Source organism: Vigna unguiculata, chromosome 11 (assembly GCF_037176805.1).
Source record: "Vigna unguiculata cultivar grain cowpea cultivar isolate G323 ecotype 2 chromosome 11, ASM3717680v1, whole genome shotgun sequence".
Taxonomy (NCBI): domain Eukaryota; kingdom Viridiplantae; phylum Streptophyta; class Magnoliopsida; order Fabales; family Fabaceae; genus Vigna; species Vigna unguiculata.
In genome coordinates, this window is record NC_140802.1 from 15739136 (window position 1) to 15811224 (window position 72089).

The 72089-nt window shown below is 35.0% G+C and overlaps 2 protein-coding genes and 1 pseudogene across 2 annotated transcripts; all 3 read left to right on the plus strand.

The window, feature by feature from the left end:
* The first annotated feature begins 29348 nt into the window (after positions 1–29348).
* LOC114182394 (uncharacterized) lies at positions 29349–33369 on the plus strand. The gene is made up of 5 exons (XM_085669243.1): positions 29349–30766; positions 30850–31110; positions 31186–32001; positions 32617–32746; positions 33315–33369. The coding sequence occupies exons 1-3, from the start codon at positions 29349–29351 to the stop codon at positions 31472–31474; spliced, it is 1968 nt and encodes a 655-aa protein (XP_085525369.1). The 3' UTR covers positions 31475–32001; positions 32617–32746; positions 33315–33369.
* A 10648-nt stretch (positions 33370–44017) lies between these two features.
* On the plus strand, positions 44018–46145 carry LOC114169019 (uncharacterized). Its single transcript, XM_028054029.2, has 2 exons — positions 44018–44284; positions 45230–46145. The coding sequence occupies exons 1-2, from the start codon at positions 44053–44055 to the stop codon at positions 46018–46020; spliced, it is 1023 nt and encodes a 340-aa protein (XP_027909830.2). The 5' UTR covers positions 44018–44052; the 3' UTR covers positions 46021–46145.
* A 3503-nt stretch (positions 46146–49648) lies between these two features.
* Positions 49649–52108, plus strand: LOC114170198 (uncharacterized; annotated as a pseudogene).
* The last annotated feature ends 19981 nt before the right edge of the window (positions 52109–72089 follow it).

The window sequence follows — 72089 nt, forward strand, 5'->3', positions numbered from 1 at the left end:
CTTCCTATTATCCCATCTGGTCTTTTATGGAATTCATTAGCTCCATGTAGTTCCATGTACGAGTTCAAACTCATAATGTCAATTAGACCTTATTGTATTCTGGTGTAAATCCTTAAACCAACCTGGTTTTAGTAGTACTAACTCCCCCTTTTTAATTCACTATTACAATACACCCACTTTACCACATTGATTCTACTCCTGGCCAAATAGGCACTCCATAAAAATCCCAAGGTCTACACCCTATTTCCACAACCAACATTATTCATAATCATAGTTCATAAACTCACTATATTGTATTTACCACTAAACCACTTCTCCTCACACTCCAACCCTTACATTAAGTCATGCCAATATTCCTTCCCTTTCTTTCCTTGAACTATATCCAAAAGATTAGAGTTCTCTCATATAAATAAATTCCTACTTCAACATAAACCCAACAGTACATATAATAATCTGTAATGAAATGTTAGAAATATAAACAATAAAGAAAAAAGGGTTTTAAATAGTAAAATAAATAAAAACAAAAAAACAAAAAAAATATATAAAAGGACAGGTTGATTCTCCAACTCTTCCATAGTTGAATTCTTCACTAGTTATTATATGATAATCATTCATCTAATTTATAAACAAAGATCTCACATTAACTAAACAAGCATAAATTAGTATATTTAAACTCTCACTTGTTGCAATATTTACAAGTGATTCTTACTCTTTTCTTTTACCCATGTAGTTAAGCAAAAAGTTCTATAAATTTGAATTAACCAACCTGGAATTAATTAATTCATTTAGATTTCCACTCATTCATTTAGTTAAGCAACATTTTAGGATTAGAATGAAAACTTTAGTTGTAGAATGAAAGATAATGTTTGTTCATTTTTTATAGTATCATTATTATTTTTTATATTTTTTAAATGTTCATTATTAAAAATATTATTGAATTAAGAAATTATATACTTGGATACTATTAATAAAAAAATATTTGAATTACGATATTTGATAATACTTGTAGTTAGAAATGTTGTAATATAATGTGAATTGTGACATTTTTAAGTGCAACTATTTTTAGTACATTTAATTTTACTTAAATAATTAAAACATTTTAACTGTTGAAATTTACCCCAAGAAACTACCACTTTAAATAATGTAAAAACTGGAAATTGTTACAGTAGTTCGCTTGAAACCACCTGATGAGTCATTATTTTCCCTTATTCCATTGCCTTTTTGTACCCATCTTGATGGTTCTTTAGTGCTTAAGTGTATTTTGTTAGTGCATTTTCCTCAATTGGTCTTCATTGGAACATTATTCCGAATTTTGAGTAATTTGACATTAATTGGTCTAATTTTTGTTTCTAACTATTTTTAGGTACTTTGTGGAGCAAATTTTGGAGCTTGGACACTAATCTTAAGATGAAGAGAGAGTTGTCATATCATTGCCCTGTCTGTGCCATGTCAATGAGCTTGTTCACGTCATTGAGCCAATATTTAGTGGTATTTTTGTAATTATGCTGAACAGAATGATATTTTTGTAAATACTTTGGTCTGTGGTGATGTGACCACGAGTTTTAGGTCATCTTCTTCATGGGGAGCCACCATCTTCTACCACCACACTCCATTTTTATGTTTCTTTGCTTTGTATGGTGACCATGGAGGCACCCACTAATTTTTAGACGTTTTTCCACTTTGAATTAGCACCCACTTGGGGATTTTGACGTTCTTGCACCTTGGAACAGCTTGGGAATCATTTTATTGAAGTATTGTTAAGTTTCTCCTCTATTTTCGTTTATAGCTCTTTCATTAAAGCATTTTAGTTTTCGTTTATGCCATTTTGCGTTTTTATTGCTGCCATTTGCATTTTACTATTGCTTGGTGCATTAAAAGGATGAATTTGATTAAGGTTACATTCTTTTACAGCTCCATTTATATGGAGAACTAATTTTGTGATTGACTCCCTAAAGAGAATGCATGAGCTTTGAAGTTCTTTGTCCATAATGTTGATTAGGTTTTGTTTTGGTTCAACTTTCGTCTTTTAATCTCCTAGGATAATTCAAAATCTGTATGTGCTTAATATGCAGTGGATAATTTGGTGTTGTATTCATGCTTAATGAATGTGGGTCGCTTGTTCGGTGGTAAGATTAATTTATATGTGTATAGCTTTAATGTATAATAAAGCTTTTCTTAATATTCGCTTAGTTGATTGGGAATAATTGCATTAGGAGTTAATCTAACAGAGCTTGAATACTCGTGTCTAATGATATGTGGAAGTGCATTTGAATTAGGGAATTAACACGTTTTCATTATTGCTTGATTGAATTAAAAGTGTGATTTTGAATCTGCTAAACCTCCTTTTTTGTGTTGAATTGCATCTAGAAAGCTTTGAATGAAAGGTTTGGTCACAAGGAGACGACCTCGAGTTAACTCCTGAGTATTGCATTTATATCTTATATTTGGTTAGGTACGACCTCGATCACCACCATATTATACTTTGTGATGACATGGATATCGATGATATTTGAAATCGCCACAGACATAAATTGTGGTGGTTAAAACTGTCACATTTTATGAAAATAACCGTCGCAATTTACACTACTCTTTTGTAATGCATGTCAAGTATTGCCCATTCGTTTAAAGAAAAGGTTACTAATAAAATGATAATAATTCTAACTAAAGAAATAATATTAAATAATCCTACAATACAAGCCATATGGAACCACTAGATCCATTAGATGATAGAATTAAAAGGGTGCATTAAACGATACGTGTTGAACGATATAGGTATTAAACGATATCATTACACAAGTATAGTGAACCATAGATTACATGCGCCTAACACTCTTTTTCTTGTCTTGAATAATTTTTTCTAGTCTTCCAATTCATTTAGGATTAAGCTTGGGATCTTAGCTTCTTTTTGTTACTAGAAAATATCCAATTCAGTCATGTTTGCATGATCTTCAGGATCATTAAACAATTCATTATTGTATCATCTATAGACAATTTATGAGCTTGCTTATCTTCAACTACACAAAGCATGGGTCAGAATGCTCTAGAACAATATATGCAGTTATATAACATAAAAAAAATTAACTCATAGATGATTCATAAAGTCGTCTAATGGATTTCAACAAAATAGACTCTTTAATTAGACTCTTCTTGCTAGAGGATCTAGCACATATCATTTGCTTAGAACAACTTTTTTCTAACAAGGATTAGAAAAGCATATTTTAGAATATAATTTCATTTAAAGCTCATTTTACCCCTTTTGGAGAAATCCTACTTAAAATAATATATTTAAATAGAATTATTATACAATAATGGTAAGATTAAATGATGTATAATTGTATAAAAATGCACCTACCAACACTCGCAAGGTAAAAAATCTACTTTCATAGACCATCATTTTATGAATGGCTATTCTAATGTTCTTTTCTGTTAGTCGACAATGATTTGGTTGCGACATTGTCATTTGCGCATAATTCATCTACCTCATACGATATTCACTTTTACGCAAGTTAAGATAAAAGTAATTTGACCTAGGCATGATAAGCTAATATAAGAGTCAAAGTTCCATCAAATAGAACTATGAATTCAATGTTGTAGTAGGAGCATTTAATACAACCTTAATCGTCTATGAGGATGACCATAACATGTGGAACAGAGAACATATCCATGTCTTATTGACTAGAATAGGATTCATAACAACTCTTTCTTATATGCTTATAGAAGATCTCTTTAAAGAAGAAATTCGACAAACTTATGATCTTATGAACAACGGTAAAATTTAAATATTAAGCTTGCAAATTTAACTCATTAAATGAACTTGTGCTCTATAGTTATCTAAAAGAGTAAAACTTATCTTCTATACCTCGTAAGACACAATACCCCTTTATAAGAAGCAATTTTGTGATCATTCAATCACATTATCTTGTAATCAAGTATCTTAGCCAAGAGTGATTATGTTTCAAATAATATTTAGTCTTAGCTAAGAATGGTTACAGTCCAAATAATTTTGAATTTTAGTTGGAAGTGGCTATGTGCAAAAATTACTCACTCTTTAATAGGAGTTGCTGCGATCCAAATTATACTCAATTTTAACTAAGAGTAGTTATGTTCCAAACAATACTTAGTTGCTTAGCCATGAGTAGCTGTGCTGCAAATCACACACTGTTGTTTATCCACAAATGGTTGGGTTTAAATAATACTCAATTGTTTTAGTCAAAAGTGACCGATTTTAAAAGAATTTTTATCTTCTATTTTGTAGCGGTAGTCTGCCTATTGAAACCTTTTTAAGTTGACCTTGACTATTGATGAGTCATTATACTCCTTTATTCTACTACCTTTTTTATGACCATCTTGATTGATGTTTAGCGCTTAGTTGTCTATCTTTAGTAATTTTTGATCTATTAAGCTTTATTGGGCCATTGTTCCGAATTTTAATTAATTTGGGATTATTTGGTCTAATTTCTGTTTGTAATTATTTTTAGGTATTTTTTAAGTAGTTTTGGAGCTTGGACACTAATCTTAAGATGAAGAGAGAGTTTTCACGTCATTCCCATATCATTGCCATGTCTACACCATGTCAATTAACTTGTTCGCGTCATCGGGCCAACACTTTGGGCCCATAGTGACATTTTTGTAATTATGAAGCCTATAGTGTCATTTTTGTAATTCTAAGTGGCAGAATTGATGTGACCACGTATTTAGGATTTTAGAGATGTTTTTTAGAACCTTCTTCTTCGTAATTCTGATTTTGATGTTTTGTAGAGCACTCGTTGTTGGCCTTTCGCATTTTCTTCTTCTTCCACACATTGTAGTTTAGGGTTTTCGTTTTTCTTCACTTTGCATATTAGTTCTCTTCTCTTCAATTGAATGATGCATTTTCGTTTTCCCTTGAGTAGTATTTCGAATTCCATGTCTAGCTAAACTCTTTCTATTAATTCATTAAAGAAATTGAAATGAAACCTTGATGTTGTTATTATGTATTGCAATTTTATTTTTGTTTTCTCTTCATCTTCTTCAATCTTTTCTTTTTGGAATGAGTGCGACATTGGTAGATGCTTAATCACAATTTTGCGTTTTTGTTCTACACTTTAAATAAGCCTTTGTTCATGCTTAATCTACATGAGAGAATTTGAATGATGTATGCTTTGCTTAATTGCATGATGAATTGTTTTTAATCTTCACTTAGTTGCATAATCATGAGCTTCATTAGAGTTACCAGAACCAAGTAATTTTGTGACCTTTGATTGGTACACTTTCACTTGAATCAAAGATTCGATTTTTTTTTTCATTACGATTTGAATTTTATGTTCAATCTGCCAACCTCCCTCCCCCATTGTGTTGCATTGAGAATCTTTGATTGATAACATTAGTCATTGGGAGACGACCTTAGGATCACTTCCTACGTGCCCCTCCTCCTTGTGTTGTTTCTATGTAGTTAGTGTTTGTGCTGTCATTATTGATTTGTTGTCTCGTGATTTGGGGGTTAAGTGTGGTTGACTTTGTATGTTAATTGTTATCTAATGTGTTGTTATTATTATGTTCATTGTTTCCATTTGAGTGTTTCTGTTTGAGTGTGTGTGTGTGTGTGTGTGTGTGTGCGTTGTTAGAGTGATTCTAGTAGTAGTAGTAGTAGTAGTAGAAAAATTGTGTAGTTTTTCACCAAAAATTGAAATCGCCATAACTTTTGCTCTGGTTGTCAGATTTGCTATTACTATTTATGTTTTTGGGGTTCCAATGCAAGCACATAGGTATTTTTAGAATCCCAAAATAAAGTGGTTTCCTTATTTAAATTATTTTTGTTTTTTCCAAATTTTAGTCAAACTTTGTGTGTGTGGTTCATATAGTTAGGCTTCAACCTTTGGTTTCAAATTTTTCATAATAGGTATTCATGATTTTAGGGTGATTCTCAATTTTTCAGGTCGTTTGGAGGTACTTCAATTCTAAGTTGACTTTGACTTATAGTTGACTTTTGCTGTTTGGATAGAAATATTCCATATATGGTGCTTGACTAGGGGGAATCTTGGTATCTTACAAACATTATATCTTAAAATTTATTGGACCTTCCATAGAGGAGTTAGGCATAGAAGCAATCCCTCTTTGCACTCTGAATACCCTTTCACATTTCTTGATACACCTGATTCTGAGAACCTAGATCATTTTGTTCATTCTGAGCATACTGAGCATTCTCATCATTTTGAAGCAATTCCTATTGTGTGTTCCACCAGGAAGCTCGTTGATGCCCAACAATATTATGTCTACTTGAAGGCTTTTCCTATTTCCTTGGAGGATAAAGTGAAAGACTGGTTGTACTACCTTGCACCCTAGTCCATCACGAGCTGGGATGACTTGAAAATATTGTTCTTGGCCAAATTCTTCCTAGCTTCCAAGACCACGACCATAAGGAAGGATATCTCTAGCATCAAGCAGTAGTCCAAGGAAAGCCTCTACGAATTTTAGGAGAAGTTCAAGAATTTATGTTCTAGTTGCCCCCACCACCAAATATCTGAGCATTTACTTAATAAGAGGAGATGTTGTTGCAAGTCTCAGAAAGCACAAGAAAGCTATTGGGCGGACATTAGCTAGCTAACATTCCTAGTATTAGCCCATTAACGTGCATGCACAAAATATTATTGGAGGATGGAGCCAAGCCAGTGGCACAATCACAAAGGCAACTCAATCATGTTATCTTGGATTTTGTAAAGAAGTAAGTGACAAAGCTTATACAAGTTGGGATCATCTACCCTATTTAAGACATTAAGTGGGTCAACCTGATCCATGTTGTGCGAAAGAAGATAGACTTCATTGTAGTGAAGAATGAAAAGGACGAGTTGATCCCAACCAAGGTGCAAAACAACTATAGAGTTTGCATCGAGTACAGGAGCCTAAATCAAGCAATGAGGAAAGACCATTTTCCCTTGTCATTTATTGATGAAATGCTTGAGCGCTTGGCAGTTAAATCTCATTATTGTTTTCTTGATGGCTTTTCTGGTTATTTTTAACTTAATATTGCACTTGAAGATCAAGAAAATAACACACTTACTTGCCCTTTTAGCACATTTTCCTACAAAAGGATGTCTTTTTGCCTATACAATGCGACTGGCACATTCTAGCAGTGCATATTTAGCATATTTAGTGATTTTCTTGAAAACTTCATAGAGGTGTTTATGGATTATTTTATAGTGTATGAATCCTCTTTTGATGGATGTTTAGACAATTTCGATAGAGTTAATCTTGTTCTAAATTTTGAGAAGTGTCATTTCATGGTAGAACAAGGTATAATTTTGGGGAATATCATTTCCAATAAGAACATAGAAGTAGACCAAACCATGATATCTGTTATTTCATAATTGCCTTACCCCTCTTGTGCGCGAGAGGTTCGTTCTTTTATTGGCCATGTAGGGTTTTACAGCCGCTTTATCCAAGACTTTAGCAAGAAGGCCTTCCATTGTCCAAGCCTTTGCAAAAGGATGTTGACTTCATTTTTTATAGAGGATTCAAAGAGGCTTATGATTGCCTCAAGAAGGCCCTGACCACCACTTATATCATTCAAGCGTCGGATTGAACACCATATTTGAGCTCATGTGTGACACATTAAATTATGCCTTGGGAGTTGTCCTAGCAAAAAAATTGATAAAAATCCTTGAGTCATCTACTATGCCTCCAGGATGTTAGACGTTGCTCAAGCAAACTACACCAAGATAGAGAAACAAATTCTCGCAATTGTGTTTGTCCTTCAGAAGTTTAGATCATATTTGCTTGGTTCTCCTATTATTGTGTTTACTAACAATGCAGTTTTGAAGTACCTGTTAAAGAAGGCAAATTCGAAGCCTTGACTAATTAGATGGATGCTCTGGCTCCAAGAATTTGATTTGGAGATCCGTGATAGAAGCGGAGCACAAAATCTTGTTACAGACCACTTAAGTAAGATAGAGAGGTTTGATGATGATCCTTCACCGATCCGGGATGACTTTTGTGATGAAATTTTGTTAACCTTCTCTGTTTCTTTCCCATCACCATGGTTTGCAAATATTTTCAATTACCTTATTGCTTCTATTTTTCCTCCCTTAGCATCCAAAGCTCAATGTGATAAATTTAAGAGCGGTGTTAAGTATTATATTTGGAATGACCCATATCTGTGAAAGTTGTGTAGTGACCAAGTTACTAAGAGATGCATTATGGACCATGAGATTGACTCGATCCTATATTTCTATCATTCATCTGCACTTGATGGTCATTTTGGCACACAAAGGACAGCTCGTAAGGTGCTAGATTGTAGATTTTACTGGCCCACCATGTTCAAGGATGCGTGGAGGATTTGTAACACATATGAGCAATGCTAAAGAGCAAGAGGAGCTATTTCTTGGAAACAGCAGATGCCTCAATAACCCATGCTATTTTGTGAGGTCTTTGATGTTTGGCGTATAGATTTCATGGGTCATTTCCCTGTCTCTTTGGTTTCACTTACATTTTACTTACTATTGATTATGTTTCAAAATGGGTGGAAGCTAAAGCCACCAGAATTAAAGGTGTTTGATTTGTTGTAGACTTTGTTAGGTCTCATATATTTTGCAAGTTTGGAATTCCTAGAGCTATCGTTAGTGATAAGGACATTCATTTCTATAATAGATCCATGGAGGCTTTGCTTTGAAAATATGGGGTTGTGCACAAGACTTCTACACCATATCACCCCCAAACTAACAAGCAAGCCAATATCTCAAATAAGGAGATTAAGCAGATCTTAGAAAAGATTGTACAACCTAACCGGAAGGATTGAAGCAATAGACTCAAGGACGCTCTTTGGGCTAACAGGACTGCTTACAAGGCACCCATAGGAATGTCTCCCTATCGGGTAGTCTTTGGTAAGCCATGTCACCTACCAGTGGAGATAGAGCATAGAGCCTACTGGTTGTGAAATCATGCAAATTCTCACATAATCAAGTTAGAGATGAAAGGAAGATGCAATTGAATGAATTAGATGAGATTTGTTCGGAAGCATATGAGAACACTATGTTCTACAAAGAGAAGACCAAGAGATTCCATGATAACTCCATAGCTAGGAAGGAGTTTATTATTGGTAAGCAAGTGTTATTGTATAATTTCAGACTTGGTCTCATGGGTGGTAAATTGCGGTCAAAGTGGATTGGCCCTTTTGTAGTAACTATTATTTTTGCTTATGGTGTCGTTGGGATCAAAAGACAACCACTGATAAGAGCTTCAAAATGAATAAGTGTCGTGGTGGAGCTCCAAAGGTGCATGAAGAGCTCCATGTGCAGCAGAAATGGATGAAGGAATAGAGGCAAGTTGGAAGGTGAAAAAGGTGATAGGATTTCCTAATCTATGCTAGCCTAAGGAAGGTGGCTAGAGGTAGAGAGAGGAAATCTCTAGAAAGTGGTGACTCTCAAAGGCAATAGAGGGAGGAGTGCTCTCAACTCAAGTTGCATCTATTGCTTAAAATTTCAAGAGTGTCTACAAATGAATGAAATTTTGGCTTTTATATGAAGCCATTTACACATGAGAAAGGAGAGCCATTGGATGGAGTGGGCCTTGATCTTGGCCCTTAGATCAAGCTTGGAGAAGGAGGCTTGATCTTGGCCATTGGATGATGCCTTGGAAAAGGAGGAAGCATTCCTAACCCTTGGATGCTTTGGATCCATGAGGTGTAGGAAGAAGTGTTGACTTCCACTTAGTCCACCTTGGCTTTTTTGATAGCACATGGCCAAATCTCCTATTGGGCTTAGTCAAGCCCAATTTTATCAATTGAACTACTCATTGTTTGACTTATTATTCTAGAAAGCAAGGCCTAAACAATGAGCCAATCGTATTGCTATTCTATTGCTCTTTGATACACTCTTCAAATCTTCATATCTTCTTTGGCCAATGTGAAGAGTGTGAGAAGCCCATGTGGGTTTGGGCCATCTTGAATGAAGCCCAATTGGATCTTTTTGAGCATGCTCCTTGTTATTGGGCCTCTTGATGGGCTTGGGCTTCAAGGTGCATGTGGGCCATGTATTGGGCCTTGAGCATGATTTGGGCCTAGGCGTTGCCCAAGCTATAAGCCTTGTTGGGATCACATCATGTCGTGTAATGTCATTCCTTAGCAACCTTGCTTTAGTGGATATTGTTGTGGAGGAGACTTCCCTACTTGACCCCACTTCTCTTTCACCATGATTCAGGGAGTTTTCTTTCCTCTTCCTTACTTTTATTGCACTTATCCATGTCCATTTGCTGAGATTTGATTGCATGATCTTATGTTTGAGCCACAATGGGACAATGTGCAGTTTAAGTGTGTGTGTGTGTGGGGGGGGGAGGGGGTTGTTGCTTGTTTCTTGTTGAGTTTTATTAAGTCCTTGCTTTTTCTTTCAATTTTTTGTTTTATGGAAAATTAAAAAAAAAATTGCTTTATTTTTCCTATTTTGACACTTACTTCACTCTTGGAGGATGGGTTCTTTGTTGTTTTGTGAACTCATATCCTTGCTTTTTCTTTACATGTCAAGTTGTTTTCTTTATTTATCTTACCATGTGTGAGGTTTTGAGTCACTCTCTGTTGTTTCTTGTGTAATATATGCTTCTTGATTCACATGCATGTTTGGATATGATTTAGGCAATTTTTGTTTCGATGAGCCTATACCCAAATGAGCCTACCTTTGACTATTTCCTTTGATAGACCATGTTGAGCATGTGCACCCCTTTTCATTGGTTTATAGCTCATTACAAGCCCTTAGCCTGAAAAATAATTATTCATCCTACCTTAGGAAATTTTATAGCTTTGGAATTGTTTTGGAAATGGGTGCAAAATTAAGTATGATTGTACACAATAAGTGTTTTTGTGCACATACCCGTTCTTCTTCTTGGATTGCTCATTTGTACATTTTTGTAATTGTCAACACCCAATTTCGTCTGGGTAAATGCATTGGTTTTGTTAAAGAAAATTATAAAAATAAAAATACATAAACAAAAATAATAATAAAATAAAATAAAATAATAAAAAATATGTTTTTGTTTGATGGTAGGTTTTTTAACTTTAATTCTACCATGAAACAAAAAAAGAAAAGAAAAAAGAAAAAGAAGGGAGAATCTAATTTTTTTTTTTAATTATCACATCCTTTTCATGAGCCCAAATGTTTTGTACATACTTTCACCCCACTGTTTGCTATTTACACTCCATATATGACATGTCAGAAAAGGACATTTTATAATCTCTATTTTTTATAGAAGGGTATAATATTAGGAGCAATTTTCTTCATAATAATTAGAATAAATATCTTGAATTTTTGCTTAGATGATGTGTCTCATTGTTTTTTTTTAGTCAGAGAAGATATTATTAGAAGCGAATGATCCCAATAATAACGCTTTTTAGAGAATGGTTAGATTTTAATAATTAGAAGAAAATATTCCTAGTAAAAATTAGAATCTATTATATGAATAATATGTTATGGTTTGATCAGGATCTTCATGTACTGGAAAATATATGATTCTAGTAATTACAGGCAATATTTTGTTAATAATTATAATCAATACACTGTATATTATGCGACCATTTAATTTCTATAATAGGTTTCATCGAGACCAATTTCTTCCTCATATATTTTATTATAATTAAAGACTAAGGATTCCAATGGTACCTCAAGGTGCTTATATAAGCACAAGACTTCTCCAATGCAAGACAGAGAAAAAAAATTCGAAAAACCACTATCCTTTTTATTATTACTAGAGCACACGCAAAAGGGGGTCAACTTAAGGTAAATTCCTTTGCTCCTAATGTTATTCATGTACTGCTTAGATTCTCTTATAATATCAAATGTATGATCGATTGACATGTTGTATGACTAAATGTGTTTGGGGTTTTGGGGTCCGCACGTCATATGATTTTGGGTTTGGGTTTGTCATTGATATGCTCAACCCTTCTCTCTCATTTTATTTGGAATGTCATTATTTTTGTAATTAAAAAGGTTTTTTTCGTAGGCTTTAATTCTCTCTAAAAAAATAATAATAAATTAAAAAATAAAAAAATAATATTAGTTCTTTGATATAAGTATTGCATACCATGTCAAGTCTCGGACTTGCTTGTAATCAAAACACTCCTTCATTGGCTTTTAATTCTTTTTCTTAAAAAAAATAATAATAAAAAATAAAAATTATAAAATTATTTTTAGTATCATGTCAAGTATGGGATTTGCTTGATAACTAAATCTTTTATCATGTAGAATCTCAAGTTCTCTTGATATTAATAATATATATATATATATATATATATATATATATATATATATATATATATATATATATATATATCTAAAATAAAAAAACATAATAATAATATCAAACAACAAATATTTGTATAAAGAACTACGTTATCCTTGATTTTCCAAATTGAAATACATAGGAGCGAGGTACAATCCTTGTCGGGCCAAAAAAAATAAAAAAATAATTTTGTGTTTAATCTTTATTATTTTTGTATGTGTTTAATTTTTTATTTTGTTTGATTTTTTTGGGAACAAAAAAATTTTTAAGCTTCAAATTCTATCTTGCACACTTAATTTAAGAGGGAACCATCCTAAGACGGGCGTTGTGGGGTGCTAATACTTTCCCCACACGTAACCGACTCCCGAATCCTTATTTGGTTTCGTAGACCATTCTTTTTTAACGTTTTTCTATAGTTTTCCATAGTAAACTATGGTGGTAACTCCTTTGTACCCTTTTTTAAATTATTTTCGACATCTCGTCGCGATCTTAGTTGCGACAGTAATTTTTACGCCTGTAGTGACATTTTTGTAATTATGAGTGACAAAATTGATCTGACCATGTATTTAGGGTTTTAGAGAGGTTTTTCAGAACCCTCTTCTTCCTTATTCTGATTTTGATGTTTTGGAGAGCACCCATTGTTAGGGTTTTGCGTTTTCTTCTTCTTTCAAATATTGGAGTTTAGGGTTTTCATTTTTTCTTCACTTTGCATACTAGTTCTCTTCTCTTTTCTTCAATTGAATAAGGCATTTTCATTTTCCCTTGAGTAGTATTTCGAATTCCATGTCTAGTTAAACTCTTTGTATTGATTCCTTGAAGAAATTGAAATGAAACCTTGAGGTTGTTGTTGTGTATTGCAATTTCAGTTTTCTTTGCTATTCATCCTCCTCAATCTTTGCTTTTTAGAATGAATGCAAAATTGGTAGATGCTTAATCAAAATTTTACGTTTTCGTTCTACACTTTAAATAACCCTTTGTTCATGATTAATCTCTATGAGAGAAGTTGAATGATGTATGCTTTGGTTAGTTGCATGATGAACTCGTTTTTAAGCTTCGCTTAGTTGCATAAACATGAGTTTCATGAAAGTTAACAAAACCAAGTAATTTAGTTACTTGTGATTGGTGTAATTTCAATTGAATCAAGGAGTTAATGTTGTTTTTGTTCACTGTTTTACAAATATGCAATTACGATTTGAATGTTATGTTGAATTTGCCAACTCACCCCCTTATATTGCATCGAGAATCTTTGATTGGTAATATTAGTCACTTGGAGAAGACCTTAGGATCACTTCCTAAGTACTACACTTAAACTATTTTACTTCGTCGGGCACGACCTCGATCAACACTACGTAGTCTTACTTAATAGGCCAAACAATATAAAATAATCAATTGTAAATCTTTCTTTATTCTCATCCATCTTAAATTGCATGTTATTGACTTGTCATTTAATCTTAAAGAATAAGAGTGTTTTAAACTAATTTTTTGAAAATATATTAACAGTAAGTTTGTCCATTTAAAATTGTGTTTTAATACATAATTTAAGCCTTTTGTTTTATATATTCTACCTATTTGTTTGTGTATACTGGTTTTTTTAGGTGTGCAATCATAGTTTGGAGGCAACTAGTGTCAAAGATGCAAGATTCAAAATAGGGAGTGTAATACTTTGGATTATAGTTTATACTCTTTACATTTGATGTTTTGTTAATATGATTTATCTCAGCGTTCTGTTTATGGTTCTATTGTTTATTCTATAAACAATTTCACAATTAGGAAATTGGGGATTGTTTGTGATTATAAATTGAACAGGTTAGGTTATGTCACAATTAGGAAATTGGGCATATCTAATTAGTTTGTAATAGAGATGATTAATGTTCTTCATGATTCAATTGAATTTTTGTAACTAACCTTAGGGATTGGGGATTTAAATTCAATGAACAGATTTTACCTATCTAAGGAAATGATGAAGGATTATCTTGTTCCTTTTTAAGATTATTGAATATGGTGTGAGTTGATTAAGAAAGCTAAGTGAAATCCCCACTGGACATTAAGATAGCAAGCTATCTAGATGTGAAGGTTCCTTTCACAAAGCTCAAGAGAAGAAGATGATGGATTGATTCAAAACAAAAAGGAAATGGAAAGCACATAAACCATAGAAAACCAAGAACAATTAAAGGAAGAAGAAAACATAAAATGGAAAGGAAAGAAATGGTAAAAATGTGAGAAGCACGCCACTACAACGCTAGGCTAGAAGCCATGGCAACCTTGAAAATGAGTGGATGTGTGCCGCCACTTGCTATGTAAGATAAGGCTTAAAAGTATTCACTCCCAAGAGAGGAAACTCTCACAAATGGTTGAGACACAAGAGTGTTTTTTACTTCAAAATGTTCAACCTTTTTACATGTCTAGGAGCACCCCTTATATAGAAGAGTTTAGGAGCCTCTAAGCAAATAAAAGATACCTAAGGATGTCTCTACAGAAACCTAACCCTAGCTTCTAGAAACTAGGTCAAATAAGGTTACAAAAATGAGAGACAAAAGAGCTAACTATGGTGTGTGCAAGGCTAATTTCGTTCTAGCACAAAAGGAGACAAAGAATGTGTCTCATATGTCTCCAAAAAGTGGCCAAAGTGTGCTAAAAACAAAGGAGACCAAAGGTACATAGGTACACTTGCTTCATGCCTTTTACTTTATGTTTTATGCCTTTACTTTACTCTCTCCTCCACATCATTTATGTTCCCCAATCACCATGCGCCACCTAGCATTGCTTTCTTACTCCTAATTAACCTACAAAGCAAATAAACATAGATTAGCATGTTGGCTTAAGTCAAGTCAACTATAGTCAACAAGTCAAACCTAGTCAAAGGGCAACAAGTCAACTAAAGTTGATTCAACTAAGTCAACTTTGGGAATCAAAAATAACAAACACAAATGAAAGCGATGAAGGATTGGTGAACTTCCTTTCTAAACATGCTTAGTCTTCTTAAGCATGTTCCTCCATCCTTGGTTGGGGTCAATCCTTCATCATCCTCCCCTCCTTGGAGAGAATTTGACCACAAATTCTTTAAGCCTTTGTAGATGGAGCTTGACTTGATTTGGGGGAGGATTTGCGCCTCCCTTTTATGAGCTCTTGTTCCATCCTTTCTAAGGGTATTACCCCTAGCTTTGGTTAGGCCATCTTTATTTTCTAGACTACTCTTCCTCTCTTGCTTGTGCTTTGGGCCATCTTTTTTGGCTTGGGAAGAGAAGGAAGGGTGATGCACATCTTGGTTTGGAAGATTTTTTTTGTAGGCAAGTAACACCTTGGTGAAAGCTTGTCCCTTTTGTTTTTCTTCTTTATCTTTTCTTATTATATTTCTATCCTTATTAACTTCTTGAGCTGATAGAGGTTGTAAAGTGGTCTTTCTTCCATTTATGAAGAAAATGTATTGGTTGATATGATCATCATGTAATGTTTGTTTATCAAATTGCCATGGCCTACCTAGTAAGATATGTGTGACTTCCATGGGAACAACATCACATAACACCTCATCTTTGTAGCTTCCTATAGAGAAGTTAATTAGGACTTGTTTATTGACATCTATTTCTCTCTCTTTACTTATCCAAGCAAGCTTGTAGGGCTTAGCATGAGAAATGGTCTCTAAGCTAAGCTTTTCCACCAACCTTGTGCTAGCTACATTGGTACTACTTCCTCCATCAATAATTAGAGAGCAAACCCATTTGTTAATTTTGCATCTAGATTGAAAAATGTTTTCTCTTTGAGTTGGCTCAATCTCACTTTGATCTTGAACTATCATGCGCCTTAATAACATAGGGTCTTTATCAAAAATTTTAGTTTTACTAGAGAAAGAAGATTCTTTTGAAAGAGAATGGGGAGATGAGTGTTCACTTTCAACATCATTACTCTTCTTTAAGATCATGGTCCTTTTGGTTGGGCAATTTAAAGCAATGTGATTATAACCCAAACATTTAAAACATTTAATGGAACTTGATCTTTGAGAAGTGGAATGGTGAATGTGATCACTTGGTGACTTACTTTTACTTGGTGGTTCTTGATGAGAGTTTGAAGGTAACTTATCATGTTTCTTTTTATCCTTTCCCTTCCATGAGTGACTAAAGTAGTGGTTGGGTGAGTAACTCTTCTTTTCTCTTCTTTTTCTTTTCAATTGAATTTCAATTCCAAGGGCAAGTGTGAAAACATTTTCAAGAGTGGAGTACTCATACAACTCTACTTGGTCTTGTATGTCTCTCCTAAGACCACTCACAAATCTTTTTATTTTCTCTTTGTTAGTTTCTTTTATTTCAACCCTACGCATTTGAGACTCTAATTCTTTAAAGTACTCACTCACACTCATAGAACCTTGGTGAAGCCTTTGGAGCTTCAAAAGAAGTTCCTTCCTATAGGAGGGAGGAACAAATCTAGCGCGCATAAGAGTTTTAATGTCCATCCAAGAAGCCGCGGGTGGCCCTTGGTCATAATTCTTACAAACTTTATGCCACCAAGTATTGACATACTCCAAAAATCCTAAAACTACTAGATCAACTTGTGCTTGATCATTTACATGATTTTCATTGAAAATTTGATCAACTTTAGCTTCCCAATCAAGGAAGACTTTGGGATCACTTCCACCATAGAACTTAGGAATCTTTGGAGTTTGCTTTTCTTGTGTTGGGTTGCGCCTAGAATGCCCTCTTTTCGTAGCCTCTCTTTCTTGCTCTTTAGCTTCAAGCCTTTGAATGTGCTCTTGGATTCTTAGGTCACTTTGCTCCTTTTCTTTTCTCAATTGTTCAAAGGACTCCTTCCTAGACAACTCTAAATCCCGAAGCAATCTCATCAATGTATTGTTTTTGTTTGGAGTAGGAGCATTTGATGAACTTGTCATGATTCCTACAACAAAACACTCAAAGCCAAGAAAAAATAAATGAATTAGGTGTTAGACAACATGAAAACCGAGACCAATTCCAACCCAAAATGCAACCCAAGTGTTTAGATCACACTCCCAAAGTAACAAGGCAAGGCTAGCACTCAAAATCCACCCAAGGATTGAAGAAAACACTTTTAAAAACTTGTGCAAAACCTTTCAAATGCAAGACAAGTGATTCGGCCACAACACCCCAAGAGTTTCAAGAAAAGAAAACTAGTAAGACAAAACAAAGAACACCTAGTGACAAGCAAGAAAAGCACAAAACAAAGAAAGTTAAACTCTAAAGAAGATAAGTTTGAGACAAAACTTTTAACAAGACTAAAACAAGAAAAGCACATTTTAAAGACTCTATGGAAAGTACTTGACAAGCATCTTCAAGTCTTAAATCATGCATACACCAAGAAAGATCATAACCAAGTTAAAGCATGGAACTAATTAGCCAATATCACCCAATTCTCAAGTATGAAAACTAGTAGCATAACACCTAGTGAAAAACACGCTTTTAGTTCACCAAGGAGCAAGGTTGCTCTCGGTTTTTAGGCAAAAATTGGTGCAAAAATTTTCTTCTTTCACAACTAGTTTCATAAAATGGTGAGAAAGAGTTTTAGGTGGCTTGGACACTTAGTTCCTCAAGTTTTCGGCCAAAATCAATTTCATGGAGCATACATCAAGCAAGACATAAAGTGAAAGCAATATTCAAATACTTGGAAAAACAAGAATAAGAAAACTTCAAGTTAACATATGACATATGACTCAAGCAAAAGTTAGGCACATTTAAAGACTCAACATGACATACACAAAGACACAAACATGTAGCTATCATGCATTTAAACTCATGGATTTGAGGCTCAAAGACTAAGCATCCAAAGACATGTTATCCAACCACATTTAGGAGCTTAAAGAGGTGTAAAAACCGTAGTTAAACTGCCACAACAAAACTTGAAAACGCTGATTCACGTATTCTTGGCAAATCAGACCTTTGCTCACTACTTTGATCATAACTTTCTCCACAGAACTCCAAATGCATTGGTTATTTTTTTTCTGGAAACTAGACTCAAAGAGCTTTCTTTTGACACCAACAGCGTAATTTTTGGACCGCTGAGATGGTGCAATTTAATGTTTTAAAATCGTCAAGTTTTCTGCCAGCACTGTTTTTGTGTGTCATGGAAGTGGATTTGAACCATACCAAGATAGCTACAACAAGACAAGGTTAGCACATGAAAAACACCATATTCAAGATAACCTAGGCTCTAGATACCAAATGATGAAGGATTATCTTGTTCCTTTTTAAGATTATTGAATATGGTGTGAGTTGATTAAGAAAGCTAAGTGAAATTCCCACTAGACAATAAGATAGCAAGCTATCTAGATGTGAAGGTTCCTTTCACAAAACTCAAGAGAAGAAGATGATGGATTGATTCAAAACAAAAAGGAAATGGAAAGCACATAAACCATAGAAAACCAAGAACAATCAAAGGAAGAAGAAAACATAAAATGGAAAGGAAAGAAATGGTAAAAACGTGAGAAGCACGCCACTATAAGGCTAGGCTAGAAGCCATGGCAACCTTGAAGATGAGTGGATGTGTGCCGCCACTTGCTATGCAAGATAAGGCTTAAAAGTATTCACTCCCAAGGGAGGAAACTCTCACAAATGGTTGAGACACCCCTTATATAGAAGAGTTTAGGAGTCTCCAAGCAAATAAAAGATACCTAAGGATGTCTCTACAAAAACCTAACCCTAGTTTCTAGAAACTAGGTGCAATAAGGTTACAAAAATGAGAGACAAAAGAGCTAAATATGGTGTGTGCAAGGCTAATTTCGTTCTAGCACAAAAGGAGACAAAGAATGTGTCTCATATATCTCTAAAAAATGGCCAAAGTGTGCTAAAAACAAAGGAGACCAAAGGTACATAGGTACACTTGCTTCATGCCTTTTACTTTATGCTTTATGTCTTTGCTTTACTCTCTCCTCCACATCATTTATGTTCCCCAATCACCATGCACCACTTAGCATTGCTTTCTTACTCCTAATTAACCTACAAAGCAAATAAACATAGATTAGCATGTTGGCTTAAGTCAAGTCAACTATAGTCAACAAGTCAAACCTAGTCAAAGGTCAACAAGTCAACTAAAGTTGATTCAACTAAGTAAACTTTGGGAATTAAAAATAACAAACACAAATGAAAGGGATGAAGGATTAGTGAACTTCCTTTCTAAACATGTTTAGTCTTCTTAAGCATGTGCCTCCATCCTTGGTTGGGGTCAATCCTTCATTAGGAATTAGGGATTAAGCAACTCTGAATAAACTCAAGTGGATAAATACATTTCTTTCATCAATTGAAAGGAATAGAATTCTATAGGAAAAAGTATGAAATCAGTCCTCTGACAGTTCTTATATTCATTGAAGTTTTTGTTCTAATTATGTGCTTGCAATTCTATTGAATCTCATTTGCTCACAATTACGTAAATTAGGAATCTAGTATTCAACTAGTCAAGTCTAGAGGATGATATTTTATTACTTCATTAACAATTGTTGCACTTGCCAAACGTTTATCATTAATCAAAGAAGTCAAATTCATATTTAAAAATAGGAGACCAAAAAGAAAGAAAATAAGATTGCAAAATTTGATAAGCATAAAGAATTTTAATGAATGAATTAGTAAGAATTCTCAAAAATTGAACATAGAAAAACAAAATATACTATAATAGATTTGCTTAGTAAATTAACATTTTGCTAAGTGAATTATATAAATTTTTAGTTATAATAGATATAACACTAGTGGAAAAACATGATTTTATGACAATTGTTTTTATGATGGTTATAATCCACTCGTCATAGTAAGTGATGCTAAATTCTATGATGATTCTAAATTCAGTTGTCATAATAACTAGCCTAGTTCTTTTTTGTTATAAATTAAAAACACTTTCTATGACAATTCTAAATCCAACCGTCATGATAAGTGACGTTGTGGCATTTCTGTTCCTTATGCTCCTCCTCCTATTAGAATGTTCTTCCTTCACCACTCTTATTTTCTTTTTGTTTCCATCTATGTCTTCCTTCTTTCTCATTGTTTGGGTTGGAGATCATGCGTCAAGAAAATGTCTTTGCATGGTGAAGGTGGATCATATCTACCATCTCGCAATCTATCTTGCTTCCTTGAAAGCTTAGTCTTAGTTTCCTCTCTCTCAAGAAAAAACCTAACTATCGTTCTATTTTTTTTCCATCCCAAGGAGAAGTGCGTGAAAAAACATTAGAGATAACACCTTGTAAGTGCAACACTTGAAGGTGCAATAAGGGAAGTTAGAGAACGAGTTGTTGCAATGTGAGGTAAGGACGACTTTTTCTCCTTTTGTTGTTTGTTATTAGTTTTTCTAGACCTGATGTGTTTCTAGAGATGTGTTTTTTAACCTCGTTTCGTGTTTCTAGACCTAATAGGCAAATTTTTTTAAAAGAAATATTTTTTTTAAAATACATTTTTTATGACATTTAAAATTTTAATCGTCATAGAAAGTAACACATTCTAGGATGCGTTGAACCGTCATAAAAATTCTATGTTGCCTTTATCTATTTCACATGCATAATTGTAAAGTAAAAAAGTCTATTTTAACCATCATGGAAAATGTTTACTGCATTAGTTTAACAAATCACCATAAGCTAATTTTGTTGAACACAAGGTAAATTTGATGAAGGCATTCTTTAGATCTAATTTCTACAAACTTTTTATTTAGTTTTGATTTTGTGCTTAAAAAACTATGTGTAAAATGTAATTTTATATGTATAAGATCATGTTAGATGTAAAATGTCAAATTTACCCCAACAAACACAATTTGTGTGGCTTCAAACACAAGCCTTAAGTACTTCATAATACATGTCATAACATATAAATGTTTATTTTTTGTTTGCAGATAATGTACACTTCTTCATTATTTCAAGAGGATATGAATAAAAATCAAGTGATTTAAAAAGTTTGACAATCCATCAAACTTAGGCTTTATGTTATGTTATTTTTAAGTTTGTTAGTGTTAAAAATATTTGCGAAAACCTGATATTGTTGTCTCTTTATGAAAATATCATGTTTGAACTTTATTTTTTTACCATAACAAAAAAAAAAGGAAGATTGTTAAAGCAAATTCCAATAGCTTAGTAGTTTTGATTAGGTATTTGTCATAATATAGTACAAAGCATGGAGCGGCTTCATATAAAAGAAGAGAGAATATGAGAAACAACATATATTGCAAGAACCGTATGTTTATCTAGACATGTGATACAATACTTTTCAATTTTCACTTCATCTTATAAGTAAAAGCCTTTAACAAACGATAAGTGCATACATTCTCTAAGCTTAAGTTGTATATGAAAGGGTTAAATATGTTTTTGGTCCTTAACCTTTTAGTGAAAATTGAAATTATTCCCTTTTGAAAACCTTGAACCAATTTAGTCCATGAACTCTATAAATGCGTGGATTTAGTTCTTTTAACCAAATTTTATTAAGTTTATTTGACGCTTCAAACACATTTCATTATAGAATTTTAGTTTGTTTACACCATTTAACACATGTTCACTTTAATGTTAGTTGAGAAATGCGTTTGAAACGTCAAATAAACTTTTAAAAAATTGTTTATAGGACTAAATTCACGCATTTCTAAAGATAAAAGACTAAATTGGTTCAAGGTTTTCAAGAGGGACTAAATCCAATTTCCACTAAAAGTTGAAGGATCAAAAACATATTTAACCCTATATGAAAATATTCTTGAAACTTATTACTGTGATGAAGGAATGTCTTTGTCTTCTAACTGCCTAGATGATTTGCAAAGAAAAATTCTACATCAAGATCACTTGGGATATTAGCTAAATTTGTTTTATTGCAACAATCAACTTGATAGAAACTTATGTCAACTATGGTTCAACTATGTGTGTTGTAGATTTCTTTTTATTTTACTTTGTTATGAGTAAAATTACTATCAACCGATGTTTCATGCAAAGGAGATTGACATTTAATGTCGCAAGGAGCACATTTAATACACGTATAAGTCCACACTCGTCAAGCGAATAAAGATGAAGTTATCTTAGTTCAAAAGCTTTCAAGGACCATAAAGGAAATTGAAATTATTCTTCCAATCTCTATAGTAGTGAATGATGGTTAAGTTCTAACACACTGTCAGAATGTTCATATAGCAAACTAGAAGAAAGTTCATATATTTGTATACATTATGAAATGGTAACATTGTCTAGTGAGCAAGCCTTTGTGATCTCTATGATTACATATTCTTGTATAAACTTATTTCATTTAACCATGAGAAGTTGTGTTCCAAAAAATACTAAATGTCTTTGTCAAAATGGCTTATCACATATATTTTGTACATATATTTATTACTTTATTGTATATTGAATACACTTTCTATATTTACTTTCGATTTTTCAAAATAATTTTCTTTTAAAAATAATAAATTGGGTTTATCATGTATAATTGTTTTAATTTTGTATTCTTAACTACACTTGCTCACTATTGAGCCTATAACTACTTCAAAAGATATTACTTAAAGGGCTCCAAAATAGACATATGATTCACCAAATTTTGTGTCATTTTTTTTATTTTTTGTTACTCTTTTGAAGTTGAAAAAGATTTGTTGAATTTTTGTATACCCATACAGACTCTATTTTCTTTGTTGTGGTTTATACCAACACTTAGGTCCATGCTTACTTTATATCCACCAAAGTCCATATATGGGCTAAATATGCTCTCAACTATACATAAAAACCATTAGTTTAGATTTTCAATTTCAGTAATTGTCTCATTTCTCTCTTTTTCTCCCAATTTTTGGAATTTTCTTTTCATTTTCTTTAACATTTTCATTTTCCATTCTTTGTCCATCGAGAACTAATTCTTCGGAATTGGTTCATGGAATCAAGACCAAACAATCTGAATTGAGTTTTGCACAAACTTTTAACATTTTGAGTTGTTCTTCTTCTCTTTATAATTTTCAATTTTTATTTAAGAAATAAAACTAAGAAGTGCTTCAATCTTTGACTTTATAATTAGATACAATTTATATTAAATGATATTTTGATTTGATTCATAGAACTTACTTACTTGACTAATTGAAACAGGTAATTGTCAAACTTTGATGAGTCCACATAGACCCAACTCTAGGCCCATATGCATCTCAAGACCCAAACCCACTCAAATGCCAAATAACAAGAGGCATGCTAAGAAAGATTCAAATGGGTTTGTCTCAAGAGGATCAAAATCATCATGGGCTTCATATGTTATTCTCATGGGCTAAAGAAGATATCAAAATATGAAAGGATGCATGTTGGAGCATTAGAGTAGATTGAACGGCCTGATGATGGTAATTGAACCGCCAGGCGACGCGAGCCATTGGAGTTTGATTTTAGTGTTTTGGGGTTTTTGGGATGACTCCGATCAGGGGAAAAGGAAGTCCTAACTATTTGTGAATGATTAGACGTCATACATTGTTGAATTACGTGTGATTGGAGGTCGAATTGAAGGAAATTGCATGAACAGGGTATTTAGGATTCGAAATTGGGGGTTTTCAGGTTCTGGATCAAATTAATGGGAGAATATTATTACAATCCAATGAATTAGAAGTTGTGTGAAAGAATTATGAACGTAGGCACATCAGTGTGGCCTATTAAGTTGAAAATAGAGAGAAATTAGAGGTGAGAACTCGTGCAGGTGCAGAAGCAGTTCTGGAATTCCAGAAACTAATGCATTTCCTGGCGGGCATAGCGTGTCGCCAGGTGCCAATGTAGAGCAAATGATTTTGCGTGGCTCTTGAATACAACTATGAGTCTGGATCTTGGTAGGGGGTCAAACTAATTATGAACTGAATTATAGTTCATTGGACAGAGGTCGAGAGTGAGGGAAATTAATTAAATTAAGAAGGATTTATGATATTAAAGAGAAATCATAATGGGAATAATTATGATGTGAGAAATATTGCTTGATAGGCTATAAGACCAATGGTGACATATGAGCTCATTTCAGTTGGAACGTAGGAGTTAGACACCTTATATTGGGATACCTTAGTATAATGTAGGGTGAGGATCTAGTTAAATGTTTGTGGTTAATATTAGCAATGCAGGAGGTTAAATCCAAAGGTGAAAGGATAGCTCTGATATGAGTACCAATGGGTGTGAAAGACAAGAATATTAGTGTTTTTATGTGTTATACATGAACTTAAGAAATTACATTGTAATGTACTAGTCTTGCTACAAGTTAATAAGGTTGTACAAAGTTGAGGTGATAAGCTTATATGTAAGTATCTAGCAAATTGGGGCGTAGGAGATGAATTATGGTGACTTGGTACGTGATTGGAGGTAGCTTGGGACGCTGGAACCATTCTGGATAAGACTGGGCATGGAACAGTGGTCTTAGGAATTAGTCAAGATTGTCCAAAACTAGTAAAGTACGTTGTACTAGTGTAGCGCCTAGCGACGGGAAAGGTTCCACCAAGCGATAGCTTTAATTATAGTACCTCTGGGCACGTGTGGCACCTGGCGGTAGAGTTTGTTCCGTTAAGCGATATTTGCAAGGGCAGTGAGTGTAGAGGTGTTTGGCACCTGGCGGTACGTGTCCCCCGTCAGACGGTCTGGAAGCATGTAGTGCCTGGCGACTACTGAGCAACCCAGGCGTTATTGATGCAGCATAATTTGGGTTGCTTGTTTTGGATGTGCATGGTCTACAAGGCTTTGGTGGTATCTCGAAGGTGGGCTTGCTGGTGCTCCTTGAGTTGTGGCTCAAAACGTATCCTTTGAGTTGTGGCTCGAGATAGGGGTTAAGCACGTGGCATTCCTTGATTTGTGGCTCGAAATGGCATCTCTTGAGTTGTGGCTCGGGATGGCGGATGAACAGAAGAAACTCTTGAGTTGTGGCTCGGGTCGGCGAGTGTTGTTAGTGTGAGTGTGGGTGTTGTGGCGTGTACGAATTAGTCCAGTTAGATTGCCCTCCTCAGTATTAAGCTGACGAGTTTGGTATTCTTGGGATGTTACGAATGTTATTCGTATTGGGAACTCCACTTGGCATTACGGAGTGTGGTTCGTAGCATGGTTTCTTGCACGTGCTCTACTAGTTGTGGTTGGTAGGTGTGGCAACAAGACATCTTGAGGTACTCATCAAAAGATGTAGAACACGGGTAACATGGTGGTGGCCATGTGACATGAAATCAAAGGATGGGATTTCTTTGGTGTGCTTGTAATGATATATATATATATATATATATATATATATATATATATATATATATATATGTCTGTATTAATTGTAAGCTCACTCTATCTGCTTGTGTTTGGCGATGATCGTGTACGCGGTACACGGTAGCAGATGATGTTGCAGGTGGATCTGGTGAGGCATAGAGCTGGAGCGGGGCTAGTTGGGATAAGATTTTTCTCAGAGTTTTATTATTTTATGTATTTTAAGGATTATGTAAATGTTTGGATTATTGAACAGGGTTTTTATATTTGAATTTTATAAATTATGGATTTGAGAGAGTTCACGATGAAATAAAGTTTTAAATTTCTCGCGTTTGTGGGAAATGAACTGAAATAAATGAGGTATATTTATTATGTTTTTATTTTATTATTTAAAATTCGTAATATACGGACGGGATGTTACACATTTGACCTTTGTGCAAGGTTTGGAGCGCATCTTTTCCACATGGTGCAACCAAGGAGAGTGTGACTTGCCACATGGCTCTAGATCCGTCACTCCTTTGCATCACACGACCATCATTTGAGCTTCTTCTCCAAGCTACATTTCCATTTCATTTGATGTTGCATTTCATTCCATTAAGGTCGGCCATCCTTCTTATAAATGGGCCTTCTTACACTTGTATTTGGTTACTTTTGAATGGTAATAGACTAGTTGTTGAGATCACTCCACCTATTGCCTCAAAAGTCACTTGTTAGACTAGTTTTCTACCAAAACTCCTCTAGCCCCCTTCCCTAGGATAAACTTATTTCCTAGACTTCATCTCCACTACACCTCTATAGCTACAAGATCCTTCAAGCTTGTCTCTACTCCTTCATTCCAGCTGCATTTCAGCTGCATCCATGAACCTCCTCTTCTCCATTTTGACGCAAGGAGGTTCATCAAACTTGGATATAAATCTTTAGAGAACTATGATACAATATATTGTTTGATTCTTGAACATGTGAATTGACCTTTCCTCTTATTGACCTTCATTTTTGCAATTTATTTATGTTTTTAATTTTTGTTCCACGATTTTCAATCCCTAAATTCACAAACTTAACTTGTACTAGAAAAATGTTAAAGATTGAAGATAAAGTACATGTGTCCTCTAAGAATCAACCAAGGATGTGCTCTATATTCTGAATTTTATAGAAAAAATAGAATCTTTGATTTGAAGAACAACATTAAAGATCATTGTTGTTTTTGAATGAATAATTGGTTGTAATCCAAATAATACTCAATGGGTATGCCAGAAGTGGCTGAGGTCTAAATAATATTCAAAATTTAGCTTGGATTGATTGCATTCTAAATGATACTCTCTAAGTTTATAGCCAAGAGCAGATACTTTTTCAAATATACTTGAGTTTTATAGTTAGAAGTAGTTGATTCTAATACATTTTCCATATTTGACAAATAATAATATAATGGAGACCATGCTTGATCCTTTCCCCACACCATCTCCCATACCAAATCTAGTAATTATGTGAAAATCATTAGTTTATTATTACTAAAAAATCAGACATTAAACTAATTTTTATGAGGTGGAATTATGTTTAAGTTGATTTTATAATAATAACAAAGAATGCCATGTTTTGGTTTATCTAATCCATCTTTTTAGTATGAAATAGGAAGTATTAAGGGCTCTATAAGCAAGACAAGCTAAGAAGAAATACCATTAGACTATTAAGAATTAGACAATTAATCCAAGCTTTAGACAAAAGTGTGCAAAGTATCAAACAAATACAAGAGAAGGGCTAGATGAAGAAAAATGCTAAAAGTTAAGCAAAGAACCAAACGAATACAATACATTAGACGCTCTAGTTTATGAAGAACAAATAGCAAATATAAGTGAAGTAGACAAAGTATACAATAGCTTTCACAAACATCCCAAAGATGATACTAACATAACAAACTCACTTCCTAAGTTTGTACATTCATTTCGGAGTTATCATTATTACAAAAGGTAAAGAGGAAGTTGTCTTGTGATTAAGAGTGTTGAGTGCTAAGTTAGCATAAAGATTGTCATGCTTTAAAAAACGCTGATCGAAGGACTTAAGAAAACATACGATCTCCAACGGTTCTTTATTCAACATTTGTAGAAAGAAATCATCCCATGCAGAAAAGCCTAAGGCCACAAGTGAGTTCATAAGATGATACTCTATATGACTTTAGAGAGAAACCTTTATTTGTCAATCCTTCACTTGTATGAAGTTATAGTATCTAGAACAATAAGTGTCATATTTTGTATCTTTCTTGTGAGAATTATAAACATTTCAAACAACTTTTGTTGTATTGTGAAGAGTTAGTAGTAATAAAAGACAAAAAAATCTTATATTCATTGATTATTTAGTAGAACCTTTTATTCTTAATAAAAAGAAATAGATGTAACTTAAATTAAGATGAACAAAAAAAATATGTTCATGACTACTTTTAATATATATGTATCACTACAGCATTTACGGGTTATAGTAACGTTTTCTTGGTGACATTTATTAGAAATGTTACTATATATATTTTATAGCTACATTTTCTTAAAATTGTTACCATAGAGAATATTAACAAAATGAAATGTAACATTTTTAAAAATGTCACTATAGATTATTAAATTTTTTATACTTTTAGTAACATTTTTTATATTATAATTATTAAAAATGTTAATATACATAATTTTATAGATTGTAGTAATTTTTTTAAATAAATATTATTGTAAATTATTTAACATTTTTTAAAAGACTATACTGTTTTGTTCTGGCCCTTGATTTATGAATTTATTTAACACTAAAAAAATCATATTTAATAGAAGTTATTTATCAGTAATTGGTTTAAGGGAGGTTTTTTTAACTTTGGTTAAATTTCAAAAGTTTAGTTGTAAACTCCAGAAGATGTCTTTAGTTTTGTTTTAGACCTTAATAAATAAATACAAACAAATAATTTTTATTTTATTTTTTTCCTCTACTTTTCTTTTTCTTTTCCCTCTTTCTCTTCGTTCTTTGTTTAAACCCTACATCCAAATTTCCAGTGCCTTCCATCTCTCGTGCACAAACAAATAATACATTCTAGCACCGCGCTTTTTTTTTCTTTCTTTTCCCTCTTTCTCTTCGTTCTTTGTTTAAACCCTACATCCAAATTTCCAGTGCCTTCCATCTCTCGTGCACAAACAAATAATCAACATTCTAGCACCGCACCTCACCGTCGCCGCTGCACTGGAGTTCGGATTAGAAGGAAGTTAGATTTTTGCATAGCTTCCATAAAAAGGTTAGTTTCTTCCATAAAAAGTTAGATTTTAGACCAATTTCATACATTAGAAGGTTAGGTTTGTCTCTCAATGAGGATTCATCTTCATCTCCATTTCCACCAAACTTTCTTTTCGAAACTGCATCTTCTTCGTTTCAGGTTCTTTCTCTGTGAAACACTATGATTGGTTATTCTTCTTATTTTCTCCAGTGATTTTGCCAAACAATGAACGATTTCGCAGATTGAAGGACCTTACTTGGCTGATGGAAAGGGGCTAAATAACTGGGATGTTTTCTCTCACAAGCCAGGTTCACATTTCTTACTCATTATTTTCTAAAACATTTATTGTTTATATTGGGGAAAAAATCCAATGGTATATATGGTTGTACATTTCAGGAACTGTGTCATTGATGGAAGTAATGGTGACATTGTTGATGACCATTACCATCGTTATAAGGTATCATCTTCTAATATGTCTCATTATTCCATTCCCTAGCTACATTTTCTTCTCTTTATTACATCCTTCGTTTTTTTTTCTTCTCTTTATTAACCGTTTGATAGATACATTACAAAAGTAAAATTTTTCTCTTTATTCACCTATTACTTCTGTTTTTTCAATTGTTGTATCTTTTTCTATATTATCTTTAGCTTCTACAAATTTGTTAAACCACGAGGTTTACCTAAATGATGTTTGTATATAACCTTCTCGGTTTTATTTTCGTATCGTTTTGATTTAGGTAATTGATGGATTCAAAAACTGCTAAATCAATGAAATGGCATGATGAAGGCCGCACCAAAGATGGAAAGCTAAGACATCCAGCTGATTCACTTGCTTGGAAAACCTTTGATTCTCTCCATCCTAACTTTGCATCAGATCCTCGAAATGTGAGGCTTGGGTTAGCAAGTGATGGATTTACTCCATTTAAGATGATGGCCAAAGGACATAGTATTTGGCCTGTAGTTCTGATGACATATAATTTAGCTCCATGGGATTGTATGAAACAACCTTACTTGATGTTGTCACTGCTAATTCCTGGTCCTTCTTCCCCTAAAAGTAGTATTGATGTTTATTTGGAACCTCTTATTGACGAGTTGAAGGAGTTGTGGGAGAAAGGGTTTGAAACTTATGATGCTTCTAATAAAGAATTTTTTCAGGCACATGTTGCATTACTTTGGACTATTAATGACTTGCCTGCTTATTCTATGTTATCAGGTTGGACTACAAGTGGAAAATTGGCATGTCCTGTATGTAACTACCACACATGCTCAAGGTACTTAAACAATAGTAAAAAGATGTGTTATATGTGTCATCGAAGGTGGTTAGACTCAAAACATAGGTGGCGAAAGGATAAAAATTGTTTTGATGGTACCCAAGAATTGAGAGGAGCACCTACTCCGTTAACAGGGTCTAACATATTGGATATATTAGGTGATAGAAAAAATTCATTTGGCAATGCTCAAAAAAAGAAAAGAAAGAAGGGTGATCCTTGGTCAAAATTGAGTATATTCTTTAACTTGCCATATTGGAAGACTAATTTGCTTCGTCACAATCTTGATGTGATGCATATTGAAAAGAATATATGTGAAAATGTAATAAGAACAATACTGAATATAGAAAGGAAACCAAAGGAGCATCACAAAGCCCTACTTGACTTGGTTGAGATGGGTATAAGGAAAGACCTTCATCCTATAAATATAGGACCAAACAAGGTAGTCCTTCCACATGCAAGATTTTCACTTTCATTAAAAGAAAAAGGCATCTTTTGTCGTGTTTTAAAAGAAGTGAAAGTTCCAGAAAGTTATGGTTCCAATGTTTCTAGATGTGTTAATCTTGAACAACACAATTTTCTTGGACTAAAAAGTCATGATTTTCATATATTGATGCAAGACTTGCTAAAAGTAGCTATTCGAAAAGTGTTGCCAAAGGAAGTTGCGAGAGTTCTGATGAAGTTAAGTTCTTTCTTCAAAATGTTATGTTCTAAAGTCATCATAGTTGAAGATTTTGAATCATTGGATGTAGAAATTGCATTAATTCTATGTGAATTAGAGAGGATTTTTCCTCCATCTTTTTTTGTCATAATGGTTCATCTATCCATACATCTAGCATATGAGGCTAGAATTGCTGGGCCTGTACATTACCGATGGATGTATCCAATTGAAAGGTAATTCTTTTTCTAAGGAAATCTTTTTTGGTAAATTTATTTCCTTCACTTGTATTCCTAATCATAGTTTTATATTCTTGTAGATTTCTTCATAGGTTAAAATCTTATGTGCGTAATAGAAATTATCCAGAAGGTTCAATTGCAGAGGGATATTTAGCGGATGAGTGTTTGACATTTTGCTCAAGATATTTGAAAGATGATGTGCAAACAAAGTTCAACAAGCTGCCAAGGAATTTAGATGGTCCAATAGGTAATGGAGTGATGACTACTTTGCAACCTCTTGAGTGGGAGCAAGCTCATCGTTATGTCTTGTTTAATTGTGAGCTCACCAAGTCATTTGTCAAGTAAGAAAATATTCATATTTTTGTCTTTTGTGTGAGATTTTAAATTTTGTTAACTTATTCATTTTTTTTTTGTAGAGAACATGAGGAATTCCTCTCTAGTAATGTTTATGAAAATTCAACAAGAACTTGGAATATGGCAAAAGATCAATCTCTTACATTTCACAAGTGGTTTGAATACCATGTCAAAAATTTGGTTGTGAGTGAGGAGGTTAAATGGTTGGCTAAAGGGCCTAATACTGTTGCTAGAAGATTTTCAACTTTTGTGATAAATGGTTACAAGTTCATTATTGAGGGTTGTGAGAGACAAACACAAAACTTTGGAGTAATGGTTACTTCATCTACTGTGAGGTTTAGAAATAAATAAGATGAAAATCCTGAAGTAGAAAATGTTACCTACTATGGAGTTTTGAAAGATATAATACAGTTAGACTATTATGGACACTCTGAATTTGTGTTATTTAAATGTGATTGGTTTGAAAGTAAGCAAGATCATTTTGGGTTAACACTTGTAAATTTTGGAAAGTTGATTTACAAAAGTGACCCTTTCGTATTTGCAACCCAAGTAAAGCAAGTATATTATACAGAAGATCCAGGGGATAATTGGCAAGTTGTCACTAAAACTACCCCTAGAGATTTGTTTGATGTATATGGAGATTTAGAGAATAATGATTTGGAAAAATACTTGGGAGATGAATTAAAGATTCCACTTTTGTATCAACCTGTGATTGATGAAGATGAATGTGAAGATGTTAGTTGGTTTAGGGATGATGTGCCTGGAACAACAATTGACACAAGATGAATGTGGTTTAATTCGGCATAGGAGGGTCTCGTGGAGATAAGGGAAGATTATGTGGAGGAAGATTCAAATGAAGGGGAATTCGAATCAGGCATGTTCCATCTTTACATATATATTTTTTTCCAATATTTAAGATTGATATAAGATGATAGTTAAAGTTCATGATAAGTGGAAACTGGTAGAGAGAAGGCTGGAATGTCTGGATAAATTGAAGTCTTTTGTCTAAGATTTTATATTTTTATTAAGATTATAGATATAACAGTAATTGCCATCCTCAGGCAAATCAAATTTCATTTCTGCTTTACTTTGACTTTTACATTCTATTACAATTTGATGGCAGTAGCATTTATGATTTATTATTTTGATGGATATGCAAATATTTTGTTTGGATTTGCATGGAAGACTTGAAATTTTTTACCATTCTTCTTAAACTCTGTATTTATGTTTTCGATTTTATGATAAACAAATTGCAAAGCCACTTACAGTTCTTTTTCCATTTCACACACTTATGTCCAAGCTATTAGCTTTCAGATACTACTTATGCTTATTCAAATAAATTTTATATTTGAAATCAGCCATGTATATTCTAATATAGTGTTGAGTACTAATCCCCTATGCTTTGTTTCGTTGTTTCTTTCACTTTCTGAGTACTAGTCAAAATATGTTTGGATTAAATCAACTTTTTGTGTTTGTTTTACTTTTGTAGGAAGAAACCTATATGTACATTGTTTCTGAACTATCAAAGAGGGGAAAACATGTAGAATCCATTATCCTAGTGAAAAGATTCCAATTGGTTCTAAAGAAAAACCAGCTCAATCAACTATGACATAAAAAACTGAGGTATGATGCTCTTGTGACTCTGGTGAAAAGATTCCTGTTGGTTTCTCACGTCACATGCTAGTCTATTCACAATGCAGTTGTTTAACACGTTGGTTCACTTTCTAGTCTAAATCTTTTGGAGCTTTGAACTTGACATCCTTTTAGAGATTTTCTTATGTCTGCTTATTATTGTGTATTGTGTTTAGTTATTTTTGAGTTAGTTTTTAGTTATTTTTAGTCCATTAAAACTTGTTTAGATAATTTTTTTACTTATTTACTTTCTGTTTTAATACAGTCCTTAGTATTAGCCTACTTTTAGAGTCCTTTTTAGGTCTTGATTAGTGAAGTTTTTAGTTTCTTGTAGAATTCTGGTTTTGAGTTAATTTTTAGCTTTCTTTAGTTATTTTAAACTTGCATGAACAGACTTTACCTTTGTTAATTTTAAAATTTAAATAAGTTATATAAAGTAGTTCAAAACCACTTAATGAGTCCTCACACTCTTTATAAGTGTGCCTTTGTGTTGGTTTATGTGGTTGAAATTGAAATTGGCATTGTTCGTGAGCTTTGTTTCTTTTTTATTATTCAACAGGTCCTAGCTATGTTCTTTCGTGTGCCAAAGGTGGAAGGCCTTTGCCTAAATAAGGGTTCACTTGTTGCGTTGCCATAGGAGATTAAGGACTTGTTTGTTCTTTCCAGCACCAGTGCAGGAAGGGCTTTTGGCCCCGGTTGTTTTTGATATTCTGCCCCGGTTCTAGAACCGAGGCATATTAGGGTGAGGCCAAAAGGGATGGCTTTTGGCCTCGGGTGTGAACCGAAGCCATAGAACTACTCTTCTACCTCGTTTCTACTGTGAACCGAAGCCATTGTGTCAACGGTGGCTCAGCCGCGCAATGGAGGTGTTCTCGTCCGCAACAGCGATTGTCAATGGTGGTTTGTGAATCTGCAGGGGTCGCGACAATGTTTACAGATTTGGTTTTTTGATTTGCAGGTTTTACAATCACAGATCTGGTAGAGGTGGTCGCAGGTTTCGCAATCGCTTTCACGCACGTCGCTTCTGCTTCACCCACTCCTCCACCACCATGCGCGCCGTCACCGCCGTGCGCCCAAAGCTGGTTTGCTCGCTCCACTGCAGCGGCTCCACTGCACCACCTGCTCGCTCCACTGCAGCGGCTCAACGCCCACCGCCGCCCTCGCCTCATTGTGCGCCTCCAAGAAATCTCTCGTCGAGGTTCAGTTGCGGGAAGAGAGGGAGGAAGGAGTTGCGGGAAGAGAGGGAGGAAGGAGTTGCGGGAAGAGAGAGAGGAAGGAGTTGCGGGAAGAGAGAGAGGAAGGAGTTGCGGGAAGAGAGAAAGGAAGGAGTTGCAGGAAGAGAGAGAGGAAGGAGTTGCAGATTCGCGGCGTGGGGAAGTAGAAGGGTTGGCCAAATTCAAACCCTAAATAAACTCTATGGCTTCGGTTCCTCTAACAACCGAAGCCATATACCCCTTTTTGGCACCGGGTCTTGTTGGACCGAGGCCAAACACCTAATGACTACTTCAGTTTTTTAAAAATACAGACCCTTTTTGGCTTCGGGTCTTGTTGGACCGAGGCCTATAACACTCTTTGGCACCGGTTTTACGCGAACCGAGGCCTATAGCTGTCTTTGGCTTCGGGTGTTAGCTGAACCGAGGCATAAAACTTGGCTGAAATTGCAAAAATGCCACCGCGCCATTATATGCTTCGGTTCCTGGCCAACCGAGGCATATAACGCGAGGTAAAAAGGAAATTCTGCACTAGTGCAGGGTTATCCTCCCCTCTATTTTAGATGTTTTTGGTTAATCTTTTGGTTTCTGGATTCTGATCATTTAGCTTTGGTTGCTTAAATAAATGTAATATGTATCGGCTAATATGATAGTCCTTCAACATATTTTAAAATTTTGGATTTTTTCCTTGAAATGCTAATACTTTCAAGCGATCACTATATTTGTTTGTGTGAACGTGTATCTAGCTTGTGAATTTGTGGATATATCAAATAGCTTCATGTGTGTATATATTCATTTATCTTGCTATCTGTTATTATAATCATGTGTGAAATTTTCTATCCTGCTTAATCATGTGTGAAATTTTTTGTTATTTTTAGTAACATTTTTAACATGTAGCCTTTTTATTTAGAAAAAGTTACTAAAACTTTCTAGTAACATTTTTATAATGTCACTTTTCTATAAAAAAAATGTTACTATAATCTTTTAGTAACATTTTAAAAATGTTACACTTTTATTAAAAAAATGTTACTTAAAATCTTTAGTAACATTTATGTAAATGTCTCTATTAATAAGTATAAATGTTACAAAAAATCAATAGTAACGGGGAATACGTAACATGTGATAAAATGTTACTAAATTCTATTAATAACATTTTTCATGATTTAGTAACATTTTTTTAGTGTTAGTGTACATTATATATCTAGTATATAATGTAAGACCCACTTTAATTTTGTCCTAAAATTTAAGGGCCTCTCTTAGTCAGTTGGGCCTAAGGCTGGCCCATAAGGCATCCCAAAACCCCTAAACCAGCCTAACCCTCTCATGTTCTGCCCATTTTGCAAAAATCAGTCATCTTACTCCTCTTTTCCCCTCAAACAGTGCTCTGTTAGGGCTCGAAGCTCAGATTCAAGTAAGCTCAACCTCAATCTCTGCTCCACCTCTTGAGTATGCTCCTAAAGCTGTTGGGTTCGTTGTCGTAGGTGCCTGTGCTTTCCACTAGCATCTATCCAGGTGAGGGAAGCTAGGATTTTTCATGCTTTTATAAATAATGTGTCTTTTTGTTTCTGTTGGGTGCTCTTCATAATTTGATGTGCTTTTTATGGTGTGAAAATAATCTGTGTGTTGTTTCTGGATGGATTTTTGGCTTTGCATGCGTGAGAGCAGGTGAGATCTGTTATGCTCGCCTAAGCAAGTTGTTTCTCGCCCAAACGGGAAGCTCTCGCCTAAGCGAGGAGCTCTTGCCTAAGCGAGAATGACAGTAACTCGCACCCTTTTATTTTCAAGTGCTCGCCTGAGCGAAGGCCTCTCGCTTGAGCGAGATGAGCTAGCTTGAGCGAGAACTCGAAGTACTCTTTGTTTTCAATCTCGCTTAAGCGAAAGTTTTTCACTTGAGCGAGAGACCTTGTTGCCTGAGCGAGAGCTCCTTAGCTTGAGCGAGATTGACAATTGTTAAATGCTTGTATGCTCCCATAATTGATTTGTTTACTCTTTTAAAGCATGAAATATGATGCCAACGTTTTATACAACGTGCTTGTGTTTTCTTAAATTTTTTATGTTTGGGATTTTGTGTTTTTACATGTTGAAATCATTAAAAAGCTGTCAGTTTAGCTTAAGCGAGGGATTTTAGCTTAAGCGAGAATTTCTAGCTTAAGCGAGATCAGTCTAGCTTAAGCGAGAATTTCTAGCTTAAGCGAGACCAGTCTAGCTTAAGCGAGATCAGTCTAGCTTAAGCGAGAATTGCTGCAGAATTTTAATTCCTTACTTTAACTTGAACTTGTGGATTGATTCAATTACTTTTAAAAGCATGAATTGGGCGAATGGGTATGAGTAGAATGGTTTAAGGTCTGTGATTGATAAGTTTAACATGACCTTGGCATGTGACTTGTATGAGATGGTTGGTAATCAAAGTGGCATGGTGTCGGTATGAATTACATTTCTATATTCATGAATTGGGAAGGATGATTTGGAATGGATTCAACATGGAGCATGTGTGAGGATGGATTATAAAGGTTGGCGTGAGATTTATAAGCACGATAAATATTACTGTTTGTTTGAATATGTATAGTATGTGGTCAGTACGTAATTCCTTGGAATTTCTAGGTGAGATTTCAGGGTTGTGCTTCAGTGGTCGGGACGTAATTCCATGGCCCCTGTTAGTGGGTGTCCATGGTGGTGCCCCATCTATATAATTTGGTAAGGATTCAAGGTAAGGATTGCATCCTGAGACTCTAAAGAGTCAGTTAGTCTCACTTAGAGCGGACTGACTCTTGTGGTGAGAGTAGCAGGAGGCCTGAAACTCATTAAGGGCTAACCTTGTGTGTGGGGGATTGATTCATTGTAACACTTGTAACACATAGCTCGGGGGTGAGCAGCTCGGGGGTGAGCAAAGGTATCCACCACAAGTGCAAGCATCCGCTGAATCCGACCAGGTTATATGTATCCGGATGAGTCGAGTCGAGTCTTAGTGTATTGATTGGAAGGTCATAACATGCTTGGATGATGTATGCATATTGGACTGTGAAAGTATATCTGATTGCATGATAAAATCTTTTTGGCTCTAGCTTACCCTTGCTTGTTTGATTGCCTTGTATGTTGTTCTTCTACCTTTGCGATGATCATCAATTTATTGATGGGAGCAGATGCGAGAGGTACTCGAGGTCAATAGGGAAGAGATGATTCTGCTACACAGTCTACCTGGGCTGGACTTCATGTTTTATTTGGGCTTTTCTTTAGGGCTAAGGCCCGTGTATTGTATTACCCCCAAGGCTTTATTTCGAATATCGGCTATCTCTTACTCCTTTTGGGTTGTAGGCTTTGAAATGAGCTTTAGTATTTCCTTTTAAGTACCTTGGATAACTGTAAGGAGTGACTTTATACTCCGCAACTTGGCTTTTTTTATATTATCCGGTGTAAGATTTCATTTAATTATGTTATTATTTAAATGGGATGTTACATTAATGGTATCAGAGCAGTTCGTCCTTAGGATGACCTGAGGTTGTGGGTTTGTCATGCCTCGCAGCCGTGAGTAGTCATGTCTTGTCAAGTGTGTCAGTAAAACCAAAAGCTTTAAGAACAGAAAAACGCCTTGATAAAGTAGTGAGGGTGCACACTCACGACTAGATTAAGGGTTGTTTTTCCTTTCTTAATTCTACTAGCTACGGAAAGAAGGGTGACATACAAAAGGGTTTGGTTGTTTGTAGATGATGGAGTGTTGCTTCGTATGTTCTAGTTTGTCTTGTTATGCCTCTGTACTATGTGTCTGGTGTATATAGAAATGAGGGAATGCAGATCCAATGTCAACTTTGCCTGCTTTCCTTTATAAGTGTTGGATGAGGTCTCTAAGACAACTTCTTGCCTCAGAGATAGGAAGTTGATGTGTGATGTATACCGTTGAGCAAGGGAAGCTAAGTTTGGGTTAATAGTTTGAGAACAGATGTTGGAGTTTAGCAATGATTGGTCTAAGGGAGCTTCAAGGACAAGTTTGGGATCAAATGCCGCAAGTTTTCCAAAATGAGTTGAATCTAAAGGTTAAAACATATGGGAGATATCAGTGCATGCAAGTGTAACAACGTTTGAGGAACATCAACCTGGTTCTACATTCCGGCAATACCATAATTCAGAGTTCTACAGATACCTGTGATATTAAGAGAAGTGTCATTAGATATGGTCGTATGGCCATATCTAGTGTTTTCTTGGATTGGTGGAAGAGAAGCAATTGGCAATATTCTGGGTTGTAGAAAATAATGAAATTGCTTGGCATCGAGCAAACTGAGAAAGATAAAGACCATGGGGGTGTAAAAAGACAACAAATCTCTAGTTGGAGGCTAAGATGGAGTAGAGCTTATGGATCAGTCAAGTGAGATGATGTTTCCTAAGTAAAGGAAAAAAAATAATATATGGATAAAAATGAAGTGGCATAAAGGTTTCGTATTAAGTTGGATAGTCAGAAGGAGATGATTTGGTCTTTAGAGTTGATAGAAGGATGTTTCAAGGAAAAGTAATTCACATGAGCAGAATAATTGACCTTGGGCTGAGACCAAGAAACCTAAGTGTTGGATCTTGTAGGAATGGCAAGAACTAGTGGGGGCAAATTACACTAAAGAATGAAAGGAGAAGAAAAGTCTGAAGAAATTGAAATGGTGTATACGATAGTTTGTGCTAGAGTGATTAGCGCGAATGATCAAATTCGAGGATACAAGGTATAAAAGTGGTGCTTGGGATATGGATTTGGTTTTGTTCAGGATCGTATACCTCTTGGTGTCGCCCATATGGTAGAGGAGTCATGGGTGCCTGCAAGAGGGAGTTGGGGTTGAGATGGTGGTTTGCTACAATTGCGGTCAAGTGAAGTTTACTCGGGTGTGTTTCATGTTTCATGGTGATCAAAGGATTTAAATTCAAAGCCAATTTGAATTGTTTCCTTTGCAAGGTTGGGACACAATCTCAAGGGTGAATTGATTGTTTTCTTAATCTCATTCTTAGGAGATGTGATCCCCAACGAAGTAGTATCCTTTGATTTGAAGAGATAAGTCAGTAGTAGTGTAACAAGTGTGGATCAAGCTGAAAGATGAGGGCTGGGTGTCATGTGAATCAGAGTTATATGACAACGGCAAGCGAAAAAATAGACGCAAGGAATCTCAATGGTAGAAGAGTTATAGATTTATTCTGAAGGAAATATTAGAATTTTCGCTTTGGAGTGATGAAGTTCACTTTTGCATTTGGGTTTGAAGTCGAACTTGTGCTAATAGCTTCTAATTGGAGGATTTATGCTGGGATTGTGAAGTAAGAGAAACAAGTGAAAGAGTTGTTGGAGACATAATGGTATAAACTCAGTATAATCACCAAGATGACTACAAGTTTGGTGAATCTTCAAAAAGAAGTTGTGGTGTGTCAAGTCGTTCAAGAAGAGTATTGACTAAGGTTGGAGTGACTAATAAGGAATATGGTTTTAAAAGGATAGATACCTTGTTGAGAAAATGGAACGCTAAGGCTATCAAAAGAGGAGTTTAAAGGGGGTTCTACAAGTTTTATAGGGGTCTCGAGGAAGGTTTCTCAACGGCAATTGGTTCCTTGTCATGGCGGACACGAAAGGATCATTATTTTGAGTAAACAAACAAGTGACCTTGTGTATGAATCAGAGTAGCGCAACGGGATGGTGGCAGATGATGCTTAGAAATGGTAAGAGGTGCGTGAGAAGAACTATCTTACTCATGACCTAGTGAAGAGATTTCCTTGGTCTAGTTATTCGACTAGGACGAGTGAGTTTCTCAAAGAGGTTGGAAAAAAAAATAAAGCCAAATCGGGCAATCTTAGTTTGAGGTGTATCGTAGAGTTGCTTGGTGCAAAAAACATACTAGAGATTTGGAGTCAATGGAAGTTATGGTTTTGTGGTTTAGTGGAATGATGGTTACGAGTTAAGGGATAAAAAAAATGAGGACAGGATGCCAAAACGATATGGCAATGGAATAAGTTGATAGTTTTAAATTGGAACTGGAATAACTCGGTAGGGAACTTTGTTGCCTTGGTTGAAGCCAACAAAGGAAGTAAGATGTTATGAGTGTCGTTATACGTAAAAGTGGTCAAGAGTGTTGATGGTGGGGTAGTAGGCCAGAACTCAAGAGTGATCAAGTCAGTGGAGTGATGCTTAAAGGAGAGAACAAAGTGATGTGAAGTGATAAATACATGCTTTAGTTTGAGACTTGAAGTCATCTGAAACTTTGATAAAAACCTACAAGAGGTAGTGGAGAGCATATGGTAGACGAGTCGGTATATCAAATGCAAGTTGGTTGGGCAGGTAAGAAGGAGCATCCCAGTTTTAAGGTTGTAGGTTGGAAGTTACTTCGAGAGTAGTGACTAAACCAATCTACACAGTTGAACACATATTGCTTAGCACAGAGGCGAAGTTTCCAGTTACTATAGGTGTTGGAGTCATTTTATTAGTCATGTCTAAGTGGTGGTTGTCGGATGAAATGAGGAAAACGTAGTTTTCTTCCCATCTCGTCGGTGAATTTTCGAGGTCGAAAATTTTTGTTGTTGGGGAGAATGTAAGACCCACTTTAATTTTGTCCTAAAATTTAAGGGCCTCTCTTAGTCAGTTGGGCCTAAGGCTGGCCCATAAGGCATCCCAAAACCCCTAAACCAGCCTAACCCTCTCATGTTCTGCCCATTTTGCAAAAATCAGTCATCTTACTCCTCTTTTCCCCTCAAACAGTGCTCTGTTAGGGCTCGAAGCTCAGATTCAAGTAAGCTCAACCTCAATCTCTGCTCCACCTCTTGAGTATGCTCCTAAAGCTGTTGGGTTCGTTGTCGTAGGTGCCTGTGCTTTCCACTAGCATCTATCCAGGTGAGGGAAGCTAGGATTTTTCATGCTTTTATAAATAATGTGTCTTTTTGTTTCTGTTGGGTGCTCTTCATAATTTGATGTGCTTTTTATGGTGTGAAAATAATCTGTGTGTTGTTTCTGGATGGATTTTTGGCTTTGCATGCGTGAGAGCAGGTGAGATCTGTTATGCTCGCCTAAGCAAGTTGTTTCTCGCCCAAACGGGAAGCTCTCGCCTAAGCGAGGAGCTCTTGCCTAAGCGAGAATGACAGTAACTCGCACCCTTTTATTTTCAAGTGCTCGCCTGAGCGAAGGCCTCTCGCTTGAGCGAGATGAGCTAGCTTGAGCGAGAACTCGAAGTACTCTTTGTTTTCAATCTCGCTTAAGCGAAAGTTTTTCACTTGAGCGAGAGACCTTGTTGCCTGAGCGAGAGCTCCTTAGCTTGAGCGAGATTGACAATTGTTAAATGCTTGTATGCTCCCATAATTGATTTGTTTACTCTTTTAAAGCATGAAATATGATGCCAACGTTTTATACAACGTGCTTGTGTTTTCTTAAATTTTTTATGTTTGGGATTTTGTGTTTTTACATGTTGAAATCATTAAAAAGCTGTCAGTTTAGCTTAAGCGAGGGATTTTAGCTTAAGCGAGATCAGTCTCGCTTAAGCGAGAATTTCTAGCTTAAGCGAGATCAGTCTAGCTTAAGCGAGAATTTCTAGCTTAAGCGAGACCAGTCTAGCTTAAGCGAGATCAGTCTAGCTTAAGCGAGAATTGCTGCAGAATTTTAATTCCTTACTTTAACTTGAACTTGTGGATTGATTCAATTACTTTTAAAAGCATGAATTGGGCGAATGGGTATGAGTAGAATGGTTTAAGGTCTGTGATTGATAAGTTTAACATGACCTTGGCATGTGACTTGTATGAGATGGTTGGTAATCAAAGTGGCATGGTGTCGGTATGAATTACATTTCTATATTCATGAATTGGGAAGGATGATTTGGAATGGATTCAACATGGAGCATGTATGAGGATGGATTATAAAGGTTGGCGTGAGATTTATAAGCACGATAAATATTACTGTTTGTTTGAATATGTATAGTATGTGGTCAGTACGTAATTCCTTGGAATTTCTAGGTGAGATTTCAGGGTTGTGCTTCAGTGGTCGGGACGTAATTCCATGGCCCCTGTTAGTGGGTGTCCATGGTGGTGCCCCATCTATATAATTTGGTAAGGATTCAAGGTAAGGATTGCATCCTGAGACTCTAAAGAGTCAGTTAGTCTCACTTAGAGCGGACTGACTCTTGTGGTGAGAGTAGCAGGAGGCCTGAAACTCATTAAGGGCTAACCTTGTGTGTGGGGGATTGATTCATTGTAACACTTGTAACACATAGCTCGGGGGTGAGCAGCTCGGGGGTGAGCAAAGGTATCCACCACAAGTGCAAGCATCCGCTGAATCCGACCAGGTTATATGTATCCGGATGAGTCGAGTCGAGTCTTAGTGTATTGATTGGAAGGTCATAACATGCTTGGATGATGTATGCATATTGGACTGTGAAAGTATATCTGATTGCATGATAAAATCTTTTTGGCTCTAGCTTACCCTTGCTTGTTTGATTGCCTTGTATGTTGTTCTTCTACCTTTGCGATGATCATCAATTTATTGATGGGAGCAGATGCGAGAGGTACTCGAGGTCAATAGGGAAGAGATGATTCTGCTACACAGTCTACCTGGGCTGGACTTCATGTTTTATTTGGGCTTTTCTTTAGGGCTAAGGCCCGTGTATTGTATTAGCCCCAAGGCTTTATTTCGAATATCGGCTATCTCTTACTCCTTTTGGGTTGTAGGCTTTGAAATGAACTTTAGTATTTCCTTTTAAGTACCTTGGATAACTGTAAGGAGTGATTTTATACTCCGCAACTTGACTTTTTTTATATTATCCGGTGTAAGATTTCATTTAATTATGTTATTATTTAAATGGGATGTTACATATAAACTCCTGCAAGTTTTATAAACATTATTTACAAACATTTTTAGTATTTTGTGAACTATTCAGAACGCCTCCATAAAATATCTAACAGAGATTTTCCACCAAAGATTTCAAACAGCTTTTAAAATTCTATTTAACCCATCTTTTTCTGCAGACATTTTAATTAAAACTTTTATCAAAAAAATATATTAAAATGTTTACACACTTTTTAAATTTTCTACTATTTGATTATTATAATGTTACGATTGATATAAGGTGTTAACAAGTCAGATTAATCTAGTTTTATTCAAATATTATTAGTATTTATTTTTAAACTCATATAATTATCCTTATAAAAAATTTAAAATAACAGCTAAGTTGCTGCAGCAAAAACATTCCTATTTTACCTGATAATGGTTGAGTAATACCTTTACCAATCAATCTTATATATGAGCCGCACACGTTCAAAATATAAAATATAAGGGTTAACGTAACATAGTTATGTGCAGAAATTCATACCTGAGGGAGTCATAACCAAATTTTGGAGGGATGGTATAATTCCCTAATAAAAATCTCTCAATTCATTTTTCTACCTTTTCAAAATTTTATCCAACAACAACAAAAAAAAGTTATATTTCTTTTAAGTTCTAATAAATATTTGTTAATAGTATTCATAAAATTATTTAAACAAGTGATTGAATATTTGATTCTTAGTAATAAATTATTCATATACCACAGTTAAGAAACAAAAACATGTTTTTTAAGATCTGATAATTATGAAGAACTTAACTTCTATTTTTTAAATAGGTAGATCCCAAACTTCAAAAGCAAAACAAACACAAATAGAATTTATTATGTTTTCAACATCATTAATCAGTGAAATAATTTTCCAATGTGACTAATAATTCATTGTTCCCTCCATCTCTCATGGCTAGACCAGACTTAACGGGGGATCAACCACCTCTCTCTTACTTAATACACGCACTCGTGAGACTTTGCCTTCAGTGAAAGCTACATTGGTCAACCATCACTTGCCACATTCATAATAATGTGAATATAAATGCATTAACAAGATAAAAAAAATAAAGAAATTAACCAAAGTTCAAGAAATTCTTGCTGTACACATTCTGTGAATCATTTTCATTTGATGAAACTTTAAGAAAGCAATAACATATGCCAACTGCCAGCATTGTAAAAAATGACCACTTGGTGATGAGTTTTTCTATAAATAGTGATTGATAGGCCAAATGGAGCATTGTTCACATGAAATTGGTATTTCCTTGTGTATAAGAGGAAAGCCACCATGAGTATCTCAAATAGAAATAGTTTGATCTATCTCTTTCTGTTGTTTGCATTCTGTGAAATGAAAATTATTGTAGGAAAAGATACAAGGAGCTGCATCTCCCGCAAGAGTCCATGCTTTGGGAAGAAAGTCCCATGCCCGAATGAATGCCCTTATGGATCTCCAACCAATTCAAAAGCCAAAGTCTGCTATCTTGACTGTGATTCCCCCACTTGCGAAACTCAATGCAAAAGTAAGATCTTTCATGCTAGACTTCGATTCTAAAGAAAGGACATAAGATTTCATTTGTTATTTAGTTTCCATATTTAGTTCTATGATTCGTTTTGATTCATATATTTATTTTCGACTTAACCTAATTCATTAGGTTAAATTGATATTAATATTATTTAGAAGTTTTATGGGTCAAAATTTAGATCTATCACGTGTCAAAACTTTAATCATCTTCTATTTTGAAACTCTTCTCATTTTGATACATAACACTTTCAAAATAAAAGATAACTTAAATTTTAACACGTAAGAGACCTAACTCTCGATATGTGATATATTTTCAAATGATATTAATGGAACAGAACATACTAAGTCTTCAATTGAATCCTTTTTAAGAATTAAGTACTCAAATAAGTCATAAAAAAAATATAAGAACTAAAAGGAATGAAAGACCTAAATATAAAGATCAAATAACTGATTAAGACGATTTGTCAGTGTACATTACTCTTCTCAATAAAACTAATATCATTTTTCTTCACGCTCTAAAGTGAATTCCTCGCTTCAGAACAATCTGATCTTGCAGTTTATGCCCAATTGAGAATGATAATCTCATCTTAAAGGTTTTGCATGGTCTTATATTAGTCATCAATGTTGAGTGATGGTATGACTAAAATAATAAACAGAAGTTGAGAACTATTCTCATTTCATTAATTAAATTTTAAGGTCAAAACTATATTGTACCTTAATTTAACTAATGATGTTCTGTTGGAGTTATTAGACTATAACTTAATTTAACTGAAAATATTGTTGGACTTATTAGTGAACTTGTATTGGAGATCTCGTAATAAAAAGTGGTACAGTTACAATTTTTCACCTCCTCTAAAAATTCATTATGTGAGATGATTAATTTCAAACATTTACTATTTTGTGGAAGCTAAAAAGGTTTTCATTGTGTGTTTGATGACAATAGCTCGCAAAGCAAATTGCAATAGTCCTGGATCTGCATGTCTGGACCCTCGTTTTGTTGGAGCAGATGGAATTGTTTTCTACTTCCATGGAAGGAGAAACGAGCATTTCGCCTTAGTAACCGATGTGAACCTTCAAATCAACGCACGATTCATAGGCCTAAGGCCAGCCACTAGAACAAGAGACTACACTTGGATCCAATCACTGGGAGTTCTCTTCGGCTCTCAAAAGTTCACCATTGAGGCCACCCCAGCAGCATCATGGAACCATGAAGTTGACCACTTGAAGTTTTCTCACAATGGAAAAGAACTTGCAATCCCAGATGGTTATCTCTCCACATGGCAGTGCCCACAAAATCAAGTTAGAATAGAGAGAACATCAAGCAAGAACAGTGTTACCATCACTCTCCCAGAAGTTGCTGAGATATTAGTCAATGTTGTGCCTGTCACTAAGGAAGATAGTAGAATCCACAACTACCAAATTCCTGAGGATAATTGCTTTGCTCATTTAGAGGTGCAGTTCAAATTCCATGGTTTGTCTTCAAAAGTTGAAGGGGTTCTTGGAAGGACTTATCAGCCAGATTTTCAGAATCCAGCAAAGTTGGGGGTGCCAATGGCAGTGGTTGGAGGCGAAGACAAGTACAGAACCACATCACTTGTTTCTGCAGATTGTAGGTTTTGTTTGTTTGATGGTGCAAAAGAAGCTTCAGAGAAAATTAACTCAGTTAGTGAATATGGTTTGCTGGATTGCACTGGTGTGGCCAACAGTGGGAATGGCATAGTTTGCAGAAGATGAAATTTCAAGTCACCAATATCGTCCTTGAATGATTTAGAGTTTGCAATTGTGATGTACTGAATGTTTTTATTTGAATTGTGGTCATTGAATAAATAGTGCAATGTTTTCATTTGTTTAACTTTAAATTATGGTGAAATTATGATAGGTTTTCTCATTTCATGTCATTCATATTATTAAATGTTATTAAATTCGAATCCGACCGAACCGTTAAAATCGGAAAACAAATTCATTACCAGGCTGTCTATGAGCCCAAAAAGTTTGTTGTTGGGCATATCACATATGTAGCATAATGTCTAATGGTCAATTTAAGAGAAATCTATAATAACCATAGAAATAAAATAAATATAGGTTTAATTACTCATAGCACTGGCTTTAGTAGAGATATATCAATTTAGTCTCTGATTTAAAGAAATGTCAATTGTATCCTAATTTTTGGAAAAGTATCTCAATTAATTTTTTGTGACAAAAATTGCTAACGCCATTAACGGTGTGTCACACATTAATATGTGATTTTTTTTTATTTTTAATTTTTACTTTTTTTAAAAACAAAAATTGTCATGCATCAGGTCCTTAGTATGACATGTAGTAATGTCACATGTCAGTGTTACTATTAAATGTTATTGTATAAATTTCAATTTAATCCACATATATGTTTCATTGATTCAATTTAGTCCCTAATTGTGTCTCTGATTCAAATTTGACTCATTTTTTTTGAATAATTAAAAAAAATTAATTATTAAAAAAATTGGAACAAAATTGAATCAGAAACATATAAGTAAGAACTAAATTGACTCAAGAAAAAAAAATATATATATATAGGGACTAAATTGAAATCAAGACAAGAACATTTGACAGTGACATTGCTCTGTCATGTGGCACTGACAATGTCACGTGTCACATCAAGAACCTGACACACGACAACATATTTTTTTGCAAAGAAAAGAAATTAAAAAAATTATAGATTGACACCTGACATGTCGTTAACGACGTTAGTAATTTTTGTTTGAAAGAGACCTAATTGAGGCACGTTTTCAAAAGGTTTGATGCAATTAACATTTTCTTAAAAGCGGAGACCAGATTGACACATCCCTACCAAAGTGAGGATCGTCCGAATGATTAAACCATAAGTATAATACGTGGTTATACAGTGGTCTTTTTTTATATAAGCTAGCATTGGTGTATTCATCGGGAAAAAAGATATATACTTTTTTGTTGGCTCTTAAGTATTATTTATCTAATTTCTACATTGATTAATAAGAAGAGAAAAATAGAAAACTATTATAAAAAATTACTTGATTTTAGAGTTTGTAACATATTGGAAACCAGTGTCAGATACCCTTATATTTCTGTTTTGACAACTATTATGTGTGACATCTGCCATCAGGCTAAACAACCCAAAATTCCCTTTACTGTTTGTGTTTCTAAAACTAACAATTTTTTATCTTTTACATATGGATATCTCAGAACCTTCCACTATTTCTATGAATGATTTTAAATATTTTCTTACTAATGTCGATTTGGTTTATCCCTTTAATGGACAAATCTATTGTTAGAAAACATATATACCTTTAATCTTGTTGAAAACTAGTTCAATACTATTGTCAAAACCATTCATACTGATAGTGGCATGGAGTTTGCTATGAAAGATTTATTTTCTCAAAAAGAAATCATTCAAAAAATTTAATGTGTTGAAACCCCTAATCAGAATGGTATCGTTGAGAGGAAGCTTCAGCACCTTTTAAATGTCATTCGCGCCTTGTTGTTATTTGAAGCCAATCTTCCTTCTTCTTTTTTTGTTTTTCAACTCAACATGCACCTTACTCATACATTCCATGCCCACACCCTTACTAATGCCACACCTCATGAAAAACTAGATGGAAAATTGTTTGATCTCTATATTACATGTTTTTAGTTGTCTTTTTTATGCTAAGACTCTTGCCTCACACATAAAGAAGCTAGATTGCAGTGTTGCATCTAGTGTCTTCCTTGATTCTTCTCCTCAAACAACAGGTTATTATGTCTTTCTTAATCTTAAAAATCATAAAATTGACACATTATTGATACGATGTACTCTTTAAACGAATCCTTGTACTTGTCATATAGTTATTGGGAAATATAGTTATTGGGAATAGTCATGAGGTGGCTTCTGAGTGCAGATATTGTATATGGTTCTGCAATATAAAGAAAATTAATTTCTAAAAGAAAATTTCCAAACAACTCAAGCAAGATGAATTTACTTAGACACATAAAACACTCGGTGCAGTTTTTGAATTATCTTCTTTAAAGTGAAAAACTCCTAATGTAAAGAATCCTAACACATTTAAAAAACAAAATCAATTATTCTTTTCCAAAGACCATCTCCCAAACTCACACACAGCACACAGAGGACCAAACATGAAAACAAACAAAGCATCGCAGAAATAGATTGGTGTATAGCACCATATAGTCCTCCGAGCTGAATTGAGGCTCGGACAGCCGTTCTAGAATGTTCTTCAGCTTCAAAATGCCCTTCTGCATTAAATGTGTTATCTATGTGACTAATACTAGTCCAGATATCACATTTTTTGTCAATTATCTTATTTGTTTCCTAACCTATTGATCTACATCAATAGCTGCAATAGAATTCTAAGATACCTAAAAGGAAACACCGTGAAATGGCATTAACCGGTAGCCGACATGGCGGAAATCGGTAACGGTTTTCTGGTCAGCCACCATAACAAGGCGGGAGCGAATCGGAATTCGCATGGTGGCCGATTTGCGCGTGGCGGGTGACGGTGGCGGAGTGCTCGTGGCGAAAATCTCGGACAGCAGGAGAAGAGAAGAAAGAGAAGAAAGAAGGAGAAGAAAGGAGATGTGCAGCGGCGTGTTGGTTGCAGGAAGAAAGAGAAGATAGCAAAAAACTAAAAACCTAAACTTAATTGGTTTGAAATTGGGCCTCGGCCCACTTCCCCATCTAAATTTCTTCATTCCACCCATTTAATATTCATTAATATTCAGCCACGATCAAACGTCCATATTTTCTCACTGTTACCTCATTTCAACTCTGATTTGTCCATATTTTTTCACGGTTATCTCATTTCAACTCTGATTCTGTTTTTATTCTATTCTCAGATAATAAACTTAAAAATTTGATATCCAAATTACTTATTATTTTACATTGTCTTCTCTTATAATTTTATTTTTTTATCCTAATTTCAGTTACCATATTTATTTTTTAAAATCTAAGCCTGACCCATTAAACTAATATTTAACCTAACCTTGTGTAAAACTTTCTTCATTCTCCATTATTTTATTCTATTCAACACCAAAAGTTTTTAAAGCTTTCCTACTTGTCGTTGCCACCATTGCAACCAGCTGCCACCCGCTGCCACCAACTGCCACCGTCGCCGGCCGCCACCGCCACCGCTGCCGACCACTACCGTCAAATTTGTTTTTTTTTTCAATTTTTTTATTTATCTTTTCTATTTGTCTAATTTTACTATAATTATTTTGTAAAAAATATACCTATTTTTCAGCAATAATAATGGCCAATGATAATGATCCTTTAAGAACATCCCAAAGGAGTGATCCGAGATGGAAATATTATCATCCGATGGATGAATCAAATTTAAATACAACTATTTGCAATTATTGTGGGAAAGTTATGAAAGGGGGAGTTACTAGAGCAAAAGAACATCTCATGGCAAAGAAGGGCAATGTTGTTGCTTGCACCAAGACTTCGAAAAATGTGAGAGAAGAACTTTGGAAATTATATAAAGAAAAAGTAGATAGCTCCTCTATCAATCCTAGATATAATGCAACCAATGATAACCATGAGAGTGAAGATGAAGTTGAAATTTCCACGGCTAGCAATGATAAAGGGAAAAATAGCGGTGGAAGGAAAGGACCAATGGATATGTTCTGCAGAAATCCAGCCGCTGCGATAGAGAAGTGAAAAAAATAAAAACTAAGGCAAGCTAACATCAAAGAGGCATGTGACAAAAATTTAAAGACCTCGGCTCATCATTATATTGCTTGATTTTGGTACCAAGCAGGCTTGTCATTCAACCTTGTGAAATTGAAAAGTTTTCAAGATATGATTGATGTCATAGGTGTTTATGGACCCAATTTACCCGCGCCTAGTTATCATGAAATCAGAGTTCCGCTTCTCAACAAGGAAGTTGAGTACACTGAGAAGTTGTTGCAAGATCATAAATTGCAATGGAGCAAACATGGTTGCTCTATTATGTCAGATGCATGGACTGATCGAAAGCAACGATGCTTGATTAACTTTTTGGTGAGCTCCCTTGCAGGGACAATGTTTGTCAAGTCCATTGATGGTTCAAACTTTGTGAAGACAGGAGAAAAACTATTTCAGATGCTTGATTCCCTTGTTGAGGAAATTGGAGAAGAAAATGTTGTTCAAGTTATAACAGATAATGGGAGCAATTATGTGTTGGCTGGTAAGTTGTTAGAAGAGAAAAGACCTCATCTTTATTGGACTCCTTGTGTTGCCCCTTGTATAGATTTGATGCTTGAGGATATTGGAAAGCTTCCTCTGATAAAGAAGACAATTCAAAGAGGAATTAGTCTTGTTGTCTTATCTATAGCCATTCTAGTACCTTGAGTTTGTTGAGACAATTTACAAATAAGAGGGAATTAGTAAGACATGCAGTTACAAGGTTTGCTACCTCCTATTTATCATTACAAAGGTTGCATCAAGAGAAGGGAAGTTTGAGAAAGATGTTCACTTCTGATGAATGGAGCAATAACAAGCTATCAAAGGAAGCCAAGGGGAGGGAGGCTACAAAAATTGTTCTTATGCCTTCATTTTGGAATCAAGTAGTATTTACTCTCAAAGTCATGGCTCCTCTTATTCATGTGCTTCGTTTAGTTGATGGGGAAAGAAAAGCAGTTATGGGTTATATATATGAAGCAATGGAGAAAGCCAAGGAAACAATAGTGAAGTCATTCAACAAGGATGAAAGTAAATACAATGATATATTTACAATTATTGATAATAGATGGACATGTCAACTTCATCGCCCCTTGCATGCTGTTGGTCACTTTTTGAACCCAGAGTTCTTTTATTCCAACCCAAACATGAAATATGATTTGGAAGTTACAAATGGATTATATGATTGTATTAGGTGGTTGGTGCCAAGTAAAGATGTGCAGCAAAAAAATTTAACTGAGTTGCCTCTTTATAAGAGTGCAAATGGACTCTGGTGATGATTTTGCCAAAGAATCAAGGAAAACCATAGCCCCAGGTGAGACACTTAAACACTTTTTAAATTGTGCTAAGATATAATGGTTACATTCTAAGCTACTTTTGTTGCTTGTGTAGCTCAATGGTGGAAGAATTATGGGCATGCAGCTCCCAACTTACAAAAACTAGATATCAAGATTTTAAGCTTGATATGTAGTTCATCAGGATGTGAGCGCAATTGGAGTGTTTTTGAGCAAGTAATAAGACAACTCATTTCATTATTATATTAGTTTGTAAGTTGTAGAAAGAAATTAATTTACATATTACTTATTCACATTGCAGATTCATTCAAAGAAAAGGAATAAACTGGACCACAAAAGGTTGCATGATTTGGTTTACATAAAGTATAATCAACAACTTGCTCAAAGATACAATATTAGGGATGAAATAGACCCTATTCTATTGAGTGACATTGATGAATGTAATAACGATAATGAAGACGGAGGTAATGATTTGGTTTTTCATGATGATCTCACTCTTAATTGGGCAATTATTTATGAAGCTTCGGGTATTGGAGAACCAGTAGTTTATACTAGGAGACAAGCAACTAATAAAAGAAAGCAACCATCAAGTGATGGTATTGTTATTGGATCTTCCCATGTTTCTAAGAAAGGTTCAGGTGCAACTCCAACTCCAACTCCAACACAACCTAAGAAGGGTAAAGGGAGGGCTTAAATTCAAGTTCAAAATGAATTGCATGATAGCTCTGATTTTGAGTTTGAAAGATTACTTAACTTTGAAAAGAGTCTCTCAGAAGGGAAAGAGGAGGAGGGATATGCCCCATTGGATGATGACATTGAAGACAATTATGTTGGAGTTGAAGAAGAATATGATGATTAGAAAGAAACTTAAGACATACATTTAATGATTTGTTGCTATTTTATGTTTTGAACTTTAAATATGTAGTATTTTGATATGATGTTATTATTAATTGAATTTTTATACATAGTATCATTACTTTTTCATTAAAATTATATGTGGTGATATTATATTTTTTTTACCGCAATACTTCTGTCATAACCCGTTATGATTTCCGTTATAACTTGATAAAGGTTTTTGGGATCGTCGATATTTTTCATTATCCGATATCAATAACATTGATCTTACATATAAACATGAATAATATTTCTCTTTTCTTCATCCACCTCTTTTACGTTTTTTTCTCTTAATACTTGCTGCTTTTGTCGAACCTCTAGTTTATTCTTTTATCCTTTCCTATCATATATCTCAATTAACATGTTATTAGAAGGAGTGTGTTCACAGTGTAAACACTAATACATCAATAATGAATTAGTGGTAATTTTGGTTCCGAAAATATGAATAGGTATAGTTTTGTCTATAATAATATAATATATAATGATGTTTTTTATTTCACATGTATAAATTATGTTTCTAATTTACTCTTATTTATAAAAAAAAAAAAAAAAAAACATATAGTGTGATAAGTTGTGGTCAATGATATCCATTATTATGATTATTATGTTTGTATATGACGTATTCTTTTTAATGTTAAATTTTACAAGGTAAACCATTTTATTTTTTTTAAAAAAAATATGAAAGTATAATTAATATAATGGTATCTTTTTGTGAGAATTAATCTGAAATTAGATTCTAAAGTTTAAATAATATAATTTATTTATTAGTTTTAGCGTAGATCCTATACTATCTCAATTTTCTGTCAGATTTCAAACCCTTCCAATAGAAGAAATATGAATATCTCATTTCACTTCTCTTGACTTTGATTTTGGGGGTTTTCTTCCTACACACCCCACTACATCTCCAATTTTTTTTTTTTAAATTCTCTTTGACCATTTTAAAATTTTAAATCAATCACTTTTCTCATTTATCTCTTAATGAAAATTACTCCTCATTTTCTTTTAACCTAAACCTAGTCATCGTCCTCACCTCACCCCTAAATCCTCTGCCTCACTCTCCTCACTCTTTAAGGTCGCCCCTCAAGCCACACTCCTCACTGTTTTTTTCTCTAGTCTCCCTCTTCCCTTCGTCATTCCTCTACATTAACACAAGAAATCATATCCCTTTTCTAGTTTTTCATTTTTTGTGTTGTTGCTGCCATGTTTGTCATGTATCTAAAGGTATAAACATTTTTTGTGTTGATTGGAGTATAGATCTGTGAGTGAAACATAAACCACAAACCGGAAGTCAACTTCCGCAAATGATTTAATTCCGGAAGTCGACTTCTGTAAGCCATAAAATGACGGAAGTGGACTTTCGTAGACAAAAACAAGTTTTGGAAGTGGACTTCCATAGATCACTTTGAATAGCATGAAAATGGAACGACCGGAAGTCGACTTCCGTAATTAAAACTGACTTTCGTAGTGGTGGTGACTTCCGTAAGTGTGACTTCCGTGATTGTAGTTGTTGACTTCCATAGTTGAAAATGACTTCTGTAATTGGAAGTGACTTCCGCAAGAAAAGATGAGTGATTTAGTGACTTCCTTAAGAGACGTGACTTTTGTAAGTATTGTGCTCGGAAGTGGACTTCCGTAGGTATGCAAAAAATATTACCGAAAGTCGACTTTCATAAGCATGTGGCGACTTTCGGTGAATGGCATTAGGCAACATTGACTTAATTCCAGATGTGGACTTTTGGATATATTGGATTTCGGACATCGACTTTCGATTGTTTTTTTTTTCAATATAAATTTTTTAATATTTATTATTTTATCATTATTGTTATGTAACTTTTCTAGGTTACGTTGTAATTTTTTTTTTATTTAATTATAATGTAAATAAGTTTTGATATTAATTAATTATAATTTTAATTAATTATAATTTAGAATAATTAAAATTTTAATTATTTACAAATAATTTTAATTTTAAATAATTTTAATTTTGAACAAATTTATTTTAATATTAATTTAATTAATTAAAATATTGATTAATTTTATTTATAATTAATTATAATTTTGAATAATAATAAAAATAATAATAATAATAAATTATAATTTTGAATAATAATAATTATAATTAATTATTATTTTGAAAAAATATAATTATAATGATTTATAATTTTGGATAATTTTAATTATATTGTTTAAATAATTTTATTTTTAATTAATTATAATTTTAATATGTTTTTAAATTTGTTAATTACTGACATGGCTAGGACAAGAGGAGCATTTGTATGTCGTGGTGGCTCAAGTTCTTCACATGCTGAGGCTTCTGAGCAGAAGCTTAGGTAGAGACCTATTGCATATGTTCGTAGAAGAGGTAAGGGTCATCATAGAGAGAGTGGTCCATCATCTCATGGGGAAGCTGGTTCATTAGTCGTAAAATTATTTGTATCTCCGTCACACATCTCAATTATAAAAGAAGATAAATATGAGATAAAACTCGAATTTACTTGTAATTCCATGAAAGTTAAAGGGAGATCGTCCATCTGAGATAACTTTAACCACCTATAATCTAACATTAGTAATCAATACCACTTTTTTCAAAATAAAAAAATATAAAAACAAAATTAAAATATTCCTCTGACAATAAAATAAATATAAAAAAAATAAAATATACATAAACAATAAACCATAAAAAAATAAAATTAAATCAATAAAAAAATAAAAATATTCATTCAAAAATATAAAACAAACAAACAATAAATAAATAAATAGTAAACTTAAACAAATAATAATTAAAACAGACAAAAATATAACAATAAAAAATATAAACAAAAAATAAATATTCATGTTAATAAAAATTAAATAAAAAATATAAATAAATAATAAATAAAGCATAAGTTATTACTTAAACCCTAACAAAATTACAAAATAAAACAAAATAAAAAAATCACTTAGTCTATCTACATTACCAGGGAAGCATTCAAAGGAAGTGGAAAAAGAAAAGAAAAATCATGTTATCTTATGTTATCTTAGGTTCACACATCAGGAAGGAAAAAAAAAAAGAAAAAAAAAACATATGCTACGACATCTGGAAAAACAAAAACAACTTACCACTTCTGGAAGAAAAAAATTTACTCACCGAAAGTCGACATTCGTTAAATTTCATGTCCAGATGTTCACTTTCGTAATTGTGAAAAATTAACTTAATCGGAAGTCCACTTCCGTAAGACTCGAAAAAAACTTCACTTTCGTAACGGGAGTCCACTTATGTTTTACACGGACACCGGATGTCCACTTTCGGAAGTTGGAATTTTTTCATTGTGTTCCGGAAGTCGACTTCTGTACATGGGAAAAAAATAACTTCACTTCCATAAAGGAAGTCCACTTCCGTTTTACACATACACTTTCGGATGTCCACTTCCGAAAGTAGGATTTTTTTATTGTCTTATGGAAGTCGACTTTCGTATATGGCCAATGGATGAAAAATGACTTCCATAACATGCGTAGAACATTAAAAAGCCAGCTCAATTTTTTTTATTTTTTTCATCTAACATTTACCTCAAACATAAACTTATCAAATATAAACTTATGCGTACCTTTTTTCTGAGAAGAAATGAAGCAAAGTGGTGAAATACCAGTAGACCCTAAACTGTAAAATTCACACTTCAGCCAGTAACAAAAGTTTTTTTACTACAAGTGGAAGTGAAAGTGAAAGAAGAGGGGGGTACAACGGTATATATAAAAACACTACTGTCAATTAATTCAGACAACCAAACTACCTCTATCACTTCATAATTGTTTAATTATTACCTTTACCTAATTATTTTTTTTTTTTATTTAATTTTTCAAAGGCATAAATGGAAGAGTATGAATTTTTGGAGTTGCAGAAAAAATATTGGGGTGCAGGAAGAAACCCCCTTGACTTTTCACGCGGACTTTATTTTTTGGGTCCAAATCATTTGATGTTACTCAACCCAATCTGTGTGAAAAGATTTTCCAAAGTCAGTCTTTTCCATTTTGCGTGTTGGCCGTATCAAATAGGGTTATTCCCTTCTCCACCAACAAATTCAACTCAAGCCAAATATTTGTGTTGGATAGTTTGAACGATTGAGTTAAATTCAATTCTATCCAATCAATTCAATGTTTATTAGGTTATACTGGATTTTGGTGTTTAAATTCACCCACCATCTCAACTCCTTTTCTATAAAACTCATTGGTCTTTAGTATCAAGTTTGACATTTTAGTAGATGATACTTTAAAATTTATTATCATTTTCTATTACATTAATTATATTATTAACAAATAAATAAATACATAAATATAAATATAAATAAAAGAAATCAAATTAAACTTATGACACTATAAAAAAAATACATTAAACTAATGAAATTTTTTTAAAAAAATTGTTGATAAAATAGTATACAAAATTTATTAGTCAAAAAAAATTACCCACCGATTTATGAATTTTAAATTACTCGTGAAAATGCCCTTTAATAATTCATAATTTTTATTATTGAGATGACATTAAAACTTGTTCGTAATGAATTTTCTATAAAATATGTCAGTGATTAAAATTTTTAAAAATTTGTCGATAATTGAATATAAAAAATTAATCTATAGTTGTATTTTTAAAATATGTCAATAATTTTGTCAATAAGTCTGACAGTAAAATCACTACTAATTTTTCTATCAAATTTGTCGAAATATTTGTTATAAGTTAAATGGAGATGAGTGAGAAGAATAGAAAAAGGAAGATGAGACAGCAATGATGACAATGGTGGTGACAACAAAAACAATGATGAAGGAGGAGAGGTGGAGCCAGAGGTGGTGGATATATTGCCAATGACAATGACGAACACGAGACGGAGGATGAGGATGATGAGGATGAAGAAGAACCGGGAGAAAAAGAAAAAAAAAGGAAGAGGAATAACAGCGCATTACAAACTTTAGAAGGTAGATGTAATCCGAAAAAAGTATGGCGACGCTCACGACTTTAAGTAGAAGGAAAGCTTGCACCCAACTAGGACAAACCATATTGCATTGCCAACTCCCTCTAGAATAGAGTCTACAAGCTAGAAGAACTTAATAGAAAGCTAATCACCGAGGTCACCTCAAGACAAATCTCAAAAGGAAATAACTACAAGGATAAACATCAATTAATGAAATGCTTAAGACCCCACTTGCCTAACAAGGCAACATAGCGAAAGCTTAACAATGCAGACCAAGTTAAAGTAGAATACCAAGGGCGATGACACTAATAAAACCACACACCTCTTTTTGGAATCACCTCTCCCCTTTCTTCCAAGAGACAAAGCAAACACTCTACTTGGCCTTAATTAGTAAATAATTATATTTTTTTCTGAACAAACGTGAGTCTCTAGGGAAAACGATATATGGACTGTCCATTTTATTATTTGTACAATTTGGTACATTTTCCAACATCATAACATGCAACACATATAAAGCCTGCTCAATCAACAACAAAAAACTTGCCTAAGACAGTAATACAAAGCCTCCCTAATATAACAATATATACAAAGCATGCCTAAGACAACAACACATACAAAGTCTGCCTAAAATGACAACACATGCAAACCATGAGACGACAACACATACAAACCATGCCTAAGACGGCAACACATGCAAAACATACCTAAGACGACATAACATAGAAAACCTGCCTAAGAAGGCATCACATACAATGAATGCCTAAGACGACACATGTACAAAGCCTACCTTGTTAGGTTTTTTTAAGGAGGGGGTATCATAGGGGAGATACAAACACCAATGAGACCTGAGCCCAACCACATAAGGCACTGACACCACTCTCAACCCAAAACCTTAAGGCAATGGGTTTATGGGTCTTTATTCTTATATAGTGCTCCACTTTCTCATTTCTAGCCAATGTGGTACTTAGAATCACACTTGGATTCCTAACAATCTCCCCATCAAGGGTGAGTCTCTTCAACCACATTGGTACACTCCCCCTCCAACGGAAGCATCCCCAACCACGAGTACTCCTTTTTTGTACCGCCGTTCTTCTTAACGGGACACGCTTACCTGAAACCCTTGTCAGGAAGACTTTCGATACAAGGACCATACTGCACTCGTCTAAGCCGGTTTCAACCATCGGCTCTGATACCACTTATTAGGTTTTTTTAAGGAGGGGGTATCATAGGGGAGATACAAACACCAATGAGACCTGAGCCCAACCACATAAGGCATTAACACCACTCTCAACCCAAAACCTTAAGGCAATGGGTTTATGGGTCTTTATTCTTATATAGTGTTTCACTTTCTCATTTCTAGCCAATGTGGTACTTAGAATCACACTTGGATTCCAAACATACCTAAAACGACTGCACATGCAAAGTCAGCCTAAGACAATATAACATCACACACAAAGTCTACTTAAACAACATCACAAAACTTGCTTAAGATGATAGTACAAAGCCTGCCTAAGGTGGTAACATATACAAAGTCTACCTAAGACGACAACACATGCAAAGCTTGCCTAAGACGTCACAACATATAAACCTACTTAAACACCAACACAAAACCTGCCTAAGACGCTAGTACAAAGTATGCCTAAGATTGCAACAATACAAAGCCTACTTAAATAGCTGCACAAAGCCTACTTCACAACAACACCAAGTTTGCCTAAACAACAACACAAAACTTGCCTAAGACGACAATTCAAAATTCCTAAGATGGTATCAACGTCAATAAATCGACTACATCACGATAAAAAACGACCACCTACAACCACAACAACTCAACCCACCTCCATACATAAGCCGACTACAACACTATCAATGACCATTTACAATCGCAGCAAGTTCGTTCTACATGCATATCAAACTTTCAAGCCTAAGGGAGCTTGTGCACCTACTCAGCCCAACAAATATGCTAATGAACAAGCACAACAAGGCCTATTTGACATTACTAGCCTAAATTGGTTAAATAATATTAACTGAGATATTTATTTATTCTATTACCATATATATTAACAGAATATATAGTCAAATCTCATATGTTTGATGATATATATTAATATCATAAGTATCATTTTGTATAATATATCAATAAAATATATGGCTAATACATAAATGGTATATCATTGCTATTTTATCACATATACAATAAGTTTTAATTATTTTTTTTATATTCTTTGATACTCTATTTTATAACAAATTTCATGAACCGGGAAATCTATAAATACACATGATATTTTTCCTATTCAACAATCCAATTCATACTCATTACTTTATTCTTACATATCCTAATTCTTTTATTGACTTGTGCAAGAATCTTTTACAGATAAATTTTCCTCACCAAAACCATCAAGATCTTCAAGGTCGCTGCTTGAATCATCTCACCGGCTACACACCATATGGTAAGAACACATGCATTATGCATTAGAGATAACAAAAACGATAGATTTAAGAAGATTTTTAAATCTTAAAACCAAATATTTAGACATAGTGATATGGTTGGTTTGGCTTAATTGTAAGAAATACTAGTACTGGTACATTTTTCAACAATTATCTTAAAAAAAATGAAGTTGAGCTACTAAGCATGCACATAGGCGATGTCGAAAAAGTAAAAGTACGAGAAATAATTTATAACCGATCATAATGTGAATATTTAATTGCTGGAAGAATAAATGCATTAAAAAAAAATAAGATGATAAATGTAAATAAAATTCGTTCCCGTTGTATATATGGTAGATCTTATAAATAGGGTTATTAAACAGTAAATCAAGTTCTAGAAGTTAGTATGTGAATTAAGATTTTTATCTTATTCGTATGAGTTTGTCTGATTATATTAGTAGCGAATATGGATCTTCAACAATTCTAGGAAAAAGAATTCATCACTTTACATATATATCTAGGAACAATGATATTTTGACTACTAAATTTTGACAACTTTCTCTTACAATATGGGGTGTCATCTTCTAAGTGGTTTTGAAATATTGAAAATGAGAAAATAAAAAGAACAATGATATTTTGACTAATAAATTTTGACAACTTTCTCTTACAACATGATGTGTTATCTTTTAAGTAGTTTTGAAATATTGAGAATGAGAAAATGGAGAAATTGAGTACCATTTAGAAGATGTCACCTAAGTTTGTAAGAGAAAGTTGTCAAAATTTAGTCGTCAAAAAATGTTATCTTTTAAGTGGTTTTGAAATATTGAGAATGAGAAAATGGAGAAATGGAGTACCATTTAGAATATGCCACCTAAGTTTGTAAGAGAAAGTTGTCAAAATTTAGTAGTCAAAAAATCATTTTCCAAATAAAAAAATGGAAAACGACTTAGAAGATACCACCTAAAATTGTAAGAGAAAGTTGTCAAAATTTAGTAGTCAAAAAATCATTTTCCTATAAAAAATGATATTTCGACAAAACTTTTTGACTCGTTTTTTACAATACTGATGTGGCAAGGGATTTTAAATTTTTTTATTGCAAATGCATTAATGAGACCAACCCTTACACGTGCGGGAATATTTCTTACGCAAAGTGAAAGAGAGAGATAATGAAATACAAAGAAAGAAGGAAGTGGTGGAGAGAGAGAGAGAGAAGGAATTGTTGCAAAGGAAGAAGCATTGCAACCCTCTCTTTGGGTAACAAGAGACAGCGACCAACTGAAGTGCTCGCCGGCAACCATTTGATAGTCCATAGGGAGGCCACTTCACCTATTCCCATTCAATAACATTCATCGAGACCGTTGCATTGTGACTTTCGCTGTGATTTTCTAGCGGTCTGTGTGGGTTTGCGGAGACTACAGTGATTTTCTAGAGTTGTGGCTCTTTGGAATATATGAAGAAAGCACATTTGGGGATATCCGTATTTGGGTGCTTGTAGTGGTCTCAATTAATTTGAGCGAAGTATGATATTTTGGTAAAGTTATTTGTTTGTTGAGTAAGAACATATGATAGATCCCCTGATTTTTTGTAATTGGTGCCCACATGAAGGACATAGGTGTTGTTGAAGTTCTGCTGAATATTAATTAGGAACTTTGTTGTTCATTTATATGTTGACAGTTTTTATAAATCTGCAACTGTAGTGTAGATATTGCAACAATACTCCCCACATTTTAATGCTTGAGTCCCCACTTATTTAAGCTTTGACGTAATTTATAATTTTGAAGGACCAAAAGCACCCACGTTAGTCAATATACATGTTCAAGTTATAGAAATTGTATGATGTAAAATGTGTGTAAATGAATGCATTGTGTGATCACAAAACCATATTGAAATTTTTTTAAAAGATGCAATTGCAGTCCAGAATTTACAACACTAGTCCCCACATAATAATTCTTAACTTCCCACTTACTGATGAGTTGAGAATTTTGACAATTTTCAAGCAACATAAGCACGGACTATGGTGGATATGCAGTATTTCAGTTACTGAAATTGTATGAAGGACAATGCAATGTGGGTTATGTAACATCCCTAATAGATATTACTTATTTAAAATAAATAATTAAGAAAAGAACATTAAACTTTTATTGTTCCCAAACGTGATAAAATTCATGAATTATTCAAGCACTAAAAAAATCAATTAAAGCTATATAAAAAGAAATAGTCTTATTACAATTTCCAAAATCAAATAAAATTAACAAAAAACATAAATAGGTTCCTAGCTCGAATCCCAAGCTAGCCCCTCTTTCCATCTCAAGTGTTAGCAGCATCAACTGTATCATCAACTACTCCCGTGTAAATAATTACATGATCATCGCCAAGCACAAACAAAAATGGTGAGCTTATAAATGATTAAATAACATATAATATATTAGAAATAACAATAGTACACCCATTTGTTCTATTCTAGTTAGTTCTTGGCCAAAACTTTAATCCCTAAGGCTTTTCAACCTTCACAACACACAACATAGTTAACCATGGACTCAGGATTTATGATGCTCACACCAACTTGCTCGCTCGTGGTCCTGCTTCTACGAACCTCCCTGCTCGTAGTCTTACTCTACGGACCTACCCGTCCGTAGTCCAACACACGTAATCCACCAGCTACGTACCTCCCCGCACGCAAAATCTCTTAAGTGTGAGCTAAACCATACGAACCTACCTCGCCTGTATCCTCACACGAGAGTAACTGGATATGAGCCTCCCCGCCCATATCATCACGTGTTCACCACCATCCATGAACCTACCCGCTCATGGCATAGCACCTCCTGACCCAAGTTCACATCCAATGCGTCCAAACCACACCCACAAACCACAAATCTCGCTTAGGCTAGAAGCTTAAGCTCAAGCGATCAGGCCTGACTCGCTTAAGCTAGGCTCTCTCGCCTGGGCGAGCAAGTGACAGTGACAGTGTACGAATTCTCGCTTAGGCAAGAATACACCTCACCTAGAACACTCTTCCCTCGTCTAGGCAGTGAATCGACATCACCACACGAAACTTCACGATTTCTCGCTTAGGCGAGTAACTCTCGCCTAAGCGAGCTGGTCTGTCACCCAAAACCTGGTCTCTCCGCTTGAGCGAGAAGCTCGAGCAATATCAAAGTTGAGTCTCTACTATTTTCGCTTAGGCGAGCCTCACTCGCCTGAGCAAAAATATTAGATGTCTCCTCTGTTTACGCACAAAAACACCAGAAAAACCATACTCAAACCACATTCAATCATTACCAAGCAATCCAAAACAATGCACAAGTCCTATGGACATTATTTAGACCCAATTTGACCACAATTTTGAGATTGAACATAACATATCATACAACATAAATAATACCTCTATCATATTCATACCAGGGTATAAGATACTTTTCAAACAATATAAAAAACAACCAACCTCAAACTCACATCAAATTGAGCACAAAAATTCATAACACATAAATATAAAATCGTGCAATTCATTCGCGAACATAGAAATCAAGCGTAAAGCTCCCCTAATCTGGAAATTCCTTGCTCCTAATGATCTTCTAACCCTTGCTTTAAGATTCCCAGAGCCTCCCTTTTTGGCTACTCACCACAGTTCAGCTCTCACACGTCTAAGGCACACACAAGTTTTCTATAAAACCCTCTTTCCACTCAGAACTCATGCTCCTCACCACTCTCTTAGTTTTCAGTCTCAAAAACTCTTCTAATTGCTTTATTTTGCCTTTTTATATGATCCCTATTTGTGGTTAATGAAAAAAAAAACGAAAATGCCCTTTTAATGTCTATAATTACCTTTCATAGACCATTATGGGTTGTTTTTCCCAACTACCTTGGCTGCCCATTGCCTCTAGGGTTTCCCACCCTTTCACATTCAGACCACAATTATATTAGAAAAAAAATAAAGAGGTTAATTTCGTTCTGAGAAAGGTTTGAACACACACCCCTACAATTACAAAGTCAAGGCACAACCAATTCAACCAAATCATGTTTTGTGATAATTCCTCTAATCTTAGAATTACATTATCACTAATCCCATTCAATATATAACAAAAAAATGCACCATAAAAAAACATACAATTAGCATACATAGGACCCGAACCCAAGTCTTTTCACACAACAAAGTACTTTCAATCACTTGAGCTAATACTTTTCCGTGTTAGTAAATGGAAATTGGATGATGAAAAATTTGTTAAAGTGAGTTAATTGTGTGATCCCAATACCATATTAAAATATATTTTTAAGATGCAAGTGTAGTCCATAATTTACAACAACACTCCCCATATATTGAAACTTGACTCCCTTGTTATGGATGAGTTCACCATTTTTGCAACAGTTAAGTAAGACAAGCACCACGTCAATGAACGGAAATTGGATGATGAAAAATTTCTTAAAGTGGGTGAATTGTGTGATCCCAATACAATATTTAAGTTACTTTAAGAAAATCTGCAACCTCGAAACATAATGTCCAACTTAACTTCCCACATATTAATTCCTGACTTCCCACTTAAGTATTTTGGCAATTGTCAAGTAAAAAACATCCACGTAAGTGAATGGAAATTGGATGATTGAAAATTTGTTTAAGTCGGTGAATTGTGTGATCTCAATCCGATATTTAAATTAGTTTTATTAAAATCTGCAACCTTGAAACTTAATGTTCAACTTAACTCCCCACATATTAATGCTTGACTCCCCACTTACGTATGACTTGAATATTTTGTCAATTGTGAAGTAAGAAAACACCTACGTCAGTGAATGAAAATTAGATAATGGAAAATTTGTTTAAGTCGGTGAATTGTGTGATCCCAATACGATATTTAAATTAGTTTTATAAAAATTTGCAACCTCAAAACTTAATGTTCAACTTAACTCCCCACATATTAATGCTTGAATCCCCACTTACGTATGACTTAAGTATTTTGTCAATTGTGAAGTAAGAAAACACCTACGTCAGTGATTGGAAATTGGATGATGAAAATTTTGTTTAAGTCGATGAATTGTGTGATCTCAATATGATATTTAAATTAGTTTTATAAAAATCTGCAACCTTGAAACATAATGTTCAACTTAACTCCACACATATTAATTTCTAACTCCCCACTTACGTATGACTTGAGTATTTTGTTACTTGTGAAGTAAGAAAGCACCCACGTCAGTGAATGGAAATTGGATGATGAAAAATTTGTTTAAGTCGGTGAATTGTGTGATCCTAATACGATATTTAAAATAGTTTTATAAAAATATGGAAGATTTGATGAATTGAACAATTTGAAAGAGCCACAAACACCCACAACGGTGAATATTCAATGTTTATTAAATGGACCTTGTATGGTGCAAAATTTGTGTAAGTGACTGCATTCTGTTATCACAAAATCATATTTCAGTTCTTGTAAAATCTGCAACTTCGCTCCACAATTTGTAACTTGACTCCCCACACATGTAGTCTTTACTCTCCACTTACGGATGACATGACAAATATAACAATTTGAAACTGGCACAGACACCCATTTTACTCAACAACCTATTCAAATATGAAATGACATACAATAGCAATAAACAAACTTTTGCATGTTCAAATTTTGGGTCCTCTGTTCCAAAAAATAAAACAGAAAAAATAAGGGTTTTTTTAGGAACACCTTTCAACAAATACACAGGGGGAAATATGTGTAATGGACTCACAACAATGGTTCAATGCCACGGTGGGGACGATGAGATGGTTGCCATCAAGGACTTCTGGTAGCTGCTATCTCTGCTAACCCACACTAACGGGTGCAATGCTTCACACTTTCCAGCACTTCTCTCTCTGTATGTCTGCAATGCTTCACTTCTCTCTCTCTCTCTGCAATGGTTCTTCCTTTCCACCACTTCCTTCTTTCTTTGTATTTCATTCTCTCTCTCTTTCACTTTGCCTAAGAAATGTTCCCGTAAGTGTAAGGGTTTGTCTCATTAATGCATTTGCAATAAAAAAAATTTAAAATCTCTTGCCACGTCAGTATTGTAAAAAATGAGTCAAAAAGTTTTGTCCAAAAAATAAATTACAATAAAAAATTCCGAAATGAAAAATGAGAAGCGAGGGATTAAATTGTAGAAATTTTGATAGGTAATTGTAGTACTTTTTATTTATTACATAAACAATTTATTTTTCATAAAATTTATTTAGTATTTTCCTAAAGTAGGAAAAAATATCAAGATGACTAAAAGGTTATGAAATGGCAAACTTTAGATAATTCTAATTAAATTACATGCATATAATTGTATTTAAATTTATGTCTACCTCATTGTATAATTGTAAAGAGTCTATCTTTTAAGTGCTTTTTAAGATTATTAATGTGTAGATGGACAGAAAATTAAATGGAATGCATGGAGGATGGACTATATGGAGAATGGAAGAGTAGAGGAGTGCATAATGGTGGCATAACTATTATATCTCATGAATGTCATTAATTATGCCTTCGATTATACACTGTGTTCAATTCTCCGTGCAATTATTCCTAGCATTTATGTGAAATCAAAATCAAAGTAATTGGCTCAAATACGGAAGTTTTTTTTAATTTAATTTTAATATATTTTTTTTAGTTCAATTTGATTTTAATATATGTCAATTTTATTAATTTAGTTTTTCTTTTTCAATACCGTTCAAATAATTAACAATCATGAATAGTGACATGGTCACCTTGTAGTTTTCTTGAATTCTTTTATAATTTATTTATAAGTTTTATTTTTATTTTTAAAATGTTCACGTGTTAGAGTAGAGTATCATATCAGGTTAGTGTACAGTCAGTTTTTTATATTTAATTTTGTTCTTATATTTGTTATTTTTATTTAATTTAGTTCCAATCTATTTTAAAATAGAGGAATTTTTTTCTCTCTCTACATTGAGACCAAATTTAATTTTTATATAAATTTTGTATTGATATTTTATTAAAATTCACATTTTCATTAAATATTTTTTGTTTAGGGTTATAGTGGGAAATAGCTAGTTTAAAATTTTAAGAGGTTATAAATCACATAAAGTATTAAAAATCACATAAAAATGTCATACACAATTATATTAATCGATTATATTACATTATTTGATTTTTAACCTCTTAAAATTTTAAACCAATGATATTATTCTCCACTTTTTAAATTTTTATTTTAATTTTAAATAAACTCTAAATTAAAAATATTTAATAAAAATATGAATTTTAAAATATCATTAAAAAATTTATATAAAAATTAAATTTGGTTTCAATTTGAAGATGGACAATATTGCTCAATTTAACAAAAAAATTGGGACGAAATTGAACAATAATAACAAATATCATAGCCAAATTGAAGATAGAAAAACTAACTCTGACACACATGACACGATACCTTAACATGTAGACATTTTTTTAAATAATAAAAATAAATAAATAATAACTAAAAAAATCACAAAATGACACATATCTGTCACCGTTTGTAAGGCTCGCTTTCCATTCTGCCCCTTTTCTTAGGGCAGCCTTAACCATTGGGCCTTAGGGCTGGCCCAGAAAGGGAAAACAGACATAGTCCGCCCCAAACCCTAACCTAAGCTCACTTTTCGTAAAACAGAAACCCCACTTCCTAGACCCGCTCATTATTTTTGAGCGAGATCCCGCGTTGGTTTCTGGTTTCTCTTTCGAGCCCTCGCCTAGGCGAAAGGGACTCGCCTAAGCGAGACCCTTCAGCCTGAGCGAGGGGCTGAGCAGGACATTGCTTTGTTTGGTTGCTTGGTTGTTCTTGGATGCTTGATAATTGTTTGGGTATGATTGTTATGATGATATACATATATACATATAATGGGTTGCTATGTATGCGTGACAAAATTCATAAATGGTGAATGATGGATATCGTGGGAACTTGGCATGTGAAATTAATGAGTGAATTGGAATTGATGGGACATGGCATTGATATGAGATGAGGCCCTACACTCATGCGGTGGTAATGACCAGTGGTAAGGATTCAACATGTGATATGAATGCGGAATTATTTTCAAAGGGTGGTATGAAATTGTAAGCATGATTAGTGTTCTCGTATTGTTGATTTATGCTTGGTTCATGTCAGTGCGTAAATCCTTGAGACCTCTAGGCGGGGTCTTAGGGTCGTGCTTCAGTGGTCGGAACGTAATTCCATGGCCCCTATTAGTGACTGTCTATGGTGGTGCCCTATCTGTATAACTAGCTAAGGATTCGAGGTAAGGATTGCATCATGACACTCTAAGGAGCCAGTTAGTCTCACTTAGAGCGGACTGACTCCTGTGGTGAGAGTAGCAGGAGGCCTGAAATTCATTAAGGGCTAACCTTGTGGTGAGGGAAATTGATTCATCGTAATATTTGTAACACATAGCTCGGGGGTGAGCAGCTCGGGGGTGAGCAGAGGTATCCACCACAAGTGCAAGCATCCGCTGAATCCGACCAGGCTATACGTATCCAGATAAGTCGAGTCGAGTCGTAGTGTATTGCCTGACAAGTCATAACATGCTTGGTTGAATTGAGTGTATGATATTGTGAAATTATATCTGATTTGATGGATGAAATCTTTTGTGCTTTAGCTTACCCTACTGTTGTTCTTGTGTGTTCTGTTGTGTGGTACTCTCTCTTGCGATGATCATCAACTTGTTGGTGTGAGCAGATGCGAGGAACACCCATGGGCAACAGGGTGATGATAGTTCTGCTGCATAGTCCGCGTAGACTGGATCTTATTTCTTGATGGGTTTTTCTTTAGGGCTTGGGCCCATGTATTATTTATGCTTAGTACTCTACTTTATCTGTTGACCTTTCAACTGTTTCGTGTTGGCATCGTGGTGTGCCTAGTCTTGTACGGGTGACATTAAGACCCCAGGACTGCGTTATTATACTCTCTATGTGTAGCGTTTCCTTTAATTGCGTTTATAAATTAAATGGGTCGTTACATTTATGGTATCAGAGCGGTCATTTCTTAGGTCTGTGGACTTGGATTGTCTGCTTAGCTTTCTCTGTGTGTCTTTGAGTGTTTAGTTAAAATCCTATCTTATCGAGCCTAACCAAGTGATTTTCTATGTTCCAGTGAGCTATGGCACCTCACCGTAGGAACGCTCAATCCTCCCAGGGTGATGCACCGAACATCGCAAGAGCTATAGAAGCCATAGTAGCGGCTATGGTGCAGCAGAGTACTGCGATGATGCAGCAACATGAGGCATCTATGCAGCGACAGGCGGCGTCGCTTGAGCAGCAACAGGCAGTGATACAGCAGATGGAAGCTGCAAGAATAGTTGTTGAGGATGCTCATCGACAACATATGGAGGCCCTCCGCCAGCTGGAGGAGAACAAGGCGGTTGCCCTTGTGTTTGGTCCTGAACCATGACCTACAGTCAGGGAGTGGAGTTTGGAGGACTTTCGAAAGCACCACCCGGCGAAGTTTGACGGCAAGACTAGTCCTGACACCGCAGACCAATGGCTGAAGGACCTGGAGCGCATCTATGATGCAAAGATGTGCCTTGCGGAGAACAGGTTGGTGTTCTTTGTGTATATGCTCACGGGGGAGGCAAAGCATTGGTGGATGAGCACCAAATCCATCCTAGAGGAGAGGGAGGAGCTTGTGACATGGGGGGCCTTCAGGGAGAGATTCCTCTCCGAGTAATTTCCAGACAGCATCCGGTACGCCAAGGAGGTTGAGTTCCTTCAGTTGACCTAGGGAGGGAAGATTGTGTTAGAGTGTGTTGAGAAATTCAAGCACCTCATCCGTTTCTACACCTTGTCACTTGATGAGGAGTGGCGATGCAGGAAGTTTGAGAATGGTCTTCGCGGTGATATCCGCTATATGGTGGCCCCCTTGTCCATCAAGGACTTTGCCGCTCTGGTGGAGAAGGCCAGAGTGATGGAGAAGTGAAGCGTGAGGTGGAAGGTCAGCGCCCATAGCAGTCACAGCCGCCTCAGAGGATTGGTGGACCATCTAGGTCCAAGCCCAGACACGAGGAGTGGAGGAGACCATATGATAGGCCCCACCATCAGCCTCAGGGGTCTAGGAGCTTCTCCCCTCAACAGGGCCGAGTACAGTGCTACATATGTGGAGGCCCTCACCTGAGGAATGCTTGTCCACGTATGGAGGGTTATCGCTGGTGCAACAATTGTGGCAAGGAAGGCCACTATGGGAAGGATTGTCCCAACCTTGCCAGGGCAGTGACACGCCCTCCAGTTCAGACTCCCTATCAACATCAACGGAAAGATAGAGGCAATAGGCCATGATCGGAGTAGAGGCGGCAAGTTTAGGTAACCTCGTTATGGGTTATTATGTGATTTCTGGGATGAGATGTTGTGTGTTATATGATTCTGGAGCGACACACTCCTTTGTGTCAAATGCATGTGTTGAACGGTTGGGTCTGCCGGTGTGCGAGCTGCAATGTGAGCTTGCGGTGTCTACTCTGGCATCAGATTTAGTCAGTACATCATCCTTATGTGTGAGGTATCCAGTGGAGGTAGAGGGACGCAGGTACAAAGTGAACCTAATCTGCCTGCCTCTACAAGAGTTAGAGGTAATCTTAGGGATGGATTGGCTCTTTACCAATCTCATTCTTATAGATTGCTGAGAGAAGAGACTATTATTCCTAGACTCGAAGGAACCTGAGTTGTTATATCGTCCCAAGGGGTTCTGAAGGAACTGCGAGATGGTGCACAGTGCTTCGTGATCTTCACGCATCTACAGGTGGAAGGAGGAAGGATGGAGTCTGCCATACCAGTAGTGCAGGAGTTCGAGGATGTATTCCCAGAGGAAGTGTCAAGGCTACCTCCCCACAGAGAGGTGGAGTTCTCTATCGATCTAGTGCCAGGGACGGGTTCGGTATCGATGGCTCCATACTGCATGGCTCTAGCAGAGTTGGTTGAACTTAAGAAACAGATAAAGGAACTGATGGCGAAACAGTTTATCCGACCCAGCACTTCTCCTTGGGGAGCACCAGTGTTGTTAGTGAAAAAGAAGGATGGGAGTTCACGTCTGTGTGTGGACTACAGATAGTTGAACAAAATGACTATCAAGAATAAGTACCCTCTTCCGAGAATCGACGACTTGATGGATCAGCTACATGGGTCATCAGTGTTCTCGAAGATTGATCTACAATTAGGATACCATCAGATTTTGGTAAAGGCGGATGATGTACAGAAGATGGCTTTCAGGTCCAGGTATGGCCACTACGAGTATGTGGTTATGCCTTTTGGGGTGACCAACGCTCTGGCGGTGTTTATGGATTACATGAACATGATCTTCCGGCCATTCCTAGATAAGTTTGTCGTAGTCTTCATAGATGACATCCTTATCTATTCCAGAACTTAGGAGGAGCATGCAGAACACCTGAGGTTGGTGCTTGGTGTTTTGAAAGAGAAGCAGTTGTATGTCAAGTTGTCCAAGTGTGAGTTCTGGGTGGATGAGGTTCAGTTTTCGGGGCACGTGATATCCACCTAGGGGATTGCAGTGGATCCTGCGAAAGTCGAGGCAGTGGTCAAGTGGGAAAGTCCTAAGTCGGCCATAGAGATCAGGAGCTTTGTAGGGTTGGCAGGCTATTATAGGAGGTTCATAGAGGGATTCTCCAAGATAGCAGCGCCTCTGACTTTACTTACTCAGAAGGACCAACCTTTCACTTGGACGGACAAGTGTGAGGAGAGCTTTCAGGAGCTAAGGAGAAGGTTGACGAGTGCTCCTATATTGGTAATTCCGGATGTGGGGAAACCGTTTGAAGTCTACTATGACGCATCTCATCTTGGGCTCGGTTGTGTTATAATGCAAGAGAAGAAGGCAGTGGCGTACGCTTCGAGGCAACTTAAGGTGCATGAGCGTAACTACCCCACTCATGACCTGGAGTTGGCAGCGATAGTATTTGCCTTGAAGATCTGGAGGCACTATCTCTATGGTGCTCAGTTCTGTGTGTTCAGCGATCATAAGAGCCTCAAGTATCTATTTGACCAGAAAGAGCTGAACATGAGGCAGAGGAGGTGGATGGAGTTTCTTAAGGACTATGATTTTGAACTGTTGTATCACCCGGGGAAGGCAAACATGGTAGCGGATGCCTTGAGTAGGAAGACTGTACATACGGCACATCTCATGATAAAGGAGGTGGAACTGCTAGAAAAGTTCAAAGACATGAGACTACAGGTGGAGTTGGGGTCCGAATCCATTAGGTGTAGTACCCTTACTATATCTAGTGCCTTTTTGGACTCAGTCAGAGAGAGGCAGTTATTGGACGCCAGTCTAAATAGAGTCATAGAACAACTTGGGTCGAATGAGGTCAGGGACTTTGCTTTAGGTAATGATGGTATACTGAGATTTCAGGGTAGAATCTGTGTACCTAATGATGCAGAGGTGAAGAAGTTTATCCTTGAGGAGGGGCACAAAAGTCGTCTTAGCTTGCATCCTGGCATGACTAATATGTATCAGGACCTCAAGGAGACCTTCTGGTGGTAGGGGATGAAGAAGGATGTGGCCCTTTTCGTATCAGCATGTCTGACCTGTCAGAAGGCGAAGCTGGAGCACTAGAGGCCCGATGGGATTCTATAGCCTTTGGTGATACCGGTGTGGAAATGGGACAACATC

Coding starts and splice junctions, on each gene's coding strand:
- LOC114182394 (XM_085669243.1), top strand. CDS start 29,349: ATGGATTCAAAAACTGCTAAATCAATGAAATGGCATGATGAAGGCCGC. Junction 30,767..30,849: donor TGGATGTATCCAATTGAAAG/GTAATTCTTTTT, acceptor ATATTCTTGTAG/ATTTCTTCATAGGTTAAAAT. Junction 31,111..31,185: donor CTCACCAAGTCATTTGTCAA/GTAAGAAAATAT, acceptor TTTTTTTTGTAG/AGAACATGAGGAATTCCTCT.
- LOC114169019 (XM_028054029.2), top strand. CDS start 44,053: ATGAGTATCTCAAATAGAAATAGTTTGATCTATCTCTTTCTGTTGTTT. Junction 44,285..45,229: donor TTGCGAAACTCAATGCAAAA/GTAAGATCTTTC, acceptor TGATGACAATAG/CTCGCAAAGCAAATTGCAAT.